The sequence below is a fragment of the Lissotriton helveticus genome, chromosome 3_1 (assembly GCF_964261635.1).
Source record: "Lissotriton helveticus chromosome 3_1, aLisHel1.1, whole genome shotgun sequence".
NCBI classification, from domain to species: Eukaryota; Metazoa; Chordata; class Amphibia; order Caudata; family Salamandridae; genus Lissotriton; species Lissotriton helveticus.
This window is the reverse complement of record NC_136061.1, coordinates 509769564-509841652: the sequence shown is the minus strand read 5'-3', so window position 1 is coordinate 509841652 and position 72089 is coordinate 509769564.

Here is a 72089-nt window from a genome sequence, read left to right as displayed (position 1 = left end):
TTCACCACTGTGCAAACACACCCCGTAGCGCATTCTAAGTTGGGGGATTAAGTCTCCTTGCATACTGGGGGTCCCTGGGGGCCAACTAGCCCACCAGGAACCTCCATTATGCGCCAGGGGGCTGCGTTGCAGAGAGGTGTAAAAAGGGAGGTGTCCTCATTACACCTCTCTGCAACGCACAACCCTGGCGCGTTTCCAGAGGGAGAACTAAATCCCCTTGAATACTGAGGGTCCCTGGGGGCCAACTAGCCCACCAGGAACCTCCTGTATGCACCAGGGAGCTGCGTTGCAGAGAGGTGTAAAAAGGGAGGTGTCCTCATTACACCTCTCTGCAACGCACAACCCTGGCGCGTTTCCAGAGGGAGAACTAAATCCCCTTGCATACTGGGGGTCCCGACGCAAGACAGGGGCACTGACCACATCAGAAGTTTGTGCTGAGAGGAACAAGGCCATTAGGGCAGTGGTAGAACTTAGCCAATCAGGATCTAGCCCTAGGTCAATGAGGACCGATCGAGAAGAAAGCCGTTTGGAGGACTCAGAGACAGCGTTACCGAAAGTTACGACTAATACTGCTGACAAACAGGGCTGATTATGAAAGGCCAAGGCTCATGGACTTCGAATTCTGGCAAATTATTTATTTTTTGGATAACACGCCCGGTGGACCAAATAAAGAGGGGGGTTACAGCAGGAAAAGTTACCAACACTGGGTTAAAGGGGCTGGGGGACTACTTGTTGCTTTTAGAGGGAGTTTGAGAGACGGGACTGTGGAGGATGGGTGACAGCCACCACAACCACACAGTTGTAACAGTTCTAGTGTTTGGATGGGAGGGGGTAACTTCTAACAGTCCTGGGAAGGGGAGTTGGGTAGTTAAGTTGTTTCAGGGGAATTTATGGGGGACCAGGCGCATCAGGGGTAAGATTCTAGGTTGGACAATTTCATTGTCGTTCCAATGGGATCTGGCATAGACTACAGATGTATTTCCTGGAATGTCTGTGGGATTAACTCCTTCATAACACAACATAAAGTGCATGCATTTTTATTGTACAAAGGAGTGCAAATCGCGATGCTGCAAGGAACGCATATAAACGCAAAAAGGGGGCTGCTTTGAAGCGCTGCTGGTGGGGGCAGGTTTACTACATGCACTAATCAGCATTCGCTGGAGGGGTGCGGGTGTGGTGAGAGCGGGGTCCCCTTCCACTGTTCTAGTGAGTTTATAGACCCAAAAGAGCGCTTTGTGGTATTAACGGGTAAGTTAGATGGAAGGGATGTAACAATAGGAACATAGAACAAGCCTCCTTTCTAGCAACTCTTTCTAGAACACTGGCGCACGCACTGACTTGGTCGGTACTTTTGGGGGGAGAATATATTTGCGTCAAAGATGTTGGTGTTGAGCGGTCATACCCCCCTATGCAGGACTCACAAGCTTGTAGAGCTGCAGTCTCAAGAGGAAGCTGGCAACAGCGGTGGGGACTGACAGATTCCTGTAGGGATGAATGGCACTATTCATTCTTCTCCCCTATGGACAACCTGCACGTTAGGCTGGATTCCATGCTGTGCACCCCAGATGTACACGAGTGCGTACAGTCTAGTGAATATCCGGCCCGCACGATCTCAGACCACAATCCACTACTGATAGGGGACCATTGGTATAGAGTTAGCATGAACATTCCCAATTGGTGCCTTTGACCGGAGGCTTTGGAAGACCAGGGGTACCAGCCCACAATACGCACAGCAATCTAGCAATATTTTTCTGTGAACACGAGAACGGCGTTCAGCCCTATCATAGAGTCAGAGGTTTTTAAGGTGGTACTGAGGGGCAGGTGCATCTCTGAATCAGTGGGGGTAAGGAGGACTATTTAGAGGGATACATTGGCAGCTGAACAGCGGCTGCAAACTGTTGAACGGGAACAGCCAGTGGCATAAGTGGCAGAACATGTTGAGAGGTTGCGCTGCTTTGACTACAAGAATTACATGGTGGCGGGCACATGCAGCGGGGCAAACCAGGGGCCCTACTAGCATGGCTGGCTAACCCGGCCAAAAGGGTGTCCATCATCTTGGAAATGAAGGACGGGGAGGGCGGGATCTGGTATTGCCAACCAGATATTAATAGGCAATTTTGCAAATATTACACAGAGCTTTATAAAAGTGTAGTCTCCCCTACAGCCGAAGAATTGGATATATATGTTGGAAGTGCTGAGCTGACAACAACAGGTGAGGTGGAAGCAGAAAGGCTGGGGAGAGCGATAGAGCTGAATGAGGTTAAAAGTGCCATCAAGACAATGGCTAGGAACAAAACACTGGGAACAGATGGGTTACCCATTGAATGTTATGCTGCATATGTAGACCTATTGGGCACCCAATTAGTGGGACTGTTCAATCATGTAAAGCAAGTGGGGAAGCTCGCGGGGACTACTAGAGATGCCCTGATTATCCCGTTATTAATGCCAGGGAGGCAGACTTCCGACAAGACGGTGTATAAAACACTATTTATGCTTAATATTTACTATAAAATCTTGAGCAAGATACTAGCTACATGTCTTCATACACGGGGTTCATACCAGCCTGAAACATGGCGATAACTGTGTGGAGGGTGCTGAGGGTATTGGAAGCAGACTCATACTGTAAGAAGGAGGCAGCCATTTGAACAATAAATATAACGAAAACTTTTGATAGTCTGGAGTGGCCCTACCTGTTTTGAGTGATGCTGGCTTTCGGCTTGGGACCAGAGGTTATGGCATGGACGGCACTGTTGTACAAAGACTCTATAGCCCGGTTAGGACAGGGAAGATTATATTGGATAGCTATGGGATGGAGAGAGGGACACGGCAGGAAAGCTCACTGTCGCCCCTGTTGTTCGTGCTGGCTATGGACCCACTAGGTGTAAAAGCTAGAGCAGGGACAACATACCAGGGACTGGAAGTGGAGGGACGTACACATCATATAGCCTTGTATGCAGACAATTTGCTCCTCTTCCTCAGGAATACAGAGGAGGAGCTGGACAGAGCTAGAGACCTTTTATTAGCATTAGAGAGGGTAGCCGGCCTCAAAGTGAACTGGAGGAAGTCATGTCTTTTCCCCACCAAGCAGGGACGGGATAAACCGCAAACAGTGATTGGGATAGAGTGGGAGAGTAGATGCCTCCCTTATCTAGGGGTACAAATTTACCACGATAGAGCAGATCTCCTGGAAGGCAAAAAAGGTAAGGCTATGAGGGGAATGAAGGCTAGTATGGACTTTTGGAGTGCCCTCCTCCTGTCCCTGTCACTGGTTGGTAGGATATCATTGCTTAAAATGGTGTCTCTCCAGAGGTTCTTCTAAGTGTTTGGGGTTCTACCAGTGTGAATGCTGGCAGAGTGGTTCAGGCAGTTGTGGACGATGGTGACGGAGTTCCTGTGGGGAGCCAGCAGGCATAGAGTAGCCTTAAAGACCTTAATGAGGCCCAGCTTGGAGGAGGGACTGGCATCACCAGATTTTGAATACTACTATATAGCAGCTCAAATGCAATGGCTGACAAAGTGGGTTGCAAGCCAGTTGTGGAAGACGAGATAGCAGGGAGATGGCTGCCCTGCCCCAGTCCTCCTTTTTAGAATAGTGCTGAGGTTGCTGGTACATGGAACTGACCTATGTACTAAGGGTGGCTTATAAATTAAGTGTGGGTGCAAAATCCGTTCCGCTCGCGGAATTTGTGGATTTTCGGCAATTTTGCGATCCGCGAATCTCGCGAAATTGCCGAAAAATCCACAAATCCGCTCGCTGGCGGATTTACATTCTGGCAGGATGCTCCTGCAGAGTTAAGGCAGGTAATGGTGCCGGCAAGCTGCCAGAGTTGAAGTTGCTTACTTGTTGCAACTATTCTCTGACCCTGTCCTGACCCTAAACAGCCGGGTGCCCGAGGCAGGGTCAGAGAATAGTTACAAATGGCGCCGGCAAACTGCCAGAGTTGAAGTTGCTTACTTGCAACTATTCTCTGACCCTGTCCTGACCGTAAATAGCCGGGTGACCGAGGCAGAGTCAGAGAATAGTTAACACTAAGCAGGTGCCCGAGTTGAAGCTCAAATTCAGTAACGCATTCATCAGCCCAAAAACCATCGTGAGCTTTGTCGAAGCTTGGCAGGTGTGCTTTCTCCCCATATCTACAGTCGAAAATTAGCTGTGATGCTGGATAGAGGCCTTTGCATCCTTCACTTTCACGAGAGTAATCCCCGTGCAGTTCCTGTGTCCAGGAGCTTCTTTCTCCTCACCTGCTGCTCTGATCGATCTCTGACCTTCTTTACACACAAGAGGCATGTGAACTCGCATAGAAGCCCCGCTCCTTGGCCCCGCCCACACACTAGTGGTGTGCACCGTTTTCCCGCCCTGACCCACAATGATGAACAGCTCACTCAAGGGACCCCGGCGCTGGACAGGTGTGCTTTCTCCCCATATTTACAGTTGAAAATTAGCGGTGATGCTGGATAGAGGCCTCTGCATCCTTCACTTTCACGAGCGCAATCCCCGTGCAGTTCCTGTGTCCAGGAGCTTCTTTCTCCTCATCTGCTGCTCTGATCGGTCTCTGACCTTTTTTACCCACAAGAGGCATGTGAACTCGCATAGAAGCCCCGCTCTTTGGCCCCGCCCACACACTAGTGGTGTGCACCATTTTCCCGCCTTGACCCACTAGGATGGACAGCTCACTCAAGGGACCCCTGCACTGGGCAGGTGTGCTTTCTCCCCATATCTACAGACGAAAATTAGCTGTGTTGCTGGATAGAGGCCTCTGCATCCTTCACTTACACGAGCATAATCCCAGTGCAGTTCCTGTGTCCAGGAGCTTCTTTCTTCAAATCTGCTGCTCCGATCGGTCTTTGACCTTTTTTACACACAAGAGGCATGTGAACTCGCATAGAAGCCCCGCTCTTTGGCCCCGCCCACACACTAGTGGTGTGCACCGTTTTCCCGCCCTGACCCACTATGATGGACAGCTCACTCAAGGAACCCTGGCGCTGGGCAAGTGTGCTTTCTCCCCACATCTACAGTCAAAAATTAGCTGTGATGCTGGATAGAGGCCTCTGCATCCTTCACTTTTACGAGAGCAATCCCCGTGCAGTTCCTGTGTCCAGGAGCTTCTTTCTCCTCATCTGCTGCTCTGATTGGTCTCTGACCTTTTTTACACACAAGAGGCATGTGAACTCGCATAGAAGCCCTGCTCTTTGGCCCCGCCCACACACTAGTGGTGTGCACCGTTTTCCCACCCTGACCCACTATGATGGACAGCTCACTCAAGGGAGGCCTCTGCATCCTTCACTTTCACGAGCGCAATCCCCATGCAGTTCCTGTGTCCAGGAGCTTCTTTCTCCTCATCTGCTGCTCTGATCGGTCTCTGACCTTTTTTACACACAAGAGGCATATGAACTCGCATAGAATCCCCGCTCTTTGGCCCCACCCACACACCAGTCATTTACCCACTATGATGGATGGCTCACTCAAGGGACCCCTGCGCCCTCCAGCGCGATGGCATAGTAACACACGCATGGTCACTGGAGACAACTCTTCTGGCCCTTTCGCAGCTACAGTGTTGGAAAAGCACTATAAATTTACCCACTTACTGTTAGCCAGTAGAAACAGTAATTTGTGCAACTCGCTGATTTTTTGGGCACTTTCGCACGAATTTGCCTGACTGCAAATCTGCAAAATTTGACCGTACTTATTATAAATGCTGGGTGAGAAGCTTACAGAGGGCTAAAGTGAGACACCCATATGAGCCGGAGTTGCCATTACAGTATTGTAAGGCACTACCGCACAGAGTTAACTGGAGGAAGAAAAGGCCGTGGGAAGAGGCGGGGGTTCCCACAATGGAAATGTTGTATGAGGAAGCTACTCTACTGCCCTTCATGGTAATTTGCACCCCTTATTTGCGAATTCGAAATTTTTTAAAATTTGATGCATTGCATTTAAGGAATCTCAATTTGAGATTCCTTAAATGCAAACGCAATTTAAGAAATTGCAATTTTGCGATTTCTTAAATTGCGAAAATACCAAAAATGATAATGCATCCCAAAAATGGAAATTGCATTCGCAAACGGCCGAATTTTGCGATTCGCACCATTTGCGAATGCAATTTCCGTTGATGCATGTGCCTGTATGACACTTGTGAAGAGGAGGAATGGGGAAGAACAAGAGAGAGGAACACCCAGATAACAGACCCATAAAGGGAAAACAGAGAGCAGAATAGCTAAGTAGAGGATCCTAGAGTACAGGTCTCTGAGGGATATTCTTGTACAGTAATCTATGACACGCCTGGTGGGAGGGGACATGGGAGTGAACAGGTTGCCACTTGGCATTAGGAGGATAGACAAAATAGGTACCTTAACAAATTGGTTATTACATCATGGTTCAACATATTACAACATCTGACAAAGTGTCAAAAGCCACAGTGATTTGTCATATAATAACAGATTGTTCATTGAGAGATTTCTTGTACCCACAAGTTTATATGCACAAATGATTGTAAACCTGTGATCAATAAATGACCAATATAGTTTGGTAAAACAGAAAACTGTGGTGCCAGGAGCTTTGCACCCTCAACTTCTACATAACCCATGCAAAGACATTTTAATTCGACAAATCCTTTTTTACGCTGCTGCTGGCAATCCTGCCTGATTGATTCACTGAGGTGATCACTGGCGTTAATCATGCGTAGGGTGGCCACTAATATATTCTTGTATGATGTGGTGACTATCACAACACTTCAATACTAATAATGTTAGCAGCTTGGGATGATTTTCATTGAACAGAAGTAGCTCTTGCAAAAGAAAAGGTTGGAGACCCCTGGGACAGTCTGACCAACACACCACCTCCTTGATCAGCAGCAGTATGCCTTTTATTAAAAAAAAACCTTGACAGGTATAAGCTCAGAGGCCAGAATAAAAGCGATGATCACTGATTGTTTGCCAATGAGTTCCAGAGGGCCTGAGCATCATTGTGATCCCAATCCGAACATGGGTCCATAGCATGCTGTGTATGTACAATGAGGGAATGTCATCGTCAGGTAGGTACAGTTAGCATGCTAAATACTGGGAGAAACACACATTTGACAGAGGAACATGAATTGCCATAACCAAACATATGTATGTATAACAAAGTGAATGCATGACACCACCACAACACACACTGAAACATCGCAAGGCTACAGAACTACAATGTACTCACAATAGTATGACATTGAAATGTGTCTGTGTACAATAAGCCAAGAGGTTATTGGCCCGAACTACACGCATGTCCACAGACCTAGCCACTCAGTACTGATTTCAGTGTCTCCAAATACAACAGCACAGACGTGGTTGTTTCACAGTTTTAAGGGAAATATCTGTAGACAAAATCCATCTAGGATTTGAAAGAAGCATGGGCCAACAACAATGTAGGAGACAGTCACCATGTGTAGACTGGTGCTGTTGTACACAACTCCCAATCTGTAAGCGTCTATGGTCATATTTGGACATTGTTATTTGCAGCAATTCAGCATGTAGCTCCTCAGGCTGTAGTGTGTTCTGCAAATTAATAATCCCATTTTAATGTGCTGATTGTGTCCTGCACAGTAGTTGGAGTATGCATGAGTTTCAGAACATAGGATCCACATACAGTGTTGGTCTCAGGACGTAGGATCCACAAACAGTGTTGGTGTGTTTAGTGCACAGCTCATTGTTTAAGATAAGCTGCCAGCATGGGTGAGGATGCCGGGGGGGGGTAGGGTGGCTCAATCTGTTGCTCTCAAACACAATGTATTTATTCATCCTCAAACAAGGGGATATGGTTATTTCTTGTGAAGAAGAAAGACGTGCTGAATACATTCTGCTTTGTCCACATTTGGCACTAAAACACTATCTAAAAATCTATGGAAACATCAAGGAGACCTTCAACAAACAGATATTACCATCAGGCCCTAGGGCAGTATTTAATGCACACAATGGGAGCCTTCATGGACACACACCAGGGCTACCCTTGCAAAAGCAGATCAGAACTACCACAATTTAGAGAATGCAAACACTTATGGAACTGGGTGTACTGTTCCAGTGTCCAAATGTGTTTTGCTTACAGTGCAATGTGTTTTCCTCAGCATACCCAGAGATATCATCACAATGACTGCGTCTCCCGTGGTGTCCCCATACCTCGGACATTCAAAGTCACAATACCTGCAATACCCAAGCGTGTGTAGTGTACTGGCAAGTGTGGGCATGTGTTTTGGAGTAGTGTGACCGCAGATAGCACAACAACATACACCCATGACTTGAACATTGATGGGGCTGCGCCCCTTTAAGGAATGCACTGCCATCCAATGTTCTGGAATCATGACATTGCAATTTTACCAATCACCACATCAATCCCAGGGCAGTTTGCATGGGCAAGAATGACCTATAACTGAGTACAACTACCAGTCTACATCTTCATATTTACTCAGGCAACAGTTTTTGACTACTTACATACACCTAATTGACACATATGTACATAGCAACATTACCTCATAGTCCGCCTGAACTCTACTTGTGTAGGTGTGACCCCTCTCGAATCCACCTTCAACACTATCATACACACAAGCAGTTCATGAGGTCCATCTGTTGCAGCAGGGCAGGAAAAACATGTCTGCTCTGCAAGCTACAGCCTTGTACTCAAACCCGAATCTCACAAGCTCACACTAGTGCTGCTCTTCTCACATCCACACCTACATGCACAGCACCACTCTTCATCACTATATACACAACAACTCTTACATACATGACATGCACAAGATGGTGATAGACGCCGGTGAGCATCAGCAGACGTCGAGTGTAACATCTCAAAAGGACCACGATCATCACCAGTTGCACCCTCAGTAATGTCTTGGACTGCACTCATATCAAAACATGCAGCATCACCACATACTCTGATATGCACACTTTACACATCACCACATCTCACAAAAAAGAAACGTACACTGCCCAGTGAATATGTCCTCAGTCATTCACACATCACCACACATCCACCCTTCACTGCTTAAGTTATACAGATTGTCATTCCTAAAACACATGCAAACACATATGCAAAAACAACATACATCAACTATACAACACCTCACATTTCACTGTTCAGTACATTAAATTACACAACTGGTGAATACCTTGTACATACACTTATCCACTATCTCACATATTACTAGTTTAACCATGTCTCACTTGACAATGCCATGCTCCAGTCATATCTCACAATAGTGCCACAGACTACAGCTCTCATCACCTGCCAGAAACCTTGTGTAGCTGGATATACCCCTATCACATATACCTAGTCCTACCATTACTTGTGCAGGATTAGACCAGTGTAACATTTTTGCATACTCTAATTCACACCTCCGCATGTAGAACCACTCACATTGGGACAATATGGATACTTCATGTCTCCTGCATAAAGAACTGCCCATGAACTGAACACATACGTATACTTACTGACAATAGCTACATTTTTCCAGGCTCCATCACGTAGGAGTCTCTACTCCATATCAAAGTTGGAAACACCAGTCGCTCTCACCTCTACACTTGTTTGAGCTAGTTTAGCACATGCAACATTAACCTTGCTAAACACACCTGCAGCTAGGCCTCACAACCTAAATTCCACATACTTCTCTGTGTGGCAACTGAGAGCATGGATGCAACACTGGCTCAAGTAGCACCTGCACTGTAGACAAACCCACAACACTTCTGAGCACTCACTGTCCACTCAGCTTATCACATGTAGCACAGGGCAATCCAACAGACATAACTACACCCTGGATCTGGAACAGCATCAAGCATAGCTCTAAAGGACACCATTGTCAGTCATGCACAAATCATATGCTTAACTACGAATGATGTGTGGCAATACATATGTATTTCACATTTGGACAGACAAAACACAATATCAATATTATATAGCCATACCAAAGCAGGATGGCCTGACTCACATATGATAGAGAAAGCACTAGACTATTAACACCACAGACACCGTGTCGAACATGAATATCAGCAGAAAGTTAAGTCCTGGGAGGCAGCAAGGTGTGAACACTGTGAGAATACTGCTCACCTTACACTCACCATGGGCTCAGGGAATTTATCTGATGAGTACACAGCCATGAAGGGAAACTGCCTAAAGTGGCATGCTACCTGTGGCTAGGTTGTCATCGCCACTAGTGTACCAGATCTAAAGAAGACACAGACATGGATCCACCACTATCAAGTCGCATACAAGTATTGCACCATTACTCTGTGTACATGGGTGTGTTAAAAGTCACTACCATATAGCCAAATTCCCCAGGCGTATTGATGAGACAGGTGATTTTTTTTGCACATGACAAACATATGCAGCATGCTTCTTCTAAACTGTTGCACTTTAAGACACTTGCACTATGTTGACGGTGCACAGACATAATATCGACTCCACAATATCGAATGGACAAAATATTGAGTAAAAAATATCGAATATAATAAAATATCGAGAACAAAAATATCGTTGTTAAAAATATCGATTACAATAATGATAATAAAATATCGAGTCCAAAAATATCGACTCAAAAATATCGACATGACAAAATATCGATCAATAGTCTAAGTAAAAAATATCGATATTATGTTGAAAAAAGGTAAAAAATATAAATAAAGTGTAATAGTAATATAAATTGTAGTTAATGTTTAGGAGCGGGATGTTGGGTTAATAGGGGATAAGGGTGGGGAGTAATTTAAAATAAGGGTGGGGAGTAATTTAAAATAATTAATTAATTAATATATGTTTGTAAATATGTATATATTTTAATTAATTGGGAAATAATTAATATTAATTAGTTAATTAATTTAGATAAATTTCTATAAAATTTTTATTAGTAATTAATTGGTAATTAAATAATATTAATTAGTTAATTGGAAAATAAATCATATTAATTATTTAATTAATTAATATAATTGGTAATAAAATGTTATGTAGTAATTAATTGGTAATTAATTAGTTAATTGGAAAAAAATAATATTAATTATTTAATTAATTAATATAATTGGTAATGAAATTTTATGTAGTAATTAATTGGTAATTAATTATTATTAATTAGTTAATTGGGAAATAAATAATATAAATTAGTTAATTAAGTAATATAATTTGGTATACATTTTGTATTAGTAATTAATTGGTAAATAATTAATATTAATTAGTTAATTACATTATTTAGAGTAATTGTTATATATGTAATATTTTGTTATAGTTCATTAAATAATTGGTGAAAAATTTATTAATAATTACATGAAAATAATTACATCTAATGTGCTAAAAAAAATCATATTTGTTATTGGTATAAATTGTAGTTAATGTTTAGGAGCGGGATGTTGGGTTAATAGGGGATAAGGGTGGGGAGTAATTAAAAAGAAATAATTAATTATGATATGTTTGTGAGAAATTTAAATTATCATTTAATTGGTAAAGATTAAATATTATTTTGTTAATTAATTCTTATAATTTGGTACATATTTATCATTAGTAAATAAATAGTAATTAATTAATATTAATTACTTGATTTAATTATTAATAAATTAAAAAAAATCCATATATTGTTATTATTAAATATTTGTTTGGGAATAAATATTATAAATAATTATATTTAATTAATTACAGCTATTTTGCTAATATATTAACTTATTATTATAGTTAATTAATCATTAATAGTTAATTAAATAATATTAATTAAATTTGGGTACAGGAGGAATTTTAGTGTTCAGGGTCAGTTTTCTCTCTTTAGGTAAAGGGGTATTTTTATGTTTCAAGGTCAGTTTTCAGTTTTAGGGTAAAGGGGTATTTTTAGAATTCAGGGTTAGTTTTCAGTTTGTGGGTAAAGGGGTATATTTAAGGTTCAGGGTCAGTTTTCAGTTTTTGGGTAAAGGGGTATATTTAGGGTTCAGGGTCAGTTTTTATTTTGTGGGTAAAGGGGTATATTTAAGGTTCAGGGTCACTTTTCTGTTTTTGGGGAAAGGGGTATAATTTATGTTCTGGGTCAGTTTTCGGTTTTGGGTAAAGGGGTATTTTTAGGGTTCAGGGTCAGTTTTCTGTTTGTGGGTAAAGGGGTATATTTAAGGTTCAGGGTCAGTTTTCAGTTTTTGGGTAAAGGGGTTTATTTAAGGTTCAGGGTCAGTTTTCAGTTTTTGGGTAAAGGGGTATTTTTAGGGTTCAGGGTCAGTTTTCAGTTTGTGGGTAAAGGGGTATATTTAAGGTTCAGGGTCAGTTTTCAGTTTTTGGGTAAAGGAGTTTATTTAAGCTTCAGGGTCAGTTTTAAGTTTGTGGGTAAAGGGGTATATTTTTAGGTTCAGGGTCAGTTTTAAGTTTTTTGGTAAAGGGGTATATTTAATGGGTAAGGGTCAGTTTTCAGTTTTTGGGTAAAGGGGTATATTTTTGGGTTCAGGGTCACTTTTCAGTTTTTGGTGAAAGGGGTATAATTAATGTTCAGGGTCAGTTTTCAGTTTTTGGGTAAAGGGGTATTTTTAGGGTTCAGAGTCAGTTTTCAGTTTTTGGGTAAAGGGGTTTATTTAAGCTTCAGGGTCAGTTTTAAGTTTGTGGGTAAAGGGGTATATTTTTAGGTTCAGGGTCAGTTTTAGGTTTTTGGGTAAAGGGGTATATTTAATGGGTAAGGGTCAGTTTTCAGTTTTTGGGTAAAGGGGTATATTTTTGGGTTCAGGGTCAGTTTTCAGTTCTTGGGTAAAGGGGTATTTTTTGGGTTCAGGGTCAGTTTTTAGTTTTTGGGTAAAGTGGAATTTTTAGGGTTCAGGGTCAGTTCTGGGTTTTTGGATAAAGGGGTATTTTTTAGGGTTCAGGGTCAGTTTTCAATTTTTGGGTAAAGGAGATTTTTTTGGGTTCAGGGTCAGTTTTCAGTTTTTGGGTAAAGGGGTATTTTTTAGTGCTCAGGGTCAGTTTTCAGTTTTTGGGTAAAGGAGAATTTTTTGGGTTCAGGGTCAGTTTTCAGTTTTTGGGTAAAGGGGTATTTTTAGGGTTCAGGGTCAGTTTCCAGTTCTTGGGTAAAGGAGTATATTTTTGAGTTCATGGACACTTTTCAGTTTTAGGGTAAAGGGGTATTTTTAGGGTTCAGGGTCTGTTTTGTGTATATAAAGTGTGAGAATTTTTTTTATAAATATTACAAATAATTGAAAGATTTTTGTGAAAAAATGTTGCTCATTTTTATGCTAATAATAATTTTTTGAAATACTCAGCAAAAAATATACTACTAATATATGTTAATAATATTTATAAAATATATATAAATATTTGACACATTTTACACTATACCATTATACTAAAGTAGCTATTCTAATTTATACATGGTCAGTCTTCAGCACCTTTCCACATATTACTTTCACTTGAGTAGGAATAGTAAATAATAATTGGTCAGTGTCCAGCAACTTCTCTGATAATACTTTGACTGGAGTAGGAATAACAATTATTAATTGGTCAGTGTCCAGCACATTTGCATATAATTTTACATTAGTGTGTTATTATATTACAAGACAATGCAAAATGGATGTTTTCAAAAAACTTTATTACAATTTTCCAATTTTTTCATGTGTAATACAATACAATCACTATCAAATATAACATAAACATTTTTGGAAATGTTGTATTTGCAGAATAACACATTATCATGTATGTACATGTTTTAATTTGTCACACAAAATTTTTTCACAATTTTTTTTATGTCAAAACAAAATATTATTATCAATCACTTTCTGTAACAAGTATTTATATTGAAATAAATAAAATTCAAGTTATTTTTCTGTTTGTTCCATTTATATTTAATAATGTTAATATTATATATTAATATTATTAAATATTTAATTTTAATATATACATTTTTATAAAGTAACATGACAATTATTATATTTGCTCAAGATATGGAAATACTAATTAAGAATTTTTTTTTCACATATTTCTGACAATGTTGTTTTTAAATTATACATATAAATATATTATGTTGTTAACTTTATAACTGTAAAGGGAAATAATATGTTTAATAATAATATCTGGTATTGGTAAAAGATTATTTATGCAATTATATACTTTTATAATACTTAGACATTATTATAAAAACATTTAATTAATAAAAATAATAACAAATATATTTATTATTATTATTATTAATTAATAAACTTAAACATTTATCTTTTCTTTTCAGAAATACATACATTCAGAGAAATAAAAATACATTATTTAAGGGCATTATTTATATAGTAAATGGTTATCATTTTTATATTAATAATAATAAATAAGTTATATTATTTATTATTATTAATTATTTACAAAACAATTAATAATGTTTAGTTATAAACAAACACAAACTTATTCCTATAAATGTACACAAAAATAAATTTTTTACATATATCATTTCAAGTGTTACATAATTATTTAATATTATTAATATATATTAATTAATATATATTCATTAATATTAAAGAAATTAAATTTTTTTTAACAGTTTAAATTATAATGAGTCTACTTTATTAATTTGTTACAATAACAATGTGTATGTATTATATTTTTATACTAAAACATTGTATTTTCTATGATACCTTTTCAAAATTGGTTTAAGGGGACTACTTTTTTACCGCGTAAGGTTATTGCGCTTCATTCAAGACTGGAGAAGCTCGCGGTTGGGAGTTGCTTCGTGTGGAGAGAGGTAAGGTAAATTTTATATACCATTTATTACTGAGTGGTAATGTTTGAGGGTATATTCGAACTGTGTAGTGTTTTTGTGTGTATGTATGATTTGTTAATGTAGCGTTTAGGTGTAATGTCGTCGTTATAGATGCGTCGTGTATGTTTTAGTTCTAGTGTTATTTGAATTGTTAGGAAATGTCTTCTTACATGGTTAATGTTAATTGTGAGTGTATTTACAAATGTTATGGGCTATTTGTGGGTGGCTTTCGTTATGTATGTTTTACAGGTTCCGGTTCCTCGCATGAAAACTACATGGAAGGAAGCGTGTTTTTTTTCGGAGATACTAATGTATGACTTATTATGGTTATATTTTTACGTGTATCTCCTATTTTTCGTGTTTGCCAGGAGCGGATTTTAATAATTTTAACCTTTTTTCGGGATTTTTGAGGGTTTTGTATTGGATTGATACATTGGTATGCGTCACCGTTTTTTTTAAAGTTGTGTGTATATCACTTTAAATTCTAAAGTGTCCACACTACTGTTTTCGGGATTTCCTGGAGCGTTTATTTTATTTTTACATAATTTTCGGGTTTTTGATGGTTTCCCATATTGGATTTTTCGTACTTTGTAATGGATTGTATGGATTGTATTTTGCTTCATTACGTCTCTTTCATCTACAGAAATTGTAATTATTTTTATATTTCTATTTATTGGGTGGGAAATGTCGATCTTTATGTAATGTGTATGTGTGATATAATTATAAATATTGCATATTTGTTCAGAAATAATGTGCAAAATTTTGATAAGTTTGTAAAAGAAATATGTCTTATTTATAATTGTTTAGAAATGTTTATGATTGTTATATGTATCATTATCGTAAGAAGATATTAGTATATTTAGTCGATATTTTTATAGTAGGGTTTTAGCTATTATTGCCAGATATTCTAATCCTCTAGTTGTAGGGTATAGTGTGACTTGACTTTGCAGTAGTCGGAACATTTGTTTAGTTTGTTTACTTAGTTTTGGACCAATTTGGGTCACAGATTGTTCCATTCTTAGTTCTTGATAGCTTTGTTCTTTTATCAAAGCTTCTAGTAGGTTATGGAATGTGGGTCTTGTTCTGCTTGTGGTAGCTTGGAAAGCATTATGCCACCCTTCTACACTGTTGTTGGTTTTAGACTCTTGGTTTAAAGTACTAAGATAGACATTCCACCAAGGGATTTGGAATTTGGGTTGGCGTCGATGTCCAGATCTGTGCAACCTTCCCACCCAAGTATCTTCGAAATAATCCAGTAATGGGGTTAGTTTATCTTCATTCCTCTTGTAATATGTGCTGTCAATTAATAAATTATAGTGTTCCGCTACATCGGTAACAGGAACGTAGGCCAGTGCTATCAATTTTTTAATTTGATAGGCAAAGGTGCTATCTGTTGAGTACAAAATACTTAAAGTTGATTTTTGGAGATGTCTCCATATGCTCTGATTGAAATGATAGTAGCAACCCTGGATTGCTGTGTGGGGAAATAATTTCAAAATGCTATTAATCATAGCTAATTCGAAATCAATAATTATTTTTTCTGGAAAATAATTATTGATTTCATTTTTGAGAACATTTAATATTTCTGTGTAAGTGTTTTGCTGTTTGTTTGGTAGCAAACAGTAAATGAAAGGGATGTTATAGTTATGGTATAACCCGTGGATGGAATATAGTTGATAAAAAGGTTTTGGGCATGGTTTAAATGTTCCATCCATCATCCATTGGGGACACTGTTGGATTTTTCTTAAATTACTTGCAGTTGCAAACATTATGATTCTGTTTGTACTGCTTTCATTGTCAAAAAGGATAAATTTGTCTTTATTGTGTGTGATGGACATTTCTGGTGAAATAATAATTTCCTCAAAAGTAGTAGGGTTGGGTGGGGTTGTGGAAGTGCGTCTTTTAGTGTATGCAATTGTGCGTTTTAGGGAGTCAATAGAGGGTAGTTGACCTGAAGCATGGGCTGGGACTTTTAACAATTCCTCTTTAAGGATTTGTGTTGTTGGTCTATCACTTTGTGTGCTAGCAGTCTTTATACTTTCTAAAGCATCTCTTATTTCAATTTCTGTGACATTGGGGGGGATGATTGTGTTCCCTGGTAAATAGCACATTAGTTTCCTCTGTAGTAGCCCTTCCATAACATTTGTTTGAGTAATATTTTGTACATTTCCAGAAAACTTTTCTACCACTTTGTCTTTCCTGGCTATAAACATAACCCATATAACATAACAGTAATTTATTTTTCTGTGACATAACAAATTCTGCACCTTCTGTCATTTTGTTTTACTTGTTCTAGGAAAGAGTAGAAAGAAACAAAATCAAATAACATATATTTCACTTAGTGGTGCTAACATAATTAATGTTGTATTTATACTTACGTTTATTAAAAGTAGTAATCACAAATGCAGAACTGTATTTTGAAGGACTTTCTTGTATGTATTTCTTTATTTACTGTTGGTATGAAAATATAGAAATGCTAAGTTAATGTTTATACATAACAAACGTTTTTCCTAGGAAAAAGCAGTTTTTTAATTTGCTTAGTACTACATTTGATGTGAACATTACATATACTTACTTGTTTAAATAGTTGAGTTGTAGTATTTGGTGGAGTACATCAAGGTAGTAAAGCTTAGATCTGTAGAGAAGATAGAATAAATACATGTCACATATGATAAAAATTATTTTGAAGCGTAGGGAAATTGGAAATATTTAAAAGTATACTAACTTCTAAATATGTACTTTTCTTTGCTGTAGGTAGAATAGATGTATGATGTATTCACAATATCTGTAGAGGAAATATAAAATACATAACATGGTGTTAAGAACATAGTTCTTGTTTTTATTGGAAGTTTTAGACAAATTGAAGTATACTTACATTTTTTACAAGGGTAGTCTTGTCTTTTGGTATAGTTGATGTAGGATGTTTTTATTGGATCTGTAGGGAAGATGTAATATGCAAGATATGTTGTTTAGAAATTAGCATTTTAAATATTGGTTGTTTACTAACAAAAACATATATACTTACATGTTTAATTAGTGTAGTTCTATACATTTGTAGTGTTGAAATCGGAAAATCGCTGAATATCTGTGAATAAAATGTTTTAAATTAATTATGAATCTTGTGAAATACTGTTTAAAAACAGCTGTTGTTGTATAACAGACCATTAATATATACTTACAATCTTATTTTGCAGGGGAAGAAATAGGAGCATGTATTAGGAATTCTTTTGTAGTACTTTCTATCAGAAAAGTAGGAGGAGATAAAAATTAAATAAGTGGAAGAGTTAGGAGATATAAGTAAAATAATAGACTACTAATTTACATTGTTAAATAATGGAATGTAACTTACTTGAATGATTAGCTAGTGAGCTGGATCTTTAAAGATGTTTGTTCAGGAACAAAATCTTCAGAGTGTTGGCATCTTCTTTCTATGGAGTTAGCAGCAGCAAATGGTAGAATGCATTTATCCCTTTTATAGTATGTGTATTTTGTGTGCTTGGATTTGATTGGTTGTAGGATGAAAGGAAGGATTGTATAGGCTATTTTGAATTTTTTTATGTTAATTGGTGTGTTTGTTGATGTGAGAATGGTGGTATGTGGTGCTTTCCGCATTAAAGCAGGTTAGTTGTTAAATAAAATAGATGTGTAAGTGTAAAAATATTATGAACATTTTAGTTACATGTAAGGATTCTTTTTAAAATGATAGAACGCATTTAATATAATGTATAGCAATGATGATAAATAGTAATGTTATAAAAGTAACAGGTATTATATGTAAAATGTTTTTTGTATAGAGCAATGACTTTTATAGACCATTAATATGGTATTTTAGACATGAAAGGGTACAAAAAATAACTCGATATTTGTTTAGAAACAATATTTTTGTACTCTATATTTTAGTAGTCGATATTTTTGTAGTGTTAGGTGTAATTTCATGAACAACGATATATTAGTAGTCGATATTTAATTAGACGATATTTATGTACTCGATATTCTAAATACTCGATATTTTTTAGTCGATATTTTTGTATTTTGTGTAATAAGTATACAAAGTCGATATTTTTGTAGTCGATAATTATTCAACGATATTATTGCTAGTCGATAATGTGACCGTCGATAATATTTCAGTGATCCTATGTTGACATCAGAAAGCATGAACTATGTGGAAGTGTGATTAAACAATTAAAAGGTTTGTATCTTCATGTCACACTCATAGTCAAAACTAATCTTGGCATTGACACACAGCAAATGCAGGCACCAAAATCTAGACTACATACCGTCAAAGTCCATGCACTCCATGGATCATATGCAATCCATGCCATACTAACATCATTGTATACTTACAATACTAATCACACATGATTTACAGTCAACTAAAAAACAATTGTGGCGATACAGAAAGTTGCAAACAAAATTTTGAACCAGCTTTATTCAGAGATGTAAAAAGAATAATTAACAAAAGGCCAATGGCCAGTGCAAAGACTCTCACACATGGACTAGAAGAGTCATGTCCATCAAGACTTGCCTGCACAATTTCTGCTAAGGGAAACCTCTTCTGGGAGGGGCATCTAGGGGTCATGCTAGGCACCAAAGGGATACAACTAAGGAGGCCTAGGTTGGGTTTTGGGAGGGACAGGATCAGGAGGGGGTTGGGACCACTGCAGTGACTGTGTCCAATTTAGGGGGTGGTGGTTCCACGGCAGGAGCAGTCTCAGACTGAGTTGGGTGAACAGCTGTAGTGAGGGTGCTCGATGGAGGGTAGGGGGGCTTGGTTTAACCTTCTTGGGGATGGTATAGTCTTGAATTGCATATACAAGGATGGGAAGGGACTGTGACGTATTGGGAGTTTTTTTTATCTGGTGGGAGGTGCAGCGCTTGGATGGGGTAGTCTGGGTTTGGGCTTGGGAGACCGGGGTGATATTCGGGGGGGGTTGACCTTTTCTTCTCCAAGGGGGAGGGGTTCAGATTTAGGTACCAGGGCTGGGTGAGTGGGTTGCCTCTTCTTTTTGGGATGGGGTTGGGTGGGTCAACAGGGAAGAGGCCAAGATCGCTGAGGAACAGTTGCTGGGCAGAGGGAGGAAGAGGTGAGGTACAGGCAGGTGTTGTGGAGGCAGAGGGTTGTGAGGTCTGCGGAGTGCCTGTGGATGCATGTGTGTCATCTGGTGGTATGTCACTGGTGGTGAGTGTGCTATCTGTCTCCTGAGTGTGCTTGTGTTTGTGTTTGCCTGTGTTCTGCTTGTAGCTGTGTGCTGCTTGTGGCTGTTGAGGTTTGTGGATGTGTGTGTTTGCGTGTGCTTGGGTCAGGGAGAGATAATTGGGACCGTACATGGGGAAGAGGTAGGAGGGGGGAGGGACTGCTGGAGATGGGACACTGCTGCCATCAGTGTGGAGGCAAGTGCCTGATTTAATCTCTGTAGGACAGACATTTCAGTGTGAATGCCTTCCATGTATGACACCATTTGCGTCAAAAGAGTGGTATGTGCATTGAGGATAGTCAGCATCGATCTCTGCTCCACAGAGATCTGCCTTAGGATATGGACCGCCTCCACACTGAGGCCAGCAGGGGAGACAGGGGCAGGGGATGAGGTGAGGTGCCTGGTGCAAAGGAGATGAGTCCCCTGCAACGGGAACAGCTACGGACCCTGGGGCTGGGTGCAGTTGGGAGGGTGGAGATTAGAGTGGTGGTGGTGGTGGACTCTAATGTTTAGGAATCATTTACTGTGTCCTCCACCACTGAGAAGTCATCAATGGAGCTTGACTGGTCTTTGGATTCTGCAGATGGAGTTGCAGACCTGCCCTCAGTGTGGCTCTCCTCATCCTTCCCACCAGTCAATCCCTCTGTGTCCAAATCAGCAATGGACCCAGACTGGCAAACTGCTCCCTCTACACATGCGACATTGTCTCCTTTGCTGGCCGGTGTTGATGCTGTGAAGACAAAAGAAAAAGATTCACATAAGTCCTCTTTTTGACATTTCATACATTTACATACATGGCACTTGTCATTTTGCAAGTTAACCATGGCCTCCTCACACATGTGGTTGTCTGCAACATTGGGTGTATCAACATCAATTGGCACAATAACATTGTCAACTAATTCACTATGCAGCAAGTGACGTATCGTCTTTTGCACCTGACAATCTTTTGTCCTGACATAACTGTCTCATCTCCTGCAAGGGAGTACAGAACTCACAATGTGAATAGGATTCATACAACTGAATTGAGACATGGTAGCCATTCTGTAATCCTTAGTCATCAAATTGTGAAACATTGGCTCTAATGTCACAGGTCAAATGACATCCATGTCCAACTTTAGGCTTGAGTACTCATTGCATGATTCATGTTACACAGATAACAGTGATTGTGCTCATCTGTCCTGGAACTTAGATTCTCTATTGTCAGGTCACACATCTGACTCTGTTTGAGGATTCACCAAGGTAGTAGGTATAGCTAGGGTGAGAGGGACGTGGTCTACTGTCTATGCACAGTGTTATGAAGATGAATCAGAATGTTGTGCACATTGTAAACAGCTCACCATTTTCAGATGTGAACAATTGTCAACATACTTCTATGTCCAATAACTGCATATTCACAATGCTTCTGGTGGAACATCATGCCAATGGCCTGTCTGTGTGCACTGCCTATTCAGACTATCAGTACTGACCCTCTATTCTTCATGAGTCCAGTCAACACTGTGTGCCAATCCTGTCTATACTGCAGAGGGCCTCATTTGTATGGCCTAAGTCTGAATGTCCCACACTTCTAATAGACATATTGCACACTTCCTACAGCTTAGATTGCTCTTTTTTCCCATCTCATTTTGTTGAGTTGGTTTAAGAACATGCATATTTTACACCTCTCAGGATGATAGTGGTTCATCATACACATGGTTTACAAACCTCCGAATATGTATGGTCAACAGCATTTACACACATGGCAACTATTGTGAATGTGTCTCTAACATCATATCTCACATTTTCAGCCATGTTTCAACCAGTGACCATCTGTGTTTGTCAGTGAATGGAATGTGTTGTCATTGTTACAGAGTCAGACACATGGACTCACTCCTTTGACTGGAATGAATGGAATCTTCCACAAAATCATGAGACAGGCCAGTGTGACAGATGACCAGAGTTAGCATTCCTGTAATTGGCCCATGGGATACATTTTATAATTCAGAGCAGCATGGCTGGCACCTAACAGTGGCACAATGAGCAAGCAAAACTCACCAGTGCTCAATCTTGATGTCACTTGCAGCAGGGATGTATAGCATGGCCTATTCACACTTGTTTGCTCCAATAACAACATGCAGAGGGCCTCATTTGTATGGCCTAAGTCTGAATGTCCCACACTTCTAATAGACATATTGCACACTTCCTACAGCTTAGATTGCTCTTTTTTCCCATCTCATTTTGTTGAGTTGGTTTAAGAACATGCATATTTTACACCTCTCAGGATGATAGTGGTTCATCATACACATGGTTTACAAACCTCCGAGTATGTATGGTCAACAGCATTTACACACATGGCAACTATTGTGAATGTGTCTCTAACATCATATCTCACATTTTCAGCCATGTTTCAACCAGTGACCATCTGTGTTTGTCAGTGAATGGAATGTGTTGTCATTGTTACAGAGTCAGACACATGGACTCACTCCTTTGACTGGAATGAATGGAATCTTCCACAAAATCATGAGACAGGCCAGTGTGACAGATGACCAGAGTTAGCATTCCTGTAATTGGCCCATGGGATACATTTTATAATTCAGAGCAGCATGGCTGGCACCTAACAGTGGCACAATGAGCAAGCAAAACTCACCAGTGCTCAATCTTGATGTCACTTGCAGCAGGGATGTATAGCATGGCCTATTCACACTTGTTTGCTCCAATAACAACATGCAGAGGGCCTCATTTGTATGGCCTAAGTCTGAATGTCCCACACTTCTAATAGACATATTGCACACTTCCTACAGCTTAGATTGCTCTTTTTTCCCATCTCATTTTGTTGAGTTGGTTTAAGAACATGCATATTTTACACCTCTCAGGATGATAGTGGTTCATCATACACATGGTTTACAAACCTCCGAGTATGTATGGTCAACAGCATTTACACACATGGCAACTATTGTGAATGTGTCTCTAACATCATATCTCACATTTTCAGCCATGTTTCAACCAGTGACCATCTGTGTTTGTCAGTGAATGGAATGTGTTGTCATTGTTACAGAGTCAGACACATGGACTCACTCCTTTGACTGGAATGAATGGAATCTTCCACAAAATCATGAGACAGGCCAGTGTGACAGATGACCAGAGTTAGCATTCCTGTAATTGGCCCATGGGATACATTTTATAATTCAGAGCAGCATGGCTGGCACCTAACAGTGGCACAATGAGCAAGCAAAACTCACCAGTGCTCAATCTTGATGTCACTTGCAGCAGGGATGTATAGCATGGCCTATTCACACTTGTTTGCTCCAATAACAACATGCCTCACACATTTGTGGAAACCACACTGAGAACGGGTCATTCATTAGTCAATGTTCTGGCAAATGTTGGGCATTTGCATTACTCCTGAAGGCTACCTCCATGCACACGTTTCAGTGATTTGTGGTGATCAAATGAGCATGGCACTACGGTCACTTCCCTGAACATTACTGAATCACATCTACCTGATGAAAGGGGCATAACTGAGAATCAAATGATCCCTGTGAATTTGCATCTTACAAAACAGATCAGTGGGTTTGGCTGAGCTACAACCAGTAAAAGGGGCGGCAGGCTAAGGTACTGTACCATGCATGTCTAAGAAACTTATGCGAAAAGGCACATAGTCAACCCCATAGTCAACCCCTCCTTGTTTCTGTCCGGCTTTAAAGTGCCCATCCAGGTCAGGGAGGACCACTGCTAGGATGCAGAGCATGTGGGAGGGTCAGTGTTTGGCCCCCGCCCCACTTGCCAGGACGTGAGGGCTCAGCTGGAACACTGTGATCTTCTTGGTCCAGCTATAAAGGTCCTGCCACCTCTTGCTGCAATGACAGACGTGCCGAATCTCCAACCCCACTGAGCACATGTTGACCTGTAAGGATTACATGGTAACAATGCAACATGTTTCTGAGTCAAACACCTGTGCACACTGTTAATGCTCAGTTTGGCAACAATGTCTAAGGGCTAGGCACATGGCATTCTGAGCAGTTGTCCTGGGGTCAATGGTGACTTGGTCCCATGAGAACAGTGATAAGATGTTCACCCCAGTACACACACTTCTACAGCAGTGTACCTGCCCACAACTGTTATCTACACACTTGTAAAGTTATAGATAACATTTTCCATGCTTGCCAATGAGATTCCTAATGGTTGTAAAGCATAGTGATTGCACATGTCCAGTGAAAATGCAGTGTAATTATCACTCGCCTGGTCCTCTGGTTTGCCATACAACTGGCTATATAGTGGTAGGAGGGTGGTTTTCCTCCTCACTAAAAGATGGGGCCCTGTCTACTGTACGTGCCATGGTAGGTAGCTCCAGGAAATGATGCACATAGTGTAGGCAAGTGAAGTCTCTAGGTAACAGACAGACTTATATCTAAACAGAAGAGGTGGTCTCAAATCCATGCAGCCACTGGGATAGGTTTGAGTCTGTCAACGACCGCAACACTGCCATCCTCGTGGACAACCTCACCAACCTCGGACTTAAACAACTAGTCACCTCCCCCACCCACATCGCAGGTCACACACTCGACCCCATCTTCACATCCAGCAACCATGTCTCCTTCAGCCACACCACTGACCTCCTCTGGACTGACCACAGCTGCGTTCACTTCACCTACAACAAACCAAAACCCAGCATCCACCTCCAACCTACCCTGCAAAGAAACTGGAACAAAATCACCACGAACCAAATCTCCGCATCGCTCCTTCAAAACACCCCAGCCCTCTCTTCTAACGCTAACGAAGCCGCCGCTAACCTCACCCTATGGTTATCCAACACCGCTGACACCTTAGCACCACTGAAAAAACGTCAAAACAAACCTGGCAGCAAGAAGGCCTCATGGTTCAACGATGATCTCAAGAAGTCCAAGAAAACCTGCCGCTCCCTTGAAAAGGCCTGGAAAAAAGACCCAACCACCAGCACCAAGGACGCCTTCAAAAACGCCACCCGCATTCACCACCAACTAATCCGGAAAGCCAAGAAAACAGCATTCAAGGATCGACTTGACAACAACGCCCACAACAGAAAGGAACTTTTCAACATCGTCAAGGAATTTTCCAATCCCTCGGCCAACTCCAACGACATCACCCCCTCTCAAACCCTCTGCGACTCCCTAGCCTCATTTTTCCACAACAAGATTGCAGACATACACAACAGCTTTGACAACCAACCCGGAAACCAACCCACCCTACCATCTGCTGATCATCCTCCCCCCGTGAACACCCTTAACGACTGGAACCCTATCTCCACTGAGGACACCATCCGCCTGATGAATTCCATCCACTCAGGATCCCCCACAGACCCATGTCCTCACCACATCTTCAACAAAGCAGATTCCGTCATAGCACCGCACCTCCGAGACGTCATCAACTGCTCCTTCAACTCCGCCACCTTCCCGGAAGACTGGAAACACGCTGAACTCACCGCCCTTCTGAAAAAACCCACAGCGGACCCCACCGAACTCAAAAATTACCGCCCCATCTCGCTTCTCCCATTCCCGGCCAAAGTCATCGAGAAAGCTGTCAACAACCAGCTCGCCGCCTTCCTCGAAGCCAACAAATCCCTCGACCCCTCACAATCTGGCTTCCGAGCAAAACACAGCACTGAGACCGCCCTCATCGCAGCAACAGACGACATTCGAACTCTACTGGACAATGGAGACACAGTCGCCCTCATCCTCCTTGACCTCTCTGCAGCATTCGACACAGTCTGCCACAAAACCCTTTTACAACGCCTCAATAACATCGGAATCCAAGGAAAAGCACTTGAATGGATCACCTCGTTCCTCACCGGAAGAACCCAGAGAGTCCGCCTTCCACCATTCAAGTCCGAGGCCTCTGAAGTCATCTGCGGCGTACCACAAGGATCCTCACTCAGCCCCACCCTCTTCAACGTATACATGAGCCCCCTCGCGGCCATCGCACGCCAACACAACCTCAACATCATCTCTTACGCGGATGACACTCAACTGATCCTTTCTCTCACCAATGACCCCAGCACCGCCAAAACTAACCTACACGAAGGAATGAAAGAAGTTGCCGAATGGATGAAACAAAGCCGTCTGAAACTGAACTCAGACAAAACAGAAGTCCTCATCTTAGGTACATCCCCCTCTGCATGGGATGACTCCTGGTGGCCGGAAGCCCTCGGAAAAGCACCCATCCCGACAGACCACGCACGGAACCTAGGCGTCATCCTGGATTCTTCACTCTCAATGAACAGACAAGTCAGCGCCGTATCCTCTTACTGCTTCAACATTCTTCGCATGCTCAGAAAAACATTTCGCTGGATCCCCGCCGACACAAGGAAAACAGTCACCCACGCTCTGGTCACGAGCCGACTGGACTACGGAAACACCCTCTACGCAGGCACTACCGCAAAACTCCAGAAGAAACTCCAACGAATCCAAAACGCCTCAGCCAGACTCATATTAGACATCCCACGCAACGAACACATCTCTGATCACCTTAAAGACCTCCACTGGTTACCCGTCAATAAGAGGATCACTTTCCGACTGCTTACCCACGCACACAAATCACTCTACGACATCGGTCCAAAATGCCTCAACTCACGACTGTCCTTCTACACCCCCTCCCGCCAACTACGTTCTTCCAGCCAAGCCCTCGCCACTGTACCTCGCATCAACAAGACCACCATGGGAGGCAGATCCTTTTCATACCTGGCTGCTAAAACATGGAACTCACTCCCCGCTTACCTTCGCCTTACCCAGAACCACCTAGCATTCAGAAAGCAACTTAAAACGTGGATATTTGACAACTAATCCTTCTCCCCTTCCTAAGCGCCTTGAAACCCTCTGGGTATGTAGTGCGCTATACAAATTATATGACTTGACTTGACTTGACTTGACTCACATTATTCGAATCAGTCCAATGCATTGTATTGCCTGCAGATGACATGCCTACCGCAACGTTCAACAGCACTTAATCCGACCACGAATGACATTGATACACTGATGATGGGAGGTTACTGAGTTGGTTTCCATGCGATGACGATAGGAATTGAAACGCATATCTGTCACGATAACAACGAACATCCAATAGCTGTGACCGATTCAGTTCGTATGAGGCTACCACATCCTTGAATGCTCACCCGCGTCTATCACCATAATAACTTTCAGTCAATGGCTGTGACCGAATCGGTTCGGATGAGATACTACGTCCTTTGAATACTCAACTACGTCTGCAACAATAACAACCAACATCCAACAACCAAGATCCTTTGAATACTCACCTGAGTCTGTCAACACAATGACTCTCAGCCAATGGCTGTGACCGATTCATTTCCAATGCGGCTAACGTGTCCTTTGAATGAAAATTCTGCATGGCAGACACTTCTGTGATTGCTGTATGTTTTGAGTATTCCATGTGTGTAGCTTAAATTTTTACAAATTTAAATGGACCTTTATATGCATAGCTCACATACCGATGAGGAGCTAACTTTGAGGGGCACATGACACACTGTAATTGTGGCTAGTTAATAAAGTTATTTTCATAGGTTTTCCATTTACCCTTCTTGGCTTAGTCACAGTGCCAATGACTTCATGGAGAATTGCAAGTCAATATTGTAACATATTCATGGCATTAGGTGAGTCCTCCCACACAGCCCCACCAGACCACTAGGAAGAGTGTTGTCCAGACAATGCTGGTAAGTGTACTTGCAAGACGTTTGCCGCTGGTGTTTGTAGCAAAGAGGTAAATGTGGTAGTTGTGATGGTTTCAGACATCAGTCCACAGTGTCTGACATCTTAGTAGTACACATGAACTCACTGTGAGGTTGACATCCCCCTGATTAAGTGGTTGTGCTATGTGTGTGGGGGAGAGTTTGCTGTTATTACAACTCCCATCAGGCCCAGTCCTACATACACCTTCCACCAAGCCCAACCATCCAACCTTGAGGTATGCTTCCCTAACATTGAGTGGCAATATACTTGCAATATTTCTGAGACTGGGGAAAGGTGTCTGCCTTTGGACCATCTCCCATGAGTGCCTTGTGTTCCAAAAACCATTTACCACTCTTAGGCATTCTGTTGCAACATTCACTCTCACTGTCATGTAAGCATGGTTCATAGTGGGACTGTAGACCTGTGTGGGAGGAGGAATGTTTTCAAAGGCCAGATCTCCCCTCAGGCCCTGCACTACACACACACATTACAACATGCAAAAACACCACACCTGAAACTATGCTTTCCATGATAGTGAGTGGATATGTACTGCCAAAGAGGGCTGACACAGATGTATGTCATTACAACGCATGCTTTTACAACGCATGCCATTACGACGCAGGTTTTACAACGCAAGTCGTTACAACGACTTGCGTTGGGGGGCGCTGGATAGTGAATAGTTTAATTTACTATTCCAACACCAGTCCCCGTGGATAGTAGGGAAGGTGTTGGATAGTAATTAACCTATTCCCTATCCTAGAGCGCCCTCCAGCACAATTTGTTGTAATGACTTGCGTTGTAAAAGTTGCGTCGTAATGGTAGTGCGTTGTAAAATTTGCATTGTAAAGGATGTTTTCCGCTGACACTGGTGCCTTTGCCTTGTGTTGTGGAGAAGTGTGGCTCAATGTGGAGAAGTGTGGCTCAATGGTTAGAGCATATGATAGTTGTGGGGCCAGTGGACCACTGGTCCCATCCTTATGTGCACACTAATGTTTCCCACACACAATGGAGGTTTCACACACTTTTAATCGTTCAGAAATGTTTCATTTTCTTTTATTTCCATCAAGTGTTTTATGTAGAAATTCTATATCCAATATTCAAAGCTTGATTGTTTCTAACATCTCACAATCCTTTAATCAAGTCCAATGCATTTCGGGCCCAGATTTTGGCCCTTCATCAGGGAAAGGACACTATAAATATAAAACATAAACAAAAATGACCTGTCACTAAAAATATATACAACTCTATGTGGTGGGGTTGGTGCATATGATACTCGGGGTATGATAAATCAAGAGTGTGGGGTTAGGTAATCACCTTAAAAATCTAGTAGCCCAGGTGAAAGAAAAATAATGGTTGTGGCGAGTCTCTTACGTGATTTGTAGTTCTGTTAAGGCGCACTATATCTCTGTATTGAAAAGGAAAGGGAAACGTGGTGTAATACGCTAACGTGGTAAACAATGATTCAAAAGTTAACATGTTCACCATAGTTCAAATAATCGCTTAGCTAGCAGCTAAGTGGGACTAACCTGCAGGAACTTATAACGTTCGGAGTGTTGATCTCGAGTTTCGGGACGCCGGTCAACCCGGAAGTACCGGTTGCCGCGTTTAAAGCGCTAGGAAAGTAGCGATCACGTGATCAGTTGCAAGTGTAGATAGACTACGTACTCGGAACTGGATTCCTGGTCATGTGTATACGCAAGTGATAGAGATACGTTTGTTAGCCTCGTCTTATGTGGATACACTCTAAACTCCGATATAAAAATTGTGATGGCCAATAGATGATAAACAAATATGAAAAAATGGAAATTGAAAAATAGATCACTGTGATGAGGGTTCGATCCGGTGCGGTGTGGGGTTGTGAGCCCAGGGCTCTGTGGGTGTGCTGTGTGATTCCTTAGAGCAATATGGTAACTGAGACAGGTGTATACGTGCAGATAGCTGCAAAACTAGATAACTTAATTATAATAACCTGAATTAATAAATCATTCATCATGAAAAAATAATAAAATAAAATAACACAGGAATACTATGTCGGTATTATGAGCAGTATTACAAGTAACACGACAGTTCAATCCTATCATTTAAACCCATAGGCTTCTGGGTTGACAGTTTGTATATCCAGGTGTTCTCTCTTTGTAGCAGATATTTTGTATTGTCTCTACCTTCAGTTTTCTGAATGGTTTCCAAAATGATAAACTTCAATTGGGAAATATTGTGTTTCGATTCAGCAAAATGAGTTGCCACTGATGATTTTATGTTTTTGAGGCGAATGTTCGACTTATGTTCCGTAAGTCTGGTTTTGATTTTTCTTTCTGTCTTCCCGACGTATAATTTACCACATGGGCATTTTAGCGCATATATAACGTTGCTTGAATCGCAGGTAGCATTCACTTTAAGAGTGATTTCATGACCTTTCATGGGATGGTTAATTTTGGTTCCTCTAATGATATTGTTACAGTTCCCGCAATTGTGACAAGGTTTAGTGCCATGATATTTTGTGATTGTAGTAGAGCTGTGTTGTACCAGTTCTCCTACATTAGGTGCCCTGGTAAATGCAAATAACGGTGGTTCCTCAAAAATCTGTTTGAAATCAGGTTCCAAGTTCAAAAGTAACCAGTGTTGTTGAATAATTCTATAGAATTTGGTGCTAGAAGTAGAATATTACGATACTACCACAGTCCGAGTCTGTTGTTTTTTTGGACTAGGTTGAAGCAGTTGTTTCCTGTCTGTTTGTAAAATCTTCAATTTGGATTCCTCAATGATGTTCTCAGGATATCCTCTCTCTCGAAATTTGGTGGCGATTTCTTCAATTCTCAATGGTATCTTTCCTGGATCTGATGTTATTCTTTTTGCACGTGCCATCTGGGAGAAAGGAAGATATCTCTTTAAATTGGGTTCATGAAAACTTGTAAAGTGGAGCATGTTATTCCGATCTGTTGGTTTTGTGTAAAGATCAGTTTCAAAACCTTGTGTATTGATCGAAACTTTGACATCCAAAAAGTTAACTGATTTTTCTGATATGTCCCATGTTACTTGGATTCGTTCATCAACTTGGTTGAGTTCAATGAGGACCTTCTCTAATTCCTCCTTGGTATTTTTCCAAATGATGAAAATGTCATCAATATATCGTTTTAAGAGTTTCAAGTTGTCTAACCATTTATTGTTGGCAAGAATATAAGTTTCCTCAAATTATTGCATAAAGATGTTGGCATATGCTGGTGCCGCAGAATTGCCCATTGCCATTCCAATGAGTTGTAGATACCAATAGTCTTGATTTTTAAAATAACTGTGGTACAGTATAAAAATCATGAGCTCCATCAAGAATGTTTGAAAAGGTACTTCCAATTCTGTATTTAATAGAGCTTGTTCAATGGCTTCAATCCCCAGTGAATGGGGTATGGAAGTATAGAGTGAACGTACATCTGCAGTGCAGAGTATTAATTTCTCTTGAGGTTCAAATGTTACATCTTGTAAGGTGGAGATAAAATGTGTGGTATCTTTGATATACGTTCTCATTGATTGTACTGAAGGTTGGACATACTTATCCAGAAATTGTCCTATTGGTTCATGGAGACTACCAACTGTGGAGACTATGGGTCTCATGGGAGGATCCATCATATTTTTGTGAATTTTAGGCACCATTCTCAATGTTGGACTCTTGGGATGATGTTTGGTAAGAAAGTTCTTGGTCTTTTGGTTGATTATTCCATTTTCAAGTGCTTTTTCCAGAATGTCTTGGAGACTTTTCATAAATTCAGTTGTGGGATTATTATCAGCATATGCCAACATCTTTATGCAATATTTTGAGGAAACTTATATTCTTGCCAACAATAAATGGTTAGACAAGTTGAAACTCTTAAAACGATATATTGATGACATTTTCATCATTTGGAAAAATACCAAGGAGGAATTAGAGAAGGTCCTCATTGAACTCAACCAAGTTGATGAACGAATCCAAGTAACATGGGACATATCAGAAAAATCAGTTAACTTTTTGGATGTCAAAGTTTCGATCAATACACAAGGTTTTGAAACTGATCTTTACACAAAACCAACAGATCGGAATAACATGCTCCACTTTACAAGTTTTCATGAACCCAATTTAAAGAGATATCTTCCTTTCTCCCAGATGGCACGTGCAAAAAGAATAACATCAGATCCAGGAAAGATACCATTGAGAATTGAAGAAATCGCCACCAAATTTCGAGAGAGAGGATATCCTGAGAACATCATTGAGGAATCCAAATTGAAGATTTTACAAACAGACAGGAAACAACTGCTTCAACCTAGTCCAAAAAAACAACAGACTCGGACTGTGGTAGTATCGAAATATTCTACTTCTAGCACCAAATTCAAAAGAATTATTCAACAACACTGGTCACTTTTGAACTTGGAACCTGATTTCAAACAGATTTTTGAGGAACCACCGTTATTTGCATTTACCAGGGCACCTAATGTAGGAGAACTGGTACAACACAGATCTACTACAATCACAAAATATCATGGCACTAAACCTTGTCACAATTGCGGGAACTGTAACAATATCATTAGAGGAACCAAAATTAACCATCCCATGAAAGGTCATGAAATCACTATTAAAGTGAATGCTACCTGCGATTCAAGCAACGTTATATATGCGCTAAAATGCCCATGTGGTAAATTATACGTCGGGAAGACAGAAAGAATAATCAAAACCAGACTTACGGAACATAAGTCGAACATTCGCCTCAAAAACATAAAATCATCAGTGGCAACTCATTTTGCTGAATCAAAACACAATATTTCCCAATTGAAGTTTATCATTTTGGAAACCATTCAGAAAACTGAAGGTAGATACAATACAAAATATCTGCTACAAAGAGAGAACACCTGGATATACAAACTGTCAACCCAGAAGCCTATGGGTTTAAATGATAGGATTGAACTGTCGTGTTACTTGTAATACTGCTCATAATACCGACATAGTATTCATGTGTTATTTTATTTTATTATTTTTTCATGATGAATGATTTATTAATTCAGGTTATTATAATTAAGTTATCTAGTTTTGCAGCTATCTGCACGTATACACCTGTCTCAGTTACCATATTGCTCTAAGGAATCACACAGCACACCCACAGAGCCCTGGGCTCACAACCCCACACCGCACCGGATCGAACCCTCATCACGGTGATCTATTTTTCCATTTCCATTTTTTTATATTTGTTTATCATCTATTGGCCATCACAATTTTTATATCGGAGTTTAGAGTGTATCCACATAAGACGAGGCTAACAAACGTATCTCTATCACTTGCGTATACACATGACCAGGAATCCAGTTCCGAGTACGTAGTCTATCTACACTTGCAACTGATCACGTGATCGCTACTTTCCTAGCGCTTTAAACGCGGCAACCGGTACTTCCGGGTTGACCGGCGTCCCGAAACTCGAGATCAACACTCCGAACGTTATAAGTTCCTGCAGGTTAGTCCCACTTAGCTGCTAGCTAAGCGATTATTTGAACTATGGTGAACATGTTAACTTTTGAATCATTGTTTACCACGTTAGCGTATTACACCACGTTTCCCTTTCCTTTTCAATACAGAGATATAGTGCGCCCTAACAGAACTACAAATCACGTAAGAGACTCGCCACGACCATTATTTTTCTTTCACCTGGGCTACTAGATTTTTAAGGTGATTACCTAACCCCACACTCTTGAGTTATCACACCCCGAGTATCATATGCACCAACCCCACCACATCGAGTTGTATATATTGTTAGTGACAGGTCATTTTTGTTTATGTTTTATATTTATAGTGTCCTTTCCCTGATGAAGGGCCAAAATCTGGGCCCGAAATGCATTGGACTTGATTAAAGGATTGTGAGATGTTAGAAACAATCAAGCTTTGAATATTGGATATTGAATTTCTACATAAAACACTTGATGGAAATAAAAGAAAATGAAACATTTCTGAACGATTAAAAGTGTGTGAAACCTCCATTGTGTGTGGGAAACATTAGTGTGCACATAAGGATGGGACCAGTGGTCCACTGGCCCCACAACTATCATATGGTCTAGACGACGTCACAGGACACTCGACGCCACTTGTGGAGCACCTAAAACGTTGAGAAAAAATGAGTAACGTGAGAAGTATCACAGCTGTGCATCAACCCTATTATTATTTCAATGGTTAGAGCGGCAGACCCTGATGCAGAGGTCTAGCCCGGGACCAGGGTTCAATTCCCGCCTCAGGCGGGTCTTGGGCTCAATTTCCTCGGACCTGATCATTCTCGCCTCGGTGCCTATTCTAATCATGGGTCCCACTCTGCAACTCTGGGCAATAGCTTGCTTAATCTCCACAACGGCCCCCACAACGCTAGGATGCCTGGCTTCACCTTGGGGGTGCCCAGGAGTGGGCACTTCACAGGGAAAAGCCAGGAAGGGTTCCACAGCGGTATTCGTACAAGCGCCGAGATACCCCAGCTGGGGTCGATTCGTGCGCTATATAAGTACAGTACATTTACATTTACATTTGTAGCACAAGGCCTTGTTGGTAGTTGTGGCAAGGTCAGAAACTGTTGTGTGTCGATTTAGATATCGTATATAGATTTCCCGATTCATGCCCTTAAATAGGTACAATTTACATTGCCCTTATTTAGGCATAGAAATCCGCCCTTATTTAGACATTGCTCATGCTAACCAAATACAGGCATGGCCAACTACATCCAATCCTCTTCGTCACAACGAGGTCTAGGAAAACCAGACTCTTAAGCCTTTAGGACTTTCCCTTGCCTGGATATTGATTTCTCCAATAACTCATTTAATATGCATGAACATCTATTCCTTAGGGGTTCTTTCATGATGTTCTTATGCCAGACTTGTACGTCAATACTGGCATTCCTAAACCCCTTCAAGGTATAAATATACCTTCACTTGCTATGGCAAGGCACGGTGTGGTTCAGCTACCTACTTGCACGGCAAGGCTTGCCACAGCAAGTCCCGAAGGAAGTCAACTCCCCAACTGACGCACTGACCAGACGCTGTCATACTCCTCTCCGAGAATCCAGCTCCAGTGTTTCTGACTCCCCTTGCTGGGTGTTAGAGATCGAGTCCTGGGAAAGAGATACCAACCTCTCTAATTTTAAGGTATGAAGTTGATTAGAACCTAGAGAAACTTTTGGCAATTCTTGGCACAACTAAACTAACCTATAGCTAAACGGCACCTACTTTTTCCATCATACTAGACCTAGGTTAGGTACACTGGGATAGGGTTATTTAAAAGCACCAGTTGAGTATTTTAGCCTATGTTATTTGATGTATGTAGTTTAATATATGTCATAACTACACACCATGCTTTTGCAGTATTATTTTATAGTACTGCTAACGCTGTACGTATTATACTTCGCATTCTGTCTTACGATTGTAGCAGTTCATATCTCTTGCATGAGAAAGAAGACTGTTCAATAAACCCTTTTTATTGAAACGCCCGTCTCTCTATTTCTGTGCAACTCTGTAGAAACAAAGCATGCACGATTGACTGAGTGAAACTGTAATCTATTGTTTCCACGACTCTGAAGATATTGTTCCGACTCTAAGGGAAACAAAGTTGTCATGTTTATGCGTTTGTCAGAAACGAATCCTTTCTTATTCATTCGAGAAGTTTCTAGTGACCTCTGAGTAAGCTGGCACACACAAGTAATTAAGTTTAATGTACTTGATAGAGACATACTGTCCTCAGTCCTATGTCAAATCTATAGTGCGCAGAGCCTATCAGGGATATCGGAACTACACTACAACACCAGTGCCCAGTGTTATGCATCCTGCTAGTACATTTGGAAACACTGTGGGTAAGCTAAGTTCCTGTTGGGCTGTTTGTGGTGGGTGGAAAGGTATATGTTGGACAGGGTCTGATGTGAGTTATAGCCTTTCAAACTACTCCTCCTCCCACCCAGCCCAACTAACACCTCTGAAATTGTGGCTAACTGTCAGTGAGGGAAAGTGTACTAGCAAGGAGACTGACACTGCATACACAATGTTAAACTTGAAGGCCGCTCCCAACAAGGTCTTGTGCACATAACAACATGCCACAGTGTCATCCATCTTGCTGGTTCACTACCAGTCACTGTCAGGTAGCCATAGGCCCAGATAAATTGATTGAATTTGGGTGTGGGTAGACGTGTTTGATATTACTCCAACTCCAATCAGGCCCTGTCCTCCCCACATCTTTCTAGCCAGCACAGGCAAAGCAACATGAACTATGGTTTCCTAAAAGTGTGTGGGAAGTGTACTATCAAGATGCCTGTCCCTGGGGCTTGTTGCCAGAGTTGACCTCAACTCCCATCAAGGCCTTGTGCTCCAATCACCATTCCCCAGTATCATCCATATAGTCAGGACATTTCCACTCAGTGTCAAATCAGCAGAGTTCCATGTGTGATGTTTGTGGTGGGTGGGGATTGTGTGTGTAGAAGAGAGACGGCTGGGAGATGTAGTCAGGGCTAGCACTTCTCCTACAACCCAGCCCAAAAAGCCCACCATGAACCATGCTTACCCACCATTTATTAGACCATTACATTCAAGATGTCTGACACTGGTGCCTGTTGTTTAACTTGACTGCAACACCCATCAAGGCCTTCTGCTTCAGACACCAAGCAGCAGTGCCAGCCATCTTGGCAGTACATTGCCACTCATTGTCAGGGAAACAGAGTCTCATGTAAACTATTTGGGATGTGTAGGAAGGTGTGTGTAGGACAGATCCTGATGGGAGATGTAGTCAGGGCAAACACTCCTACACCCACCCAGTCAAAGTGGGTTATCTGTACCTATGGCTACCTGATTGTGAATGGAAGTGTACTAGCAAGATGGCTGTCACTTTTGCATGGTGTTTTGTGCAACAGACCCTAAAGTCAGTCACCTTGCCAGTACACTTCCTCTGACTGTGAGGTAAGCATAGAGCCAGAGGACCTCTTTGGCCTGGGTGTGGGGGTGAGTATTTGCAATGGCTACAACTCCCATCAGGCCTTTTCCAACACCCACCCTCCTACCTACTACCAAAAGCCTACCTGTAACTCAGCTTTTCTGACAGTGAGTGGGAATGTACATGCAAGAGGTGTGACCCTGATTACTGGTGCTTATTTGTCCACAACTCCCAGAAGGGCCTAGTGGTCCAGAACACCAGTTCCCAGCGTCAGCCATTTTGTCAGTACATTTCTACTCACTATCAGGCAAGCACAGTTCCTGGTGGGCTTGTTGGGTTAAGTGGGAGGAGGAGGATTTTCACTGACTCAACTCCCATCATGCCCTGTTTTCCACATACCTTCTCTGCCAGCCCAAACAGCACACCTGGGACTATGTTGTCCCCAAGAGTGAATGCAAATGTACTGGCAAGATGGCTGACACCGAGGACTGGTGTGAGGAGCACAAGGCCTTGATGGGATTTGGGGTCAAAACAAACAACAGGCACCAGTGTCTGACATCTTGAATATATACTGTCAGGATATCACTCTCCCAGATGGCCTGGTTGGGCTGCCTGGGAGTAGGAGTGTTTGAACTGACTACATCTACCATCAGTACAAAAGGGGGTGGTGATGGACGGAGCATCTGAACCAATCAAACACTCACACCCAGTCAACAGACTTGGGTTTAATCCATCACCGTTCTTTAGCCCACTCTGCCACCCCAGTTCAGACATGGCCATATGCAAATCAGTCTGACCCTGTGCCTCATGGGAACAGTCCAGCCCAAACTGCAAAGCCATGCCTTCCCTGGACCGGAAACAAGCTTCCTAGGACCGGTTTCTGGCATTTCAGCCGTCTTCAGCCAGGCTTGGTTGATTCCAGTGGCAAAGTGAGCAAGGGACTCACATCTGAACATACCCTGCCAACCTATGGCGAACAAAGCGGTACAAAAGGGGGTGGTGATGGACGGAGCATCTGAACCAATCAAACACTCACACCCAGTCAACAGATCTGGGTTTAATCCATCACCGTTCTTTAGGTGTGAGTGTTTGATTGGTTCAGATGCTCCATCCATCACCACCCCCTTTTGTACCACTTTGTGTAATTGGTAACATTATTGGACAGTTGAGTAGGTACTCACCAGACTCTGGTGCTCCTGATATTCCATAGACGCCCTCCAACAGAAGGATGACACACACCTTCTCCTCTCAGGAAGTGAAGTGCACAGTTGGTGCAGGAGGGCCACTGCCAGTCTGCTGACTGAGGGCATGTTTTCTTTGCAATCAGTTTCTTGACCCTCCTTCGCATATCAAGGTACTTGTTCCTGATATCATCCAATGTGCGCAGGCAAGTTGCTTGAGAGTTCACCTTGTTCACTATCCTATCCAACATCTTATTTCTCTGGGACAGGGGTGTCTATTGGATTAGGTTCCCAAATGCCTGTGGGCCCGATTCACAGAACAAACTTAAGACAAAATCCTAAACTTACTAATTTTGGTATTCACAGAAGGCATTTAGTAGTAGTAAAGTTAGGATTTTGTCTTAAGTTTGACGTAAGACAGACTTAAGACAGTCTTAAGACAAACTTAGGACAGACTTAAGACAGACTTAAGGCATACTTAAGACAGACTTAAGACAAAATCCTAACTTCACTACCACTAAATGCCTTCTGTGAATACCAAACGTAGAATCTATGACATAATATCGACAGACAGAATATCTACATACAAAAATATCGACACAAAAATATCGAATCAAAAATATCGGAGTCATATCTTCATAAAGGTAAATACAAAAATATCGAAAAATTAATATCGTAGTACAAAAATATCGAAATTAAAAATATCGTTTTTTTAAATGTATAAATAATAATGTAAAAATAATTTTAAAATACATATCATTTTACAAATATTAAATAAAAACATTAAAACATAATTAAAAAATTAAAACTAATACATATACATTTAAAATAAATTAAAAACGTAATAATTTAATGTAATTTTTTTTTTATTTCATTTAATTGATTTAATTTAAATATAAATTTATTTTATTTTTACCCTGTACGCCTGTACCCCAAAAACCCAAAACTGACCCTGAACCCTAAAAATACCCCTTTACCCAAAAACCCAAAACTGACCCTGAACCCTAAAAATACCCTTTTACCCAAAAACCCAAAACTGACCCTGAACCCTAAAAATACCCCTTTACCCAAAAACCCAAAACTGACCCTGAACCCTAAAAATACCCTTTTACCCAAAAACCCAAAACTGACCCTGAACCCTAAAAATACCCCTTTACCCAAAAACCCAAAACTGACCCTGAACCCTAAAAATACCCCTTTACCCAAAAACTGAAAACTGACCCTGAACCCAAAAAATACCCCTTTACCCAAGAACTAAAAACTGACCCTGAACCCTAAAAATACCCCTTTACCCAAAAACTGAAAACTGACCCTGAACCCTAAAAATACCCTTTTACCCAAAATCTGAAAACTGACCCTGAACCCTAAAAATACCTCTTTACCCAAAAACTGAAAACTGACCCTGAACCCAAAAAATACCCCTTTACCCAAAAACTGAAAACTGACCCTGAACCCTAAAAATACCCCTTTACCCAAAAACTGAAAACTGACCCTGAACCCAAAAAATACCCCTTTACCCAAGAACTGAAAACTGACCCTGAACCCTAAAAATACTCCTTTACCCAAAAACTGAAAACTGACCCTGAACCCTAAAAATACCCCTTTACCCAAAAACTGAAAACTGACCCTGAACACTAAAAATACCCTTTTACCCAAAAACTGAAAACTGACCCTGAACCCTAAAAATACCCCTTAAAAAAACTAAAACATATACAATTTAAAATATTATTATATACTTACCTATACTTACGTTGTAATGGTATGCGTTGTAAAGGTACCTGCGTTGTAAAAACATGCGTTGTAAACACATGCGTTGTAATGGTTTTTGCGTTGTAAAAATTTCGTTGTAATGGTAGTGCGTTGTAAAAGTTGCGTTGTAAAAATTTATATTCACACTCCAGAGGGTGCAACAGTAGGAAAAGTGTTGGATAGCAGGGGGGGAAAATTAATTCCCACACTACTCCCACTTTAACACACAACACACTACACATATAAAAAAGACAATTAATATAAATTTCAATTAATCAATTAATAACAATTAATATTACTAAATTGATGTAATTATAAATGAACTAAATAACACATATTAATTACTAATTAATTAACAATAAATACCAAAGAAAATTACAATCTCTTTAATTAATTACATTTAATTATATCACACCCTATCCCCCTATAAACACACAACCCACTACACAGAAATAAATCATATCATTTATTCACTTAATAATTATTAATTACCAATTAATTATTATTTAACAATAACAAAAAATTAAATATATTAGCACATTAACTCTAAATAATTTATTTACATAATTAATATTATTTAATTATCAATTAATTATTAATTAACAATAACAATAAAGTAAATATATTAGCACATTAGCTGTAAATAATTTAATTTACTAATTAATATTATTGTTTCCCAATTAATTAATTAACAATAACAAAAAATTATATATTTAAAAAAATTACTCTAATTAATGTAATTAACTAATTAATATTAATTAATTACCAATTATTCATTAATTAAAAATATGTACAAAATTATATTAATTGATTAACTAATTAATATTAATTAATTACCAATTAAGTATTAATTAGAAATATTTACAAACATATATTAATTAATTAATTATTATTAAATTACTTCCCACCCTATTCCCCTATAAACCCACAACCCGTTCTGATACTAAAACGCAAAATGTAAACAAATTTACAAATTTTCAAACATACATTACAAAACATGTTTAACAAACATATAAACAACACATTAAAATACATAACACTAAACAAAATTTCGATATTACTAAAATTCGATATTAGTAACATACATACCTTAAAAAAACGATATTCTGCCTGTCGATATTTTGGACATCGATATTCTATACTATCGAAATTAAAACATCGATATTATTGTATATCGATATTTTAATTTCGATATTTTGTCTGTAAACCCCAAACGTAGTAAGTTTAGGATTTTGTCTCAAGTTAGTTCTGTGAATCGGACCCACAGGCTCTACTCTGACAATTTCATCTACAAGCACTTCCAACTCCTTCTCCTTGAACCTTGGCTGTTGCTTCGGGGCATGGTGAGGGTGAAGATGGAGGTGAGGGTGAGTGTGATGGTGAGGGTGATTGTGAGAAGTAAAAAAATGTAAAACATGTAGTGTATTTTGTTAAAGCGCACAGCTGCCCCAACGGGGCATCCCGGCGCTGTATAACGCTGTGGAATCCTTCCTGGCTCTCCCTGTGAGAAGCCCCTCCTGGGCAACCCCAAGGTGAAGCCAGGCATCCCAGTGTTGTTGGGGCCGTTGTGGAGATTAAGGGCCAGATGTAGGTAAATCTCATTTACCGATTCATAAATACCGAATTTTACCGATTCGGTATTTATGAATCGGTAAATAAGATGTACGATGTAGACGATCCTCCTCGTTGGAAGCGCCGGAGGGACTCGGCAGCAGTGGCTCACATCAGTGAAGAGCCATTGGCGGACTCGTGATCACATGACACGGGGTCCATCATTTGATTACCGGTATGTGCTGACTGATTAACCATAAGGTCCTTGCATACTATTTATACGTGAAGATTGAGAATAGTAAACCCTCATTTGCCCTGATGAATTTGCTGAAATTGGAGCAATGAAACATATCGGCTTGAGGATGACCAACTTTGGTATATAATTAACCAATTTTAAACGGGTGGTTTTGCAGCAACAGAATAAAACCTTGCCTGGTTTTATTTGTCTGTTTGTGTGGGGGTCTATGTATGTACACATTATTCTACAGTAGTCTCTATATGTACTCACTGGTCTTTCTCTGTCACTATTCTCACGTGTGCACTTTTGATTTCGTCTGTGTACACTTTGTCTCTTCACATAGATTGAGAGACCAATGATGAGAAGCGGGTTAACCGGTGATTGTTAGCCGGGAACCCCCTCGGGTGTTACTACCGTGAGACACTCACTCTATTTTCTACACTTTTTCTGGTTCAAGGAAGTGTTGGCCTGTGTTTTTATTGTGTTGAGTTATGTATACATAGGGATAGTGTTATTTCACACATCCTGGGTATATATACTGAGAACGAGATACTATACCCCATGTATTGGTCTAATACACGGATGAAGTAGATTTGGTAAGGCTTTTTGTGAGTAACTGGTAATTGAGTGGGGGGCAGCCTTACCGATCACCCTCCCCCTATACCCCTAGTGATTTAAAGCAAACATATCCGGCCAACCTATGGCTCTCAAGCTATGCGCCACATACACCAGCCAAGGAATCTGTAAGGACTTTTCGAGTTGTAGACAATCTTGCAAAATCAGTCTACTAAAACTCAGTTCATCCTTTTTCCAGATTAAATTCCAACATTTTAATGGATTGAGATGAAGTTGATCAATTAAAAAATCCATCCCAAATACTTTATGAACAATTTCATAAGGTGTACTTTGACAAACTCCCAGGAGACTCCTTAAAAACTTATTTTCAGCAACCTGGCCGTATCCCCAGATTCCACTACCATAGCACACTAAGGGGATACATTTGGAATGTAAATCTTCAAAACCGATTGGATGTGAGTACGTCCCAATTGGTGGGAAAAATCCCTAATGCCAAATATCGCCCTGCTAAAAGAGAAAGCATTCTGACTTATAAGCAAATGCTAGTTAAACTTAGAATCCAACAGTAACCCCAGGTACTTGAACGTATCCATCATTCTAATACGTTGGCCATCTATCAGATATTTCATGGCTTTCCAATTTAATGGATCAAAATACATAATGTATGACTTAAAAAAAAAATGTACATAAGTCAAGGCTGTTTATAAAAATAATAAAAAAGTGTAAGAAGCAAGTTCAGACTTTTGGCGGTGCGGGCCATTGAAGCTGTGTTATCAGCATATAACAAGGCAGGAATAGGATGGCCTCCAACTCTGGAAACGTCAACACCCACAACTGTCAGGGTCTGCTCTATGTTGTTAATATAAAAAATAAATAAAATAGGAGCGAAAATACGGCCCTGCGCAACCTTTGCTGAATTTCAAAGTGCTCAGTGTATTCCCCATTGGGACCAAACCTAACACTGGCGGAAAGACCATGGGCAAATCAAATAAGAAATTGATTAAGACTACATCAACATCCATCTGTTCGATCATGGACCAAAGCTTAGAGTGTTTAACTCTATCAAAGGCCGAGCTGAGGTCCATGAAGACCAGCTGGATAGCCCCCTTCTTGGCATTGGTATATATACAGGTAAAAAGATAAAGGTTCAAGGACTGTTATACTGTTCCCCGACCTGGGCGAAAACGGTACTGAAGGTCAGGCAAGAAGCCTCACTCTTCGGCACACTCAGTGAGGTGATTTAATAAAATCATATCAATATTTTTCATCTCCAAGTCTATAGGGGAAATGGGTCTAAAACAGGCCGGGTAGGATCTATTGCCCTTTTTAAAAATGGGAACTATAATAGTCTGAGAGCAGATTGAGGGAAAATGTTCTGATACAGCAGAATTTAAATGCAGTGTTAATATCAGGGCCCACAAGTCAATACAAGCCTTGTATAAGTCCCCTGGTACCCCACTGGGCCCTGGTGCCTTATTTAAAGGCACAAAACCTGATTATTCCGGAACACTAAATGCTTTTTTACGGATACCATGAGCAGTTTTAACAATATCTCTGCCCAAGGGCTGGCTTTTAAAAATATTTTTGTCAGTCACCGCCAGATCCAAGTGTTCAATTTTCGCTGTTTGTCAATAAACCAGGCTGCATTTTATCTTGTAAATATAGCCTAGAAGAAAAAATGTGTAAAATGTCAGAATGCACCTCACATAAGAATCACCAAGGGAGCTGCTGGTTGGTAATCAACAGTTTTCCCACGCTATCATCATTGGTAACTTTCATAACCATAAAGAAAAAGAAAGAGTGTCCTAATTTAAAAGGTGGAGGAAAGAAGGAAGTGATGTGTATAAGAATGCACTATAAGTGCTTGTTTCATTCTATGCCAACTGGACCCCATCATGAAAAGAGAAAAATAAATTTGCTTCTCCAAGCTAGAAGGAGGTGTGACTCACTTGCAAGTGTACATACTTTATTGGATGCCGTGAGTAACCTTAGATTAAAAGAACTGCATGTATTTGACCATTTCAATTATGGAAGGCCAACATGTTTTGGTGCCAATCTACTTGCGGCAACTTCAGCAGGGCTCGGGGATGAGTCTTCACCCCACTGGTACTTCAAGCATAGCCTGTGGTAAACGTGTGCAGGCCTGTGGAAGTAGCAGATTTATCTATAAATGGCCTTCAAAAGATCCACCCAGGCCTGAGACGAGATGGTACAAGCCTAGTTGGAAAGATGGTCTAAATGAAAAAAAGACGAGTTAATAACTCCCCAGAAAGCTGTGCTATAACATTGCTGACTAGCCGTTTGTTACTTATCCCAAGACACTTCTTTGATTTTAAATTTATTTTCCTTACAGGCCTTTTTTAACTCAGCCCTGGCTTTCTTAACTTTTCCTTGACAAAGGGGTTTAGCATGCAAAAGATTCCAAAGGTCTTTATGGGTTCTGGAGCATTGCCTATCAAACCATCTTTCCACAAAGGTGATTGGTAAGGCGGCAGTTTTGAGGAGTGCTGATTTAATAAACCTACAGTTATTAGTAAATGAAGTAAAGATTGTTTGTGGCAACTCTACTTCTGACAAACAGGTGTTGAAATCAGCATGACATGAGGCAATCAGATTTTGGGCAAAAGCTGATTGTCCTGATCAGCTCAAATACTGGGCTCCTTGTAAAGCATTGTTTAACTTAGTGCTTTATTCTCCCAATAAAACGATGTAGTTAACAGGTTGTGATCGCTCAGGTTGTGTTTTAAAACCTAAAAATCTAAGAGTGTGGCTAGGAGGCAACCTGAAGCAAAAACATAATCAATCACACTACCATGCCCCCCCCCCGCCTTAAAAGTGGGTGTGCTCATTAATGGATTGACAAAATTAAACTCAGAAATAAGACTGATTGCAACATCCCCTTGGCGTGTGTGTTTAACGTGTGCCTGATTTTCAAATGGCCACTCAGAATCTGAATCCTTATTGTTACAGCAGGAGCAACATGGTTGCAAGGTAAAATCTCCCACCAACACGATCAAAGTAAAAGGGGGTTCCAACAGAAAAAAGTCGTCCGTAACTGTTTTGAGACTGGCGATAGCATCTGTCTCGTTTTTCAATGGAACTGCATTATAGAAATAAATTAAAGGATGCCCAAGATTGTTTTGAAATTTAAATTCATAACCTCAACTTTACAATTATACTCAATCAAGTTTGATTAAGGTTGTGAGACCACCACGAGTGGTAGCTAAAACTGAGTAGGAGGAGAAACCATCAAGATACAAGCAACACTTAGTACCCCACATTTCCTGAAAACAAATAAAACTAAAGTTCTTTGGCATTCCCGACCAATCTTCATCTGAAAGTTTTCTCTGGATCCCAGCAATATTCCAACAAAGGTCCTAAATAAAGTCGTGGGTCAAAAACACAGGGTCCTTATTCGTAGTAACTTAGGTATCAGTAACAGGAATAGGGTCCAGTCAATCTGGATCATCGAGCTCGCTCAGCGGTAGAAAAGGTGGGGTAGTGGTGTCAGATAAAACGTGAGAGTTTAAAGGCCACAATGCAACTTTTTTTGAAGCAAATTCCAGTGTCTCTTGACCCCACCATCATGATTTTAGGGCGGGTAGAAAAAGCACAGTGGGAGAGCAGATATACGATCCACTGAAGCGCCCTTTGGTCCTAGAGCATGGTAACATGAACCCGCCTGCACAGGATTATTAACGTTCACTATTATACAATCTCCTGATGCCGTTTTTGGAGTTTTGGCTTTCCAGCCCACCCTACGGACCAGTATGGTTTATTCTGCCAGCATCTGCATGAGGGGATAAGATGCACTTGCCCTGGTTGCCAGCCAATGAACTGTTGTATTTTTAAGTTGGTCCAACTTTTCCTCTGTGCCCTTCCTCAAAGGGGGCACGTCCACCACCACAACGAAGTAAGGAATGACCGCTGGAGGCAGCTTGAGAGTGATGTTTGAAGGGCAATACGCTAATAGGGATTTTTTAGATGTAGTAGGGACAGCCAGGAAAAGGTTACTAGTGCTTCCCTGATAGGTTGGTTGAGCTATGCCAAGCTCCTGCTGCCCATAATTAACCTCCATTATCCAAGGAGAAGTGTTTTCTCAAGTGTGGAAATCCGTTTGTGTCAAATGCATTTAGGGCTGTGGTAATCAAAGTTTTTAAAGGGCACCAAAATGCTGTCTTCCGGGATGTCCCTCCCACTAGCTATAAAATTGTCAGTCACTGGAGTGCTTATTCAGTAGGTAAATATAGAAATAATTGGTGTTTAGAGGAGTTCTGACAACATGTGGCCCTCGTGCCACTGCACCTGCAGCACCGTTGAAATCATGGCCCTAGTGCCTGCTAGATAACTGCACTTGTGAATGTCTGTTCAGTAGTAAACACTTGCAATATTTTGCACTTAATGGGGTTCTAGAGCTTTTGGCTCCGGTGCCACTGCACCTGCTGCACCATTCATATCAAGCCCCTTTGAACTGCACGATAACTGCACTTGGGCCTGCCTGTATAGTTGTAAAATATCGCAAATTTAAGTGTTTAGAGGAGTTCTGATAACTTTTGGGCCCAGTGCCGCTGCACCTGCTGCGCCATTTAAATGAAGACTCTGTTGTCTGAAAGGCAACTGCACTTGTGAATACCTGTTTAGTAGCAAAATACAGCAACATTAGGTGTTTAGTGGGGTGCCTAGAGCTTTTGATCCATGTTCTCCTGCAACTGCTGCACCATTCACATCATTACCCTATTGCCTGCTAGACAAATGCACTTGTGACTGTCTTGTTAAATAGTAACCTTTAGCAATAATCTAGGTTTAGTGGGGTCCCTGGAGATTTTGGCCCCAGAGCCACTGTACCTGCTGCACAATTCAAATCAAGTCACTTTTAACAGCAATGTAACTGCAATTTTATTTATTATTTATTATTTATTTATTTATTTTTTGCACTTATAATGCGCGCAGATACCCACAAAGGGTTTCCCGGCGCAACAGATGTGAGAGCTGAAAAAACAACCGAAAACGCAGAAAAACAACCCATTTGAAGCCTGCAATTATTTGTCAAAGAGCCAGGTTTTTACACCTTTCTTGAAACTGGCAAGATTTACCTCCTTACGCAGGGCCAAAGGCAAAGAGTTCCAAAGAACTGGTCCCAGATGGGAGAAAGACTTTCCCCCCATACGGGCCAGTTTAAATCTAGGAACCACAAAGTTGGCTCCATTTGAAGAACGGAGGTTTCGTTCAGGAACGTAGGGCCTAACCAGATTCTGCAGGTACTTTGGTGCAGTCCCTGCCTTGATCCTAAACATGTAGGTCAATGCTTTAAACCGAACCCGGTTCTCAACCCTAAGCCAGTGAAGATCCTTTAGGTGCTTTGAGATCCTGGCTGTCCTAGGGATCTTACAAAGCAGCCTGGCGGCGGAATTTTGGACCAATTGGAGCCGCCTGATCACAGCTAAATTGGAGCCCAGGTATAAGATGTTACCGTAGTCAAGCCTAGATGTAATCAGTGCATTGACTACGGTCTTCTGGGTATCCATAGGCAGCATCCAAATGATCTTCCGTAACCATTTCAGGATGGTGAAGCACATGCCAGCTACTTTGTTTACCTGCTGTTTCATTGATAAAGAGTCATCAATGCATACCCCTAAGTTTCTGACTTGAGTGGCCGGACAGGGAAAAACACCCAGGGAGGGCGGCCAATGAATATCCTGCCATAGATCTCTCTTTTTCCCTAGGAGAAGAATCTCCGTCTTCTCCCCGTTAAGCTTCAGCTGATTAGTTGACATCCAGCTGAAGACTTCCTGCAGGCCTGTTTTCAACGCAGAGGGGGATGAAGGCTTTGCGTTGGTAAGGGAAAAAATAATCTGCGAATCATCCGCATAAGACATAAGTTCTAGACCAACTCGCTCGGCTAAATCAGCGAGTGGGCGGAGATACAGATTAAAAAACAACGGGCTCAGAATTGAGCCCTGAGGCACACCATGTGGAGACAGAAAGGTGTCTGACTGAGCTTGCGGGGACGAGATCTGAAACGTCCGGTTGCTCAAGTAGGACGCGATCCAATCAAGCGCTTTCCCTCCGACACCATCGTCACTCAGCCTAGCAAGTAGTCTGTTGTGTGAGATGGTGTCGAAGGCCGCACTAAGATCAAGTAAGACAAGAGCAACCGTTTGCCCCTCATCCAAAAGTCCCCTAATCTTTTCGGTAACTCCCAGGAGGGCGGATTCGGTGGAGTGGCCGGCCCTAAAACCTGACTGAGTAAAATGGAGTAGATTATTGTTCTCAGTATACATTGAGAGTACACCGTGAATGTGCTTCTCTAAGATCTTAGAGAACGCAGGCAACAGGGAAATTGGGCGGTAGTTGGCCAGCACCTCAGGATCAGCCGCCGGTTTTTTCAATAGCGGGCTGACCATGGCATGCTTCCACGCCGCTGGAACAGTTGCCAGATGGATGGAGGCATTTAATGTATCAGCAATCGTCCCCAGAGCTGGGTCGTCCAGCTGCCTCAGGATGTTGATGGGGAGAGGATCACAGGGAGAGCCTGATTTAATGGACGCAACTAAGGATTTCAGAATGTCCAAGGAAATGAGTGGCCAGGAGTCAAGCCGTGGTCCTATTTGATTTGCCAAGCGTGGGGACGGAACTTCCCCATCGTCTCTCATCAGAGGATTAATATTGGCAATAATCTTCTCTATCTTTTCCACAAAATACGTGGCAAGATTTTGGCATTTTTGGGGGGTCAAGGGAGGTGTGGCAGCCATAGAATTTGCTCCGGCCAATTCCTTAACAGTGTTAAAGAGAGTCCGTGCTTTGTTTGCGGCTGTGTTGATAGTCTCAGTTATGTAACACGCCTTAGCTCTAGTGCAGGCTCTATGGTAGAGGTTTCTGGCACTACGATAAATTTCCTTTGTTAAAGGATCGTAATGTTGTCGCCACTTCCGCTCTAATGCCTTACACTTGGTTTTTTCTAGTTGTAATTCAGCATTGTACCAAGGGGCTGGGGGGCGATGAACATTACCTCTGCACTTAGTAGCGGGCAAGCAGATGTCGACTGCTCTCTCCAGCCAGGTATGGGCTTCACGCGCTATCGTTTCCATATCAGTGCCCAAGACGGGGGGGTGAATCTTTAGTGCACTCTGCAGCTCGGACAGATCTAACCTTTTCCAGTTTCTCATAAGAATTGGGGGCCGAGCAGAAAGTGACGGCTTAGGGTCAGTAGGGGAAATGCTAAAAAGGGTTAAAAAATGGTCCGACCAACAGATAGGGTCGGTTTTCAACCATTTTAGTTCGTGTAAGTTGGATATTATGGGGTCCAGCAAATGGCCGGCTTGGTGAGTGGGACCCTCATTCCGCAATGTCATATTAAGAGTGTTCAAATCTTCCAGAAGGTTAACAACCGTGCTATTTGATGTATCCTCCAGATGGAGATTTAAATCACCCAGTAAGGTCAGATTTTGGGCATTCAGAAAATAAGGTGAAATGACGTTGGCCAAATTCGCAGCCCAAATATTACTGCCTCCAGGAGGGCGATAAATTAAAAAACCAGAAAAGGTAAAATTAGGGTTCAGTGCAATTTTAAAAAATGCTGCTTCACATCCTGGGATGTTAACCGCTTGGAAAACACAATTGAATTCCCTCTTAAAAATTACAGCAATCCCCCCTCCAACCTGTCTTTCCCTATCGACTCTAGCGATAGCATAATTAGAGGGTAGTGCGGCCGCTACATCTGGACCAGCACCATCGTGCAACCATGTCTCTGTAAGGAAAACCGCACATGGTTTTTCTTCTATTGAAAGATGGTAAATGTCTGCTTTATGTTGAGGCAATGATCTGCAGTTGACAGTATAAAATGTAAAAGAACGAGTATTCTGAGCCACTGTTGGAGACGGTATCCTACGTTTGTGTGTCACATCTGGGTAGGGCTGATAATTCGATAAAGCAAAAGCACAATGATGACAGCTTTGGGAGCCCGCTAATACAGGAGTTAAAGTAGAGCATTTACTATTTGTACAAGGGCGCAGAGCCTTTAGTTGGCCCGCCGAGAGCATACCTCTGACAGCGTTTCCTGCCCCATGCCCCGACCTGGCCCGGACGGGCACAGACGGGCTGGTCTTTGGCTCGTCTTCGGCGCAGTCGATGGCGCCTACCCTGCGCGCCATCGCTGCGCGCTGGGGCTGACGAGTAGCTAAATACCCTCAAGAAGCGGAGGTCTAGAGCGCTAACCGCTCGACGCTCCGTGAGGTGCCGCCCCTGTCCCGCCCTCGACAACCGCGATTGGCTAGAGTGCCGGTTGCCTTAGAACTAGGCGGAAACAGTTCACGGGACACAATTAGGGTCACAGGTGAGTGCAAGTGAGTGCTCGTTTTTAACAGAGTGCTATTAAAAACATCCTACAAATTCTATAACAGTTCTAGCAATTTTTAAAATTAGAGCTTCTGCTCAGATACACAGCGCGAAGTGCATAAAAATAATTCCCAGCCTCTGAACACGGGCTGCGCTTAAATGAATTCGGTGCTCAGCGCCCAGCGGGGAGTAGCTGCCACCAAACTCGGACCGCGTGGAACGTCTGCCTCCTCGCAACCTAAATACCCTCAAGAAGCGGAGGTCTAGAGCGCTAACCGCTCGACGCTCCGTGAGGTGCCGCCCCTGTCCCGCCCTCGACAACCGCGATTGGCTAGAGTGCCGGTTGTGAATTGTGAATACCTTTTTAGTAGTCAAATATAGCAATAGTATGTGTTAAGAGGAGTTCTGACAACTTTTGGGTCCGGTGCTACTGCACCAGACACCATTCATATCATAACCCTGTTGTCTGCAAGGTAACCACACTTGTGGTTGCCTGATTAGGAATAACATAGAGCAATAATAGGTGTTTAGTGGGGTGCCTGGAGCTTTTGGTCCCTGTGCCACTGCACCTGTTGCACTGTTGAAATCATGACCCTAGTATCTACTTGATAATTGCACTTATGACTGCCTATTTAGTTGTAAAATATAGCAATATTAGGTGTTTAAAGGTGTTCAGATAACTTATGGACCCTGTGCCACTGCACCTGCTGCACCATTCAAATAACGAGTCTGTTGCTTGCAAGATAACTGCACTTGTGACTGCTTGTTAGGTAATAAAATAAAGCAATATTTGGTGTGTAGCGGAGTTATGACAACTTCTGGCCCTGGAGCCACTGTAACTGCTGCAACATTTAGATCAAGCCCCTTTCAATTACAAGGTAACTTAAATTGTAACTACCTGTTTAGAAGTAAAAGATAGCAATATCAGTTGTTTATACGAGTTCTAACAACTTTTTTGCCCGGTGCCACTGCACCTGCTACACCATTCAAATCATGACCCTAGTGCCAAAAAGATAGCTGCACTTGTGACTGACTGTTTAGTTGTAAAATATAGAAATAATCAGTGTTTAGGGGGGTGTTTGGAGCTTTTCGTCCTGGTGCTACTGCACGTGCTGCACTATTGAAATTATAATCCTACTAATTGCTATATAGCTACACTTCTGACTGCCTGTTTAATTGTAAAATATAGCAATATTAGGTGTTTAGTGAAGTAATGACAACTTTTGGCCCAGTGCCACTGGACCTGCCGCACTATTTAAATCAAGCCCCTGTTGTCTACAAGGTAACTGCACTTGTGACTGTCTGTTATTAGTAACATATAGCGATTTTAGATGTTTAGTGGGGTGCCTAGAACTTTTGGTCCTGATGTCACTGCGTCCACTGCAGCACTGATATTATCTTCCGGTTTTATGGCAAGTGCACTTGTGACTGCCTGTTTAGTTTTACATTTTAGCAATATCTGAGTTTACTGGGGACCCTAGTGCTTTTGGCCCCGTGCCACTGCACCGCAGTAAAATATAGCATAGCTCTTGCACATTAACTTTATTTTTAACACACAATGTTTATTACCACATATAGAATTTGATTATTATGACCACATAGATTTTGTTGAAAAAATAATGCCTACAAAGTGCAAAGAAGGGTACTGAGGCATGAATTGAAAATGCCACAAACATTCTAAGGCTAAAGCATCTGTTTTACACAAATAAGTAGAAAAAAGCAAGCATTTCAGCATACTGTTAGAAGCTGTCTGCCTTTTCCATAGTAAGAAATTGTATCGTGACAGTGAATGGGGCTTACAGAGTGTGAATAGCTTTAGTAGGAGTATCATAATGCAAGTAGCCAGGGAAAGTTCACAAAAAAAGTCTACACATAAGTAAATGAACAAAGTAATTCAGCAACGGGAACTGATAGGAGCCCTCATTTAAAATATATTAAATACAAGAGATTTTACAAGCACAGGGTAAACACTGTGCAGGCGAAAGCTCAAAAATGAGATCAACAAAAATGGAGGAGGAAGGTGAAAAGCTCGTGGGAAGACCACCCTAAGCCTGTCAGGTATAACAGTTAGAAATTCCATATTACAGCTTATTCCTGCCTTATACAGAAAAAAGAGAATTATTTATGGCACAACATGCGATTAAATCTTGAAGAAGAAAAGTAGGGATGGGCTCAACTGGCATGATTGTCTCTAGCTTAGCTACTCGTACTAACCACCAACGTACCTGTAATTATGCATAATTGTGTGAGAAGCATAATCCTGCAGTTAGTGCTAGTTTCTTACTGCAAAATGCACTCTTGTTTCCAAAATGGGACAAGTATACTAGTTTGATATCCAATAGGATCAATTCCACCGCAAGCAAATGGAACAATTTATTTAACGAAGTAGGCTTTTCTGGACGGTAATGAGTGAACCAATGGGCATATTTACAAGGGGTTAGCACCTCCAGAACATAACTTTTAGAGACGTTCTCATGGTGCAATGTAAATATGGTTCCCTTTCATGCAGGTATCTGCAAGAAAGGGGCGTGCAATAGGAGTTGCTGTGGGTGTTCCACTACAAAACCTATTGTTTTTTTACACTGCCCCAGATTTACAAGGGTATGTAAATCTGAGGCAGTGCAAAAGACTAACACCATACGATAGCAGGAGTTAGAATGCTGAAACAAGGAGGAATACCTTAATTTCTCCTAGTTTTTGCTTTTCCTGTCTGTGCTACATAGAAAGAGCAAAACACCATGAATGATTGTTTATATGCAGGAATGTATCCCTCACATAAACAATAATTAAATCATGATGATTTGCTACTTTAATGAGTGCTGCATTCTGAAGCACACATAGAAGTAACACATCACCTTCATGGATTGTTTGCATGCAGGAAGGGACACCTTCCCGCACATAAACAATTATTCCCTGCAACAAAGGCACCATTTTTCTATGGTGCAAGGGTGTCTGTGTTAGCACGAGGCAGCTAATTTTGGCGAGAGTGCTAGGAAAACACAGGGGGTGTGCCGCATTGTTGTAAATATCCCTGTGCTTTGGAAATGTTGAAGCACTGCGCTATCATATGTGCCACAGTTACACACTACGACATTTCATTGTAAATATGCCCCCAAGTTTTAAAAGAATTGTTGGTTAATGTGCTAAAAATGCCAAGAAAAAGTCATAGTCAATAAGTATATGAATGTAAAAAGTAACAAGAATAAGGTCTGATGGAAGCCTGTAAGTGGTGACGAATTGATAACGGTGGGCGAAGCTGGGCAACAACTAACAGTGACTGATGGGTTGGCCCTGGATAACGGCGCTAATACTAATGTGGTACAGGGCAGCTATCCAGAGCTGGTGCTGGGGCAAGGATGTGCTGCTGGTGTGACTGGGGAAGAAGGGGCAGAAGGTCTATGTCCTCCTCTGGCCCTAATGGACGGCAAGGAGAAGGAAAGCAGTGAATGCTTCTACTCTGTCTGAGACGAGGCAGAATGGTCGGACAATGACCATAGTTCGTCTCAGGGGGGGAGTAACTTCGAGTCCGATAGCGATATCGAGCAGAACCCCCCCTAGCACAGCTAAAAGACCAAATGCCCAAGGGAATGCCCCGGAGCAGCCCGTGCGGGTTTTCATTTGGGATCACTCATCAGCCATGCCACTTCAGGGGAGCCCCAATGCAGAGGCCCCGGCAACCCATCCTCCACTTTTAGATGTTATTTACCAGACCATCCTTACGCATAGAGAGGAAGCACGCCAGGACAGTCGAAAAGCGCAAGCAGTTATGCGTAAGATGCAAGGCGTGGTAAGAAAGCTGTCTAAGGCATATATCAATGTGGGGGACAGAGTAACAAATCTGGAGGAGAGGATTGTAGCAATGGAAGCAGAGGCCGCCGCAGCTACTACTAAAGCGGAGTCTCAAAGTACCCAGGTCATCGATATCCAGTGCAAACTGGAGGACATGGAAAATAGGCTAAGACGTAACAATCTATGGGTGCTGGGGATACCAGAAGGGGCAGAGGGGTCGGATGTTAGGGCCTTCATGATCAATCTATTCAAGACCACATTCCCGGAACTCTTAGAATGGAACTGGTCGGGGGAAATTCAGAGGGCACATCACACACCGTTTAGAATCCTGCCCTGGTGTGAGAAGCGGCGATAAGCCAAGGGCAGTCCTCATATTTCTGGGTAATTTCATACTTCGGCAAGCCATATCTGATAAAGCCCGACCGGAGGCAAGAAGGTCCAGTGAGGGTGTGTTGTTTTTTGTCAGGCAAGACTTTTGCCACGCAACAGTCGAGAGGCATTGGAGGCTGAGACAATTAATCAAACCCTTCCAGGACAAACATTTACAAGTTTATCTTGTTAATCCAGCACAGTTTAAGGTTGTAAAAGAGGATCGGGCTCAGTATTTTTCATCTGAAATAAAGGCACAGGAGTTCCTGGACTCTCTCGGTAGCTAGTGATGCTAATGTCTTGCTGACGATACTAGGTGTCCTGGTGTAAGGAGGGGAGGGATGATTGTAGGGGGTAAAAAGGAGCTTTTAGCTCTCTAAACTGGGACACGTGGTACTATGCAGGGCAATATATGGCACGGTATGGTTACAATTTTCTTAGAAGTATTTTTCTTCTCTGTTTATCTTTACATTTGGGTTTGTTTTTTGCTGGGGAAAGGATTATGGCATTTTGCCTCACGGTGATTGGTTGGAGCATCCACGTCACTGCTGATGCAAACGCGCATCACAAGCACAGACCTAGGTCTGAGCGCTTCACATGGGAGGGAGAGGGGGGTGGACAGGGAGGAAAGTGTGGGGAGGGGTCAAGGGGGGAAATGGGGGATGTGGTGGGGGTGTAAGGGGAAAAAAAGTTTAAAAAAAAGAGAATTTATGGTACAAATGTGTGTCTAACGTCTAGTGCAGGGTATGGTATTTTAGTAAGGAGTGTTTTATCTATCCAGACGTTGGTACTAAAAAGGAAGGAAATGTCCAAATTTAATATTATCGTGCCTTAGTATATATTCGATCAATATAGGAGGGCTCAACGACTGGAGAAAGAGGTCTAGAATGTCCGAGTTTGTCAAAACAGACCCTATTGATATTCTGTGTTTACAAGAAACACACCTACCCTGGGCCAAAAAACAGCTACTCAGGATGGGAGGTTTTGATACTCTTGTGTGTACATCACAGACCTCAATGGTAAGGGGGGTGGACATTTTAGGTAAAACTGGGCTCAGGGGGGTCCAAACGATTCAAGGCTGACGCTTTAGGCAGATGGTCTCTGGTTGAAATGGGCTGTGGCATAACAATTTTTGGGATATATGGCTCTAATCAAGATGACCTTGAAGTGTGAAATATTGGAAAAGGAATTGTCAAGTTGGCCTACCCCTATTTTGGTATGTGGGGATTTAAATATATCAGCTGACCTGGTTAAGAAAAATCTGTATGTAGGCAGGAAGCCGAGGGTGTATAGGGCCCTACACTCCTTGATACAGTCGCATTGGTTAGTAGACGTCTGGGGAACAAAGAAGCCTGACGACCCCAGGTTCAAATATTTTTCATGCCCATACCAGAAATATACCAAACTGGATTATTTTCTAATCTCATCCACAGAAATAAGTAAAGTTAACATCAGGAAGTTGCCCAAGGTTCTATCGGACCACAGCCCGCTAGCAGTAAGATACGATGGCTTAAGGCCAGTTAGAAAACAAAGGGTTTGGACATTTAATAGGAAACTGCTGGCAGATACTCTATTTGTGGAACATCTAAGGAAATTGGCCCGGGAATTCTTTGATGCAAATAGGTATAGCGCATCCAGAAATGGTGTCTGGGATGCGTTTAAAGCTGCATTAAGGGGGAGACAATTAGCTATACTGCTCAAGCCAGGAAAAAATTGCAGGCTGATAAGGATAGGCTCTTAGCTGACTTGATAAAAGCAAAACAACATGGTCAAGATATAATACAAGGAAAGGAAGGAAAAAAAAGTCAATTGAGAATTAGTACCGTTAAAGCAGAAATACATAAACAGATGGCTGAAAAAGCCACGTCAGAATATTGGACGTATAAGGGGAAGATGTATGAAACAGGGTAACAGGCGGGCAAGGCGCTGGCGCTTAGGATCAGGCAGGATAATATAAAAAATATAATAACTAGAATCCAGGAGAACGGGTGAGAGTTTGTTGAACCGCAAGAGATACTCGGGGTATTTGCACATTTCTATCAAACCCTATATAAGGAAGAGGTGGAATGGGAGGAGCCGTAGTAAGCTTATCTGGACGAAGGACCTAAACTGGGTAAGCTTGAGAGGGATAACATGGAGAGCTATTTGACGGCTGAGGAAGTGCACAAAGCGCTACAAGATCTAGCTGCCGGTAAGGCGGCGGGACCTGATAGCATTCCATTGGAGGTGTATAAGTGTCTGTCAAGTGAGGTGGCCCCAATGTTATTAGATCTGTTTAATGGTATAATGTGTACTGGAGCAATACCCGAGACATGGAAAGATACAAACATAGTGGTTTTCCATAAAAAAGGGAAACCAAAAGAAAATCCAGGGTCCTATAGAACGATTTCGCTTATAAACTCGGACAACAAACTCTATGCAAAAATCCTGGCGACGCGTCTGGGGAGGGTCATTGGCAGTCTGGTTTCCCCTTGGCAGCATGGCTTCATCCCGGGTCGAGGAACAACTGATCATATAAGAAGAGCAATCTCTCTGTTTGAGGCCCATGCTGTTGTGGGGGAGGGGTTCACCATGATCCTCCTCGACGCAGAAAAAGCTTTTGACCACGTCAGGTGGCACTACCTGTGGTATGTCCTTGCAGGGAGAGGTTTCGGTCAAAGAATCCTAATGGCCATGAAAGCTATGTATTCCGATCCGGTCGCCAGAATACAGTCGATGGGTGAGAGTTCGGGTAAAATTAATATAACAAGGGGAACCGCCAGGGATGTCCCTGCTCACCCATCTTATTCGCGTTGTACATAGATCCATTAGTTAGACAGATTTTGGATAATCATGAGATCAAGCCGGTTATAACTAATGGATTTGAGAGTAAAATATTAGCCTACGCGGACGACCTGGCAGTGATTTCAACAAAACCGGCCGTGGCTATGCGGGTACTGGTGGAAATCACCAAGGAATTTGGGCGACACTCGGGATGTCGTTTGAATGAGGTGAAAACCCAGGTGATATGCACAAAAAATATTGTTAAGGCTGATAATAGATATGTAGACTCAGCAACGTATCTGGGAGTGATAATTAATGCAGCAACGGAAATAATTATAAAGGATAACTTTGCCCCAATGTTAAAAACGATGGAGCTAGATCTGAAAAGACTGGATACCCTGCATTTATCTCTTATAGGGAGGTCAAATGTCCTGAAAATGACCATGTTGCCTAAAATCCTATATCTGTTTCGCTCCATTCCCTTCTTAATAGAGGAGGGGACGATTAAAAAAATGGAGTCTATTTTTAATGGGTTTTTGTGGCAATATGGGAAGATCAGGCGATCATTAAAACACATGACCCTCCCACAGGAACGTGGCGGTTTAGGAGTTCCGTACATAAGGTATTACCATTGGGCCTGTTTGTTAACACAGATGTCAATTTTTTCGATCCAGTTTCAAACAAGGTGTATACCCAAGACCCGGCATTTTTGAGTCATGATATCCCTTCAATCTATGAGCTATTAATGGGAAAGGAGGCGTTGGGGGCTCTGCTAAGGAAAACCGACCGCAGATATTTTAAGAAAATGCGTCACAAGATATCTACAAGCGTTTGGGAGTTGTGGAAAACACTTCAGAAAGTATTACAGATCCCAAAGATTTATATGCATACGCCATTGTGGAAGTCGGGTTACTTCCCTAATTTGAGCTTGGATGGAGCATGGAAACTGTGGGAACAGCAGAGTATACGGACAGCAGGTGATGTAATGAAGGAAGGAAGCATTATGAGCTTTGATGCCATTCAACAGAAATACGGGGTAACCAATAGCCAAGGTTTCAAATACGCCCAGATTATGCAAATATTTAAAGCTATAAGACCCCGCATTTCCCCAGCTAATCGCTGTCCCATCTTGGAATATTTATTAAATGGGGAGAGTAGAATCAAAGTTATTTATCGGGATTTAATTGGAGGGATGCCTGACGATCTAGAAAAAAATGAAGCTGGGAGAGGAGTTGGCCTAACAGCTAGGGCTGGGTTCGAGTCTCGGTAACGACGGCAAAAACCTCCTGTGATTCTAGGCAAATCACTTAATCTCCCTGTGCCTAAAATGAATGTGTGTCCTCATGTAACGTAACTGGTGCTATGTAAAGTGCTCTGATACCTGATTCAGTTCGGGTCTAGTTTGCGCGATATAAAACTCTGCAAAAAAAAAAAAAAAGAAGCTGTCTGGGCAATAAAGTTGCAGGATCCAGATACGGACCTGGATAAAGCTTTACATCTGGATAAAGAGGTCCTACGCTCATCTAATTTAAAAGCTCAACATTTTAAAACACTCTTTAATCTCTATTTTACACCCTCCAAATTATTCGACTGGGGTAAGAGAGCGGATAACAACTGCCCCAGATGTCAGAAAGGGCCGGCGGATCTATTACACATGTTCCATCATTGTGAGAAACTTAGCACCATTAAAGGGAAGATCGAGACATTTTTGGAGGGGCTGCTAGGCTTAAAGATCAGCCTATCCCCGAAATTAATGATTTTGGGGAGTGAAAGTAAGATGGGTGTAAATAGGGAGATAGAAGCATTTATCTTTCTGTCTGTTGCTGTATTACGTATCCTCCTCTCAGCAGCCTGGAAGGATGTGAATGCTCCATCCTTTCAGATGTGGTTGACCAGGCTCCTTGGTATTCACAACATCGAATCCACACTGAATCTACATAAGGGTAGGAAAATACGGGAGTTTGGGCTTAAAATCTGGGCCCCTTTGAAGGAGTGGAGGGATGGGCAATTACAAATATAGGTCAGTGTATATATATGAGTATAACTTATTGTGTGTATTTGTGCCTATCAAGTCCCCGTAAATGTTGAAGTTTTTCCACTTCTTTTTATGAACGTATTTATATCTATTTATTGTATGATAATGAACTGATAATGAACTGTATTTATGAAACTCCCTCTTTTTCTGTACGATGAAATGAAATCATGATCATGGATATTTTTGTACCAATATTAAATTCTCAATAAAAAATAAAAAATAATAAAAAAGGAAGCCTGTAAGTGGTTTAATAAAATGCTGGAGATATACGGCGTTTACAAATTATTAATATTTAATGTAATTTTTCTAAAATACATTTTATACTTACTATTGCTGACCATCGTGTAGATATTTAAGTGCTAGTTCAGAATGAACCTCTTTCAGAAAACCTTCGCAGAAACACAGAATTATAATATGCACAATACAGTAGGAACAGGCAAAATCCTAGAATGTTGGGGAAATATATAAATGAATCATAAATGTGGTTTGAAATGAATTTCTATAATCCTACATTATTACCTTAAGCATCTATTGACCCCAATATAAGCTTTTCATTTAGTCGTGGTCTCTAATGTGTCATTTGCCAAATATTTGGTGGATACCCTGCCCACACAATCCTTTCGGCTCCCACTCCATTTAGAGTTACAGAAATCGGGTAGAGTCTTCGCTAACGCCTCCTTCTGAAACAAAACCAAAGGAAATGAAGGACGGAGCATTTACAATACAAGCAATCACCCCCAGTCAACTGATCTGGGTGTAATCCATCACCATTCTTTAGCCCACTCTGCCACCCCAGTTCAGACATGGCCATATGCAAATCAGTCTGACCCTGTGCCTCATCGGAACAGTCCAGCCCGAACTGCCAAGCCATGCCTTCCTTGGACCGGAAACAAGCTTCCCAGGACCGGTTTCTGGTATTGCAGCCGTCTTCAGCTGGGCTTGCTTGAATCCAGTGGCAAAGTGAGCAAGGGACTCACGTCTGAGCATACCCTGCCAACTTATGGCGAACAAAGCAAAACCAAAGTAAATGATGGACGGAGCGTTGACAATACAAGCACTCACCCCCAGTCAACTGATCAGGGTTTAATCCATCTCCATTCTTTAGCCCACTCTGCCACCCAGTTCAGACATGGCCATATGCAAATCAGTCTGACCCTGTGCCTCATGGGAACAGTCCAGCCCGAACTGCCAAGCCATGCCTTCCCTGGACCGGAAACAAGGTTCCCAGGACCGGTTTCTGGCATTGCAGCCGTCTTCAGCCGGGCTTGCTTGAATCCATTGGCAAAATGAGCAAGGGACTCACGTCTGAGCATACCCTGCCAACTTATGGCGAACACAGCAAAACCAAAGGAAATGATGGACGGAGCTTTGACAATACAAGCACTCACCCCCAGTCAACTGATCTGGGTTTAATCCATCACCATTCTTTAGCCCACTCTGCCACCCCAGTTCAGACATGGCCATATGCAAATCAGTCCGACCCTGTGACTCCTTCTGAAACACCACTTACCACAGTACCTCATCTCTGTGGTATCAGAGGGCTCATACAGTTGATCATGAAGCTTCTGATACAATCTTTATTCCTTTCCAGTAATGCCACGCATGGTATCGCACTGCCAGGAAAGAAAAATACGAAAAATGTTCCTATGCTGTGAGAAAAATATGGGTTTTTCAAAATCAAAACCGTTCTTTGAGCGTTTGTCTTTGAAAAACATGAACAAGCCACCAGTGCTTGGAGACCGTGACCCCAAGGTAGTAGTCTCCTTCTTTGTGATTATGCAAACGAATTGACATCTGCAAACGTATCATATATTCTCGATTTATCAACAATTTTCTCCTCTGTATAGGCTCTAGAACAGAACCTTTAATAATATAATTTTGAAAAAATATTATAAGTTATTTGCACATTATTTAATTGACAGATATAAAAATAAATCGTCATGCCTCTTTTGAACTTTCATTTTGTTAGGAAATGTTCCAATAATAAATTATATTTGACAATAAATGATGTAAATTCTACATTTTTTTGGGTGAATGATAGTGAGGCGACGCGTTTGAATTCCCTAATATTAGAAAACATCTCTTCCTTAGCATATTAGGTAAATTCCTAATTGTCCGACCATAGCAAACGTAATTAATCCTTGACTTTCAAGATATTGATGTTGATGATGTATGTGTGTTTCAAATCAGAGTTCACCGTTGTTTCTGTCACAGTTATTGTGTTGATTCATCTGTACATGTTTGTGCATTATGGCTGTTTTCATTGAGACATCATATGGTCGGTGCTCAGTGAGCCACGTAATTATTTTGTAATATAATAAATTCATAAAATATAAAGCATGTCAAGTACAAGGTGACAAGCCTTTTCTGAAAACTACATTCATCATACAGCACTCATCCATTTAGAATCTTTAAGTGCCTGAGGAAGTATCTGATTAACCTTCCCACCTCGCGCTCACATCCATCATTAATCATGGCTCAGATATGTGTGATGCATTAACCAAAACGGGTAAGATCGGCCCCAAGGTGTTCTAGGTAGCACACTTCCTTCATAGCCAGCTATGGCGTGCACAGTGGTAACATTCATATTTTGTTTCAAAGGTAACATTAATGTAAATACTTAAGTATGATTTAGACTGACCGCATTTGTATTTACTCAGAAGGATCTCATAATGATGAGAGTCTTTTTTAACGCCACCAGGAGATGCAATGGCAGATAGAGGACGCGTATAGAGAATTTGGGGGCAGTTTCTCAATTTTACACAGGTGGAAGGCACTGATTAATTATTTAAAAAAAGATTTTCTGAGTAAGTATTTCTGCCTACATTTTTCTAAATGAGCCGCTGCCCAATTCAACCACTGGTAAACCTTAATTGCTCCAATAAAATTAGTAAAAATAAATATAAGTAGTGCTGGGGCCCAAGATACCCATAGTTTTGAAGTGAAGGAATGTATGTGTGCCAATCAGGTATGCATGGCTTTAAGTGGGATGCCAAAATTGGGTTGGGAAGGTCTCTAACAGGGGTGTGGCCTCTGTAATTAAGGGTGTGGCTTCAACATGTTCACTAAATTTCTGTGATTGCCATAGCGTGCCACACAACTAGTATTTAAGTTCCTCTCTGAGCATTCAGTTATTGCATCTAAATCGATATGCAAGTTTGAGCATTGCATGTGCTAGGTTGGGCAGAGTACAGATGATTGCATGCACTTTGTTAGAGTGGCTTTTACCAAGTGCCTTCTGCCTTCTGAATGGTACCGATTATGTAAGGCAGAACACTGTCAATTAGGATCCAGAGCGTCCATGGTCCTGACTGGCTTCTGACTGCCTCAGTTGCTGTCTGTTTCCGAGGTGTCGGCTGCAGGTCTTCATCTTTTAGGTGAGCAGCAAGTCTGTTCAACTGCAATGTGTACCAGCATCCATCTCGCTTGCACATAACTTAAAACGTCTTGAGCGTCTGTGAAGTCGGGGTGCAGAAAGTTGTGTGCCCGTGGGCCTGTCCTCTAAAGAGTGGCCACTGTTTGATACTGGTAGGTGGTAGTGGTATAATGAATGATTGGTGGGTGAATAGGAGTGCCACAGCTTTATGCTGATATCATGCATATGTTCTCAGTTGGTAAATTTAGAATCCTGTGTTTTGAGGGGAATTTTATGTCCATAGTTTTATAGTGAAAGGCTGCATGGTGATCGGGGCATTCTGCCACCTCTCTCACTTTGTTTTGTATAATTCAGTCTTAGTAACATTATTGTGGTTATATAATGAATGGGCTCGCGCTAGCTGAGGCATATTAGAATCGAGTGTGTATTCTTTATTAGTTTTTGCAGGCCTTCCTCAAATGTGCAGAGCCTGGAATGCACACCGTGGACACACTGCCAATGCTGTTTCTACACACCTTCATCTCTGGTATTTCCACTGTGTTCGGTGCTAGGCTGCTAATACTCTATCCGTAAATGATAAACCTCTTGGAGTAGATAAATAACCCCCAGATGCATCAAAGTTATTTTTTGCGAGTCCTTAATAGCGAATTTTAAGGATTCCCTATTAAAGACTCCCAAAACGGGATGCATGTAGGAATCGCAATATTATTTGCGATTTCTACTGATTCCTTATTTGCGATTCGCTAATTGCTAATCGCAAATAAGGAATGGCCTAAAGGCCCATAGGAATGAATGGGGAGTCATTCCTTATTTGCGATTAGCAATTAGCGAATCGCAAATGTGCCGCAATTTCAAGGGTGCCAGGATGTCCAACGGACACCCTGTTGCACCCCTGAAATGGTAATGATAGATAGATAGATATTTCTTTATTCGGTTTTTGTCATTTAAAAAAACAATAAAAGCAGTTTCACACATAAAATTACATTTCACATTTTCCATTCAAAAATGTATGATTCAATGCCCTATACTATGTACAACTTAAAACAAATTCAAGATATATACATGAAACCTTGTATGATAAAATCATCTTGCTTGTTACATGAATAATTGGATTTGTCAATGCGCATGGTTGTACAAAGGTTTTTACAAATTTAATCGATGTCTAAAAATACATTTAAAAAACTTAACAATGTACTTCGATGTCCACTCCTCACTCAAGAACTGTAGGGATAGCAAGGCCGGGCGGCATCTTCTGATGCCCATAAGTTTTAAGAACGGAATCAGCCAGATCTTTCTATGCCCACTGTAATATTTACAAAAAAAGAAAGTGTGAATGGTTGCCTGAATAGAAGTCTCATCACACGGACAAAGAGGTAATTCTGATTCCCAGTTATTTCTAGTAGGAAAGGCAACCAGACTGTGTAAAACATTTAGCCTGAATCTAGTCAGAAGGAATCTCTCAAAGATGGGAAAATCATGGGTTAGATAAGGCTGGATTGAGAAAGTAGTCTGAACAGCCATAGAGTGTTGGACGGATGGTTTAATTGCTTCTTTGGTGATCCGTAGTTCTTCTAAGTGTGTGAGAGACAGCACCTGTAGTGCCTTCCTTAATAATGACCGAATAGAGGTTGGTCCCAGATAGTGTTTTTCCAATCCTAGGTCATACAAGAGATTTTTTATATTGGACAGCCATCCGATTTTATGTGAGTGGTCCAAAACCATACAATCTGAGAAGATTTGCTGTGTAAGTTCATTTTTGCCTGTCGACCAGATTCGATGCCAAAGAAGGAGTGGGTGTATTTTGGCTAGATCCGATAAATGAGAGATCCCCAGTTCCGTATGACATGAGAAAGTGGATACACTCTTTGGTAAAAGAAATCTTAAAAAAACGTTCTCAGCCACTTGTAAGTTGTTGGTATTTGCATACCCCCACACTCCAGCCCCGTACAGAGCTACTGATTGACATTTAGCTCTATAGATCTTTAGGAGTTCTACCGGCGGCCTCTTCCCCAATTTTTTTGAGAAATTTACAAGGGCCTTGGTGGCTCTCATAAGATGGAATTTTCTGGATTCGATTGCAGATTTCCAATTAACTTTATGGTCAATGATGATTCCCAAGTATGGGTATTGTACTGTAATTGCCAGTTTCTCTTTATTCAGATATTTATTTATTTATTTATTGAAGTTTTGTATAGCGCTGGCTGGACCCGAGGGTATCAGAGCGCTTCACATCACATCCTTTGTCCTTTTTTTCCCTGGTCCTGCTTTCATGACAAAGGTTTTTTTAATGTTTATATGTAATCCAGCTTCCCCATAAATTGGGAATATCTATCCAACGCCCTCTGGAGTTCTAAGGGGGTGCGGGCCAGTATCACCGCGTCAGAGCTGGAATAAAACGATTTTTTATTAATGGAAGATCCTGGCTCCCCTTCAACATGACCATCTCCAGACCATTGGTGTAAAGCGTGAAGAGGAAGGGGGCCAGGACACAACCTTGTCAGACTCCTCGCTCCACTCTTGGTAATGTTCACTGGTGTTGCGCACACACATGTCCCAAGGACATGTGTGTGTGTAACATACAACTTAGAAAAATGCACTAAAGTGCATATTTCTAAGTTTTTGCTATTTACCACATAGTGTGTGACTTCGCGGTAAATAGCGGCCCCAGATTGCAAATTCGCAATCTTGGAATGGTTCATGCATTGCATTTAAGGAATCGCAAATTGTGATTCCTTAAATGCAATCGCAATTTGAGAACTTGCAATTATTTGCGAATTCTTAAATTGCGAGTGCATGAACCCTTGATGCATCTCAAAGGCCATTTTTGCAGGCGCAAACGGATGAATTTTGCGATACGCACCATTTGCGCTCGCAAAAATGCTTGTCAGTCTTATTCTTTACTTGCATGTTGGTAATTTAATGTCTGCGTTTCTGAAGTAAAATCAAAAAAGTATCTGAATGTGTAACAAATTTGGATATTGGTTGAAGGGGGTTGAAACCCCATTCACGGAACAACCACAATTGTTATTAAGGTGAACTATAAATGTCATTAATTTTACTTGTGCTCAACCCTCTAGAAGCATGGCACAATGGAGTCAGGCTTAACTTAGAGCCAATGCGCAAAGTATTTAAGCAGCTCACAAATAGTAATAAAGTGAAAGCACAACACAAGAAGAATCCCAAACCAATTTAGAAACATAGAGTTAATGGTAAATTGAAGGGAAGTCACAGGTTTAGGCTATCTGTAATGGAGCACGGTTAGATACTGGGACCACGTTTGGCCTGCTGAAAGAGTTACATTCTCAAAGTCCCGTTCAGAGTTCCATTCACAGTGGAAGAGGGCATGAGGAGCAGGAAGAGGGCTGTGGATGGTTGTCACAGTAGCATGAAGAGCAGGCCAGGCAGTGGTGGCTGTCATTGCTGTAGCACGAAGATTCAGTTATGCTTCATCAATGGTCATTGCCAGACTTTCACGTTAGTGGTCACTGCTAGCTATCATTGCTGTAGTGCATAGTGCGAACCTAATGTTGCCGGCCGTCATTGGTGGTCGCTGTAGCACGTAGAGCAGCATTAGTGGTCCTAGAGGGTCACAGAGTCTTGCCATGAATGGGGCTTGTTCATGGTGGGAGAGAGCCCAAATTTCAAGTTTTCACCTTTTCTTCTTCGCAAGAGCTCAGAATAATGGCCACCTAAGGTCCAGAACCAGGGAGGCTCCTATAGGGGTTCTGGAACTCACTTCACCAAAGGCCAGCAGGGCTTAGGCAGATCTAATTGAAGGTCAGTTGCAGCAAATCAGCTGGGCTTGAAACACGTCAACATCAAGCATTAAGGAGCTGTATGATTTGCAGGCAATCTGTTAAAAACGAAGTTCCTTGTTATTGTTTAACTAACAAGTTGTTACAACCACTGTTCATGTATCATTTTAGGAGTATTGACAGTAGAGATAAATATGACACTCCTAATATTCAGAAAGCTGTGAACTGGTGCATTTTATATTTGTTACGAATTGTTTGTTTTTGAAAATGAACAATTTAGGTTTTTTGATACAATATTGAAATAATATGTGGGTTGTTTAAGTATATCTGACATTTACTGATAGTTATGTTTTCCAATGTATATGATTTGATGTGCAAAAAAGTGTGAAGAAAAAATGTTGAAGATTCACTATGGAAAGAGAATGTGGTCATGTTAATTAAATTTCTTGATCATGTAATAATAATCTTTTGTGTTTGAGAAAATATTTCTAATCTTGCTGAATAACCTTGATATAAACTTTTTCAAAGTGGCACTCTCAGAACTGTGACATATATTTCAAGTTCACCTTTAAAGAGTGTTTTAAATTACAATTCATTTGAATGTAAACAGCATATCCCTATCTGCTCCCAATCCATAGTTAGCACTTATTAAATATAAAAAAGGTAACCCAGTGGTAGTCAATGGGGAGATAGGCTGTACAACAGTGAGAAACGACATTAGTTTTGCACTGCCAGAACAACCTGCGCTTAACCCTCTGGAAGAGCGTTAAGTACACATGTCCTAATTTTTAATACAGTGCACTCTGGCCTTTGAGCCTGTAATAAAAAGGAAGCATTAGGGCCAGTTGAAGGATTCTTTTGTAGGCTAAACAGTCAGTTTAAAACTGCACTACAAGCTGCAGTGGCAGGGTTGAGACATGTGAGTGGATGGCAAAATAAGTGATTTAGGCCCACTAGTAACTTTTAGTTTACAGTCCTTGGGTTCATAGGGTACCATTTCCTAGAAACATGCAAATAAATTAAATGTACCAATTAGTCGTATCCACGTCTACCATGTAGGAGACAGCACAAGTTCTTTAGCACTGGTTAGAAGTGGCATAGTACATGGAGTCCTAACGCCAATGAATTCAGCAACCAAGGAGGAGTGAAGGGCAAATAATTGGGGAAAAAGCATGCCAAGAATATCAGGTCTAAAAAAATGGAATGAGGAAAATATTAGTGAATGCGATACTTACTCCTCACAAGATGTAACTGAAGTTAGAGATGTCACTCAAAGGTTACCCGCCCCCATTTAATGCATCACTTTGTTAAACCAGTACTGTTGCTTCACAGCCTCCCCTCCATCATTGGAAGAGACTTAATTGGAGTGCACTGTTGCAGAGAACAAAATATGTGATCTTTTCTAAAGCATGAGCTAAAAAAATGGAAAGAGTGCTATGCACATTCAGGAATTGATGCCCTAATGTCATCATTTACAACAAGATCTCCTACTGGTTTATGGTACACTACTTCCTGAGACGGGTCTTGCAACCTCATGGATGGATTGCTCAGTGGGTTTTGGCTTTTAAATGCAACCTGAGGGGGTTCGTTGATGTGTGAACAGCAACATCTATAAATTGATAGGGACAACGCTTGGTGTGATTTTTTTACCAGTCATCTTTTTCCCTAGTGTAGGTTCATGTAAATAACATGAAGCAAGAGGATTGAAGCCTCTACCTCACTTCGTTCTCACAAGACTGAACGGGATAATGTAGTAAAATAAAAACACATCTGTCCTTGTTACCTGATCTTATATCATTATCATTACTTTTCACAATTAAATGCTGTGTGATTCTAGCATTGCAACTCCTATGTTTGTGAAATTTCCGCAATGCTCACCACATATATGTTACTGTCTTGCATTTTATTAGTGCATTTATTAATGCATTTTTGTATGGTTATTTTACATAATGTGAACAGGACTGAAAAGGGCTTAAGAGATGCTTCTACAAATTAGTGGATTGGTGCCCAAGCATGCATGTTTACTCACCGTTCAGCTATGAAACTCTCAGGTCTATGACTTTTATCATTCTGTAAAATTGGTTGAATACTTTGTTATGTCACCATGTTAAACAATGTTCATGTTTTTGCACTAAAAAACACAAACATCTCCATTGTGTTGGCGAATCCATAGCATCTGGCCAATTGTCTATGTTAGTGCCAGGGTTGCATTCATTTGAATACCCAGCACCATTCCCTTTTTAATTCATCACAAAAAGATCGACATGCTCTCAACTGTTTTAAGTACATTTGAATTGTTCTCTGGTCTATTTCAGATTAGTCTACAGTGATGTAGGAGTAATTAATGAATCAATGTATCCAGTACAAATACCAAATATTTACCACCACACTTTAGATAACTGATGTAGAACCAACATGCTAAACTGTAACCTTCCTGTTCTGCCAGAACATAAAGGTCTTTCTTGATTCTCCCTACTTGACTAAGATAAATTATTAAACAAAGGAAATTATACATTTAGTGTAGTGTGATGTTAAGGTTATTTTGGTTAGAAAAACTGTGAAACAGAAGAAAAGTTGACAATGCATGTGATTATAGAGTTCTTTCAAACGTCCTTCCAAATGTAAGCACTTGACTGATGACGTATTGCTATTTATTCTTTTTTTTTAAGTCGAGGCCTATCAGACAGTGTAGCTATCTGATTTGTGATAGGTGATGGCATTTCAATACATTATTGTTTGTGTGCTGTATACTTTTAATAGTAAAACTGTGTGCCTGTGCTGTACGACACTCCAGTCAACGACACTCCACTACAGTCACTCCATTCCTCTCTACACCACTCCACTCTATGCCACTTCACTCTATGGCACACCACTCCACTCCACTGTTTAACACCCCTCTCTACTGTAGGACGCACCCCTTCACTCCATGCCCCTCCCCTCCAATAACCGCTCCTCCACTGTATGCCCCTCCACACCAACAACACTTTACTCCACTCTACGCCATTCCACGCTACACCACTCCACTCTACTTTGCTCTAAGACACTCTAATCCACTTTACAACACTCTAGGCAACTCATTCTATGCAGTTCCACAGAACTTTGCTCTACCTTACTCTATGACACACTACTTCATTCTACTCCAATATGCGACTCACACTGTACTCCACTACACCATGCTTTGCCACTCTTTGCCTCTCCAGTCTACTCCACTCTATGTCACTCCACTCAACATCAGTGTATGACATGCAACTCCATTCTATGACACTTCCTTCCACTCCATGTCACTCCACTCCACATCACTGCACTACATCTCTCTCCACTTTATTCCACTCAACTGTTCTCAATGTCACTCCATTCTACAACAAGCCACTCCATTCTACGACATGCCATGCCACTCCACTCCACTCAACTCTATGACATGCCACTCCACTCTATGCCACTACTCTCTACACCACTCCACGACACTGTACCCTATGATGCGCCACTCCACTCTACAACCTCGACTCTACACACCTCCCCTTTAAGACACTCCACTTTATGGCACTCTGTTTCATTCTATTCTATGCTGCGCCACTCCATTCTACTCTACTTCATGTCACTCTTTGCCAGCCCACTCAACTCCACTCTATGCCACTCCACTCTACTCCTCTCTATGCCACTCCATCCTACAACACTCTAAACAATGACATTCTATGCAACTCCCGTTATGCCGCTTTACTCAACGTTACTCTATGACACACTTCTCCAGATAATCATTCTATGCCACTCCACGTTACACCACTCTATGCTACTCCACTCTATGACCTTCACTCCACTCTGTGACACTCCGCTCTATGATGCTCCACTCCACTCTACAGAACTCTACTCTACAACAATCTACTCCACTCTATGCAATGCCCTTGATTACACTCCATGTCATTTTACTCCACTCTATGACACAACACTCTACTTTATTCCATTCTATTACTCTCTACTCCATTCTATGCCACTCCTCTCTACGCCACTCTATGCCTCTCCACTCTATGACACTCGCCCACACTTTACATCACTCCACCGTATGCCATTCTGCAACATTCTGCACCCCTCAACTCTACTACCTCCATGCCACTTGATGACATTTTACTCCACTTTACATCACTCTGTGACACTTTGCACTACTCCACGCCACTATATGCCACTCCACTCTACGACAATTCATTCTACGCCACGCCACTCCACTCTACACCACCCCACTTTACGTCACTGCACTCTACTCCAAAAAATATTAATCAGGCTGTACAGTAGCCACACTGTGTACAATATGGAATAATACATTGGCAGGGTAATAGCTCTTGCCTAGGTAAGACCTATTACCTTTGCTAATGTTTGCTTGGGTTAGTGGGTTTTAAAAGCTATCCTGAACTTATCAGAAATATGCTAAAATGTTTGAATCCAATGGGAGTGAAGGTACTACGCATGCAATGCACTAAAATTGAGTCAGCTAATGAGACTTGCTTCATAATTTTTTTAAAAAATGTACTGTATGCCTCCAGCAATAATGGACATGTGAGAAAGAACAAGAACAACATTTCAAAGTAGTTTTCACAAGCTGCAGCACAAAGAAGCAGTAACGAGCTCTGCTAGTGACCTCACAGCTGCAGTTCACACTCCTCCATTGAGCTGGAACAGACAAAGCTGGCACTGTGCAGATTGTGAGCTCAAATTATTATTTGTTTCTGTTTCAAGAATAGCTGAGACAAAATAACACAGGACTTTCATGTAGACCAGGAGAAAAAATAGCATTTTTTTTAAGAATGCTTTCTTTAAAACATTTTAAGCATTTGCAGTTTGTGGAACACCCATTTTTGCAGATTTCCACAAAAATGTCACAGAGGTGGGGATCTGAGATGTCGGCTTTAATCCATGCATGGTTAAACCTTCATGTGTTCTTTCAGGAGGAGGCGGTATTGAATACTAATTTCACCAAATATCTGTAATAACAAGCATTCACTAAGCCAGTTGGTCTGTCTTTAATGGACTAATCCATGTAAACAGAAGCATGCATAAATGCTGCTTGCATCCATTACTACATTATAGTCAGATTTCTTGGCAACACAGCACACCAGGACCCACAAATGTACATCGCAACACATAGTAACACGATGCAAGATCATATATCGGCGAGCAGCACTGATTAGTGTAATACATTACCTCACAGTATAACATTTCACTGCACAACAAATGTCTTCACAGCTTATTACAGAACAGCACGTCAGAGGATATATCTTTGCATCACAGTACATCAGCCGCAGCCGGTAGAGGGAGTACCGGCCGGGCGGTGACGTGGGGAGGGGGAGGGTAGGGTGGAGGGGTAGTAATGTATGGATTACAGACTTTTAAAGGTAAGTAAACATAAAAATAAATAAAACGAATTTCGTTGTATACACTGCATCGCATTTGGTGATGCAATGTGTGCAACGAAATTCGTTTTATTTATTTGTATGTTTACTTACCTTTAAAAGTCCGTAATCCATACATTACTACTTCCCACCCTGGCCCTCCCCCTCCCCAGGTCACCGCCCGGCCGGTACTCCCACTATCGCCCGCGGCTGCAGTACATTGCAGCACATTTCATGCCATCACACAAAAGCACAAAACATTGCAAGACAATACAGCACAATAGATCAGATCACAGCTTTATAACAAGGCACAACAATGCATTATAGCAAATAGCATGTCAAAGCGAGCTCCTGAGGCCACAAAATGTCATGGTGTTAGATTGGCACCCTTGGGTGGTAGTCCCCCAAACCTTTTGCTCATAGCCCTTCTATTTTTCCGAACTTGATTTTGTTGGTTTTAATATTCTGCATTCTTTACTACTGCTAACCAGTGCTAAACTGCCTGTTCCTA